Source organism: Pygocentrus nattereri, chromosome 21 (genome assembly GCF_015220715.1).
Source record: "Pygocentrus nattereri isolate fPygNat1 chromosome 21, fPygNat1.pri, whole genome shotgun sequence".
Classification (NCBI taxonomy): Eukaryota; Metazoa; Chordata; class Actinopteri; order Characiformes; family Serrasalmidae; genus Pygocentrus; species Pygocentrus nattereri.
Genome location: NC_051231.1, coordinates 13,057,440 through 13,129,528, shown reverse-complemented (window position 1 = coordinate 13,129,528; position 72,089 = coordinate 13,057,440). Strand labels below are relative to the sequence as shown.

At 38.8% G+C, this 72,089-nt stretch overlaps 2 protein-coding genes across 2 annotated transcripts; one reads left to right on the top strand and one right to left on the bottom strand.

The window, feature by feature from the left end:
- The first annotated feature begins 47,315 nt into the window (after positions 1–47,315).
- On the top strand, positions 47,316–54,558 carry LOC108431517 (coenzyme Q-binding protein COQ10 homolog A, mitochondrial-like). Its single transcript, XM_017704723.2, has 5 exons — positions 47,316–47,934; positions 49,280–49,426; positions 49,762–49,954; positions 51,653–51,754; positions 53,360–54,558. The coding sequence occupies exons 1-5, from the start codon at positions 47,837–47,839 to the stop codon at positions 53,525–53,527; spliced, it is 708 nt and encodes a 235-aa protein (XP_017560212.1). The 5' UTR covers positions 47,316–47,836; the 3' UTR covers positions 53,528–54,558.
- Positions 54,559–59,605: 5,047 nt separating this feature from the next.
- Positions 59,606–64,799, bottom strand: cnpy2 (canopy FGF signaling regulator 2). Its single transcript, XM_017704704.2, has 6 exons — positions 64,700–64,799; positions 64,399–64,516; positions 61,608–61,723; positions 61,223–61,420; positions 60,278–60,374; positions 59,606–59,936 (listed from the first exon to the last, which is right to left on the bottom strand). The coding sequence occupies exons 2-6, from the start codon at positions 64,499–64,501 to the stop codon at positions 59,893–59,895; spliced, it is 558 nt and encodes a 185-aa protein (XP_017560193.1). The 5' UTR covers positions 64,502–64,516; positions 64,700–64,799; the 3' UTR covers positions 59,606–59,892.
- Between the last annotated feature and the right edge of the window lie 7,290 nt (positions 64,800–72,089).

Sequence of the window (72,089 nt, the reverse complement as noted above, 5' to 3'; positions counted from 1 at the left end):
TGAACATCAATTCTAACATAAACAGATGAAGGAAGAGGAGAAGCAGGAGGAGCAGGATGTAGAGGAGGAGGTGAAAGTTGAAGACAATAACAAGACGCAGAAAGAGATTCTGCTGCAGGAGTTTAATGTAAAGAGAGCTGTGGTGGAGGAGGAGAAGATCCAGCTGCAGAAGGTTATGGTGGAGCTGAGGTCTGAGAAGAAGAGCAAGAAAAAGATCAGAATTGTGGTGGTGGTGATCATGGAGAGGAAGAAAGAAGAGAAGCAGCAGGTGTTGGATATCGAGGAGGAGAGGAAGGTTATGGAGAATGTTGAGGTCCTGAAGAGGGTTAGTGTGGAGAGCCCAGCTGTGGAGGAAGGGGTCAGTGTGGAGAGCCCAGTTGTGGTGGAAGAGCAGAAGGCAGAGCTGGAGAACATTAGAGACAGAACAGAGGAGGAGATGTTGCTGGAGGAGGAGGAGGAGGAGGAGAAGGACTGTGTGGCAGCAGATCTGCTCTGTAAGTTCAGCCAGGAATGCATGATAAAATAAGTTCATAATTAATACTTTAAAGCAGATAAACGACCAATTTCACTACTAATTTCATCATTTCAGGTCTTCCAGTCTGTGAGGAATCCAGCAATGCTGCGTCTGCTGAAGCTGAGCTGATTCAGCAGCTGCTTGAAGGTAACCTGTGAGAGAGAATGAAGAGAACTCAGCCACTGTTTAAACATCATAGTAAACTGAGCTTTACTCACTTTTTCAAAATAAAGGTGTTTGACGCAGGTGTTTGTCCTGTTTAGTGTCCAGTCCATACAGACACCTGTTTCACTGATGTTGAGTTAATTGTTTTTGTGATTGCATTTCCATACATCTGCCTTTTCAGCTTGCAACAGTTTAACCCCGCCCACTCACGATGTGGTCATAAGGACTGTTTCAGTCTAGAGGGGGGGGGTAAACTTTTCAGCAGATGAGCTACAGGCTGTAACTGTAAACATACAAAGTGTCTTTAACCCACTTTCTTTGCTCACATCAGAGCTGCTGCAGGAAGCAGTTATGAAGTGGACCTTCACTGCTTCTGATGAGAACGTGGAGCAGCAGCTGGAGGAATCCAGTGACTCTAACAGCTCTGCTGTAGCCCAGCCTGACCACAGCAGGACCCAGACTAAGACCGAATGGGTGACTAAGCTCAAAGAGGAGCAAGGTAGCAGTTTGTGATGCTTTCCACTCTTGACATCCACATTAAGAAGCTCACACGCTTGACTTTCATTGTTCCTTTGATTCATCGTTTACTTTCTCTGTTCATTAGAAGTGTCTCTCGCCCTCATCACCACTGACCACTCCACCGGCACAGCTAACAGAGCTGATAAGATCACTGCTGAGAGTTTAGATGATGGATTTAATCTGGATTGTGCTTCAGTGATGGAGAGAAATTGGCTGAAGCGCTTGAGAGAGAGAGACGAGCAGCTGAGCTGGAGTGACATTGTCCATGACGTTCAGAAGCCTGACCACCATGTTGAGGAACAAGGTGAAGCAGACAGCAGGAGATTACAGTGCTGTGTTCTTATAATAAGCTTACAACAAATATTAAGGATATAAGATATATTAACTAGATATCAGATAATTTCACTGGTCAAGGTATCATTTAGGCAGTGTTTTCATATATACTGAAAAAAACATCTCTAATCAAGTCAATATATCTAATATTTCTCATTACAAGACTGTTGTAAGAATATTATGAGATGTTATTGTTTCTAGCTATAGTGTTACTAATTGAAAGTGTCTTATTCCATTGGCTGATCATTGCACCTGTTTCGGGGAATAACGCAAATGATTTTGTGCAAAATTATCTGTCCATTTAAAACTTTCACTACAGAAAATGATTCCAAAGTAGAAAAATGTCCAGAAATATGTTAAATAATCTCAGAGTCGTCTCACAAGAATCTCATTGTGAGAAATATTTGATATTTTAAGTAGATTTAAGATCATTTCACTTGCTTAGATTGTTCTTGCAGTGTACTGTATAGTAATTGTCTTTAATGTAAATGTTTTTCTGGCCCAGTTTGCAGCATCAGTGGAGCAACTACTGACAGCATTCGACCAATCACAGTGCAGATTAATGGTAAGGTTGAAAAAACAGTGCAAATGTTAAACAGACAAATGACGAATATGAATCAGTCATACATTCACATTTATATTTCTATAGGTTTGCATGTTCATATGAACAGTGTTTAGTGTTACAGTGCTAATACTGATGGTCAACTCCACTGCACTGAAGGAAATGTGGTTAAACTGGGTTTTACTCCTCCTAGACCTGCTCCTCAACACAACTCCTCACAGCACTCTGATCAGACTCAACGAGAGGGAGAAAAACACCATGAAGGTCCCCTTTAATCACAACGTCAGTGTCCGTCTACAGGACTGTGAGGTCATGATGCTGAAGAGGAAGATGATGAGGAAGAGGACATGGTCAGAGAGACTCACAGAGCTGAACGGTATGTTATACATGCTCTATTACAGCTGCCGTGGATACATTTGGAGATTTTGTGGCCGTAACACACCTGACTAGAGATCATCCACCAGCACCAGAAACACAAACACAGTTCTGACGTGTAGTTACTCTTGTGTGCAAAAGTTTGGGTACCTCTAGACAAGTTGTATGTTGTTGTTGTAAAAATAAGTGAACACATCCTCTACAGAGATCACAGCTCTGCACAGTTTAATGCTCTGTTTACTGTTTATTTACTGTATTTACATATTAGGGAAAAAACAGAAAATGTGGTCCATGTAAAAGTTCATTATTTTTCCCAGTATGTTAAATTCTGCAAAATAAGCAGTAATTGTGTATTAAAATCAACTACATGACATTTCACTGCTGCTTTCTGTTGTAGAGACCCTTTGTGTCGTCCACCCTGTGATCTCACATCCTGTCTCCCTGATCGAGCCTCTCCAGAAATTTATCAGCTCTGCTAATAAGCCTCTCAGGGAGGGAAATGAAATGAAACTGAGTGGACAGACCACCACCACTCTGACGTCTGTCTATACCCCTGAGAAAAGTGGTGAGAAATAATGTTTATATGGACTATATGTCTAAAAATTTGAAGACACCCTTCTAATGAATACATTTAAGTACATTAAAGGGGAATTGCACTGTATTTTTTTAAAGTTCTGAATAATTTGGCCATTTCATGTGAAATATCAGTGGAATTCCCCTTTAATGTTTAATCATTGCTGACACATGAGCTCAGTTTCCTCCATTTAGCTTCTATAATCTCCATAGAAAAGCACTGACCAACAGAATGGGACACTGTGGAACAGCCACACATGAGCCTAAAGTCTCCATGCCCAGTGCCTAGCCTGGACTAGAGGGGCATAAACTGAATGTTAAATGTTGTTGAACTGTGTTTTTCTCCTTCTAGAGCTGCTGCTGGACTCTATGAGGACACCGGAGGAGCAGGAGGAGGTAAAAACCATTAGGACCTCTTCTGACAACAACGCCACAGATCAGCACCAGGAGTTTGAGATGCAGATCTTGACGTTGAAGGTTAACTGGGGCTGGAAATCCAGGGTAAAAACGGTTTGTATTATTAGTATTTATTATGTATAGTGGGTAACGTGAGGTCAAAATGATGACCTTTATGGGGGCTTTTTTTTTCCATCTAATTCAGTGTTTGAGATGTAAACAGAGTGATTCAGAGTGTTTTTGTGTGAAATGGCTCAGATTTCTTTACAGTGGTGGTGATAGGAACCAGGAGTCACCATGACTACAAGACAAATATAGACATTTTACTATCCAAAACTACCAGTGAACCTACACATGTCCTCTGAGTTTTACAATTTTACAATTTTCTTTGGGAAATATTTTGACTCATGTTTCTCTGCATAGATCCTGTCTCCTATTAAAATATATATTTTTGGCCAAAAGCTTCTCAAAAGTATTATAAAACAATGTCTCAGACATCAGGAAGTGTATTTTTAACCATCGTATGTAGTGACATTCTGTGAGGGGGCTTTTAGAGGTGGAGGTCTGGTTCCTGTCACCACCACTGTGCAGAGTTCTGACTCTAAGTTTCTCTAGAACAGATCATTTCACACCAAACCACTCTGAATGACTCTGTTTCCATCTTAACCATTTAGGCAGGAATGTCAACTAATAATGAAATTCCACCTTTAACTCATGAGTCCGTCTCTTTACCTCCAGTGAATGTACATTGTCCTCTTTGATGCTTTGACCTGTAGCTCCGCGGCGGCCTCTTCTTTATGCTCCCGAAGCTGGAGGTGCAGTTCATGCACGACACCAAAGGGCCAGATCAGGAGGAAATAGATTGAAAGACTCAAAGACTTGGAGGAGGCATCAGGATGATGGAGAGAAGGAGATGTTTGCCTTTACTTAAACTACCAAAAAGCAAAAAAAAAAAAAAAAAAAGTTACTGTTTAAAGTTTATTGTTATGTTACGAATATTGTTTGTTATTAGTTACTGTTAAGCTTCATTTTATGTTCTTTATTTCTATTAAGATTTCTAAGTTAATATTCCTTAAATGTCAATGATTTCACTTTTTTAAATTATTTTTTAAATGATTCCTTTTAATGATTTCTGTGAAATAAAATCTCTCTGTTTGCTCATTTTTAGTTAGAAACAAAAGGGTTAAATTCTTGAAATCCACAATGGAAAATGATCCAATCAGGATAGTTTTCTCTGTGGTATCTGGGTAGATGCAGCCAAGTGAGCTCTCCCATTGGTTAGGACTTCAGGAGCTGGACTGAAGGCCTTACACGTCACATTAACTAGCAACATATTAAGGAAGTGACTGACTTATTGAAACCAAAATATCACTGTAGGTCTTCTACGAGTTCTAGATATGTCACTTACTGTGAATGTGAGCTGTAGTCCAGAGAGGTCTGGCTTAGTTTGTTAGGAATGTAAAACAGCAGCAGCAGCAGCTCCATGTCAGGACAATTTACTGAAAAAATTACTGTAAAACTGATACATACAGGTTCTGATAGATGTCCATGTCTGTTTTACAAGCTTCAAATGTCCACCTTTTATATAGAATGGACAAATAATGTTCATGTACACTAATGTTAGCTTAGCACTAACATACTACTAGAGTTCCATATGGGGGCTAGCAAAAATTAGCATTATCATAGTTTAGACATTTATGGTCCAAACTGAAGACCTAGCTCTAATAGTCACAGTTCTCCTTTGAAATACAACAGTGTAGCATCAGCCTTCACTTGATGCACCCTAATGCAGAGGTGGACAGAAAAGAACCATCTATTGAAAGATAATTTGGAGAACCAGTCTGGTCACAGTCTTATTTTCTGATTTAACAGGTAGGACTGGTTTAGTTGAGCTGCTTCTTCAACTCTTTCTTTGACTATGTTCAAAAATCTTTGCAGGGCTGATGCATAAAACTTTGCCTTTTCATAAGGATTCAAGTCAGACCGGGTCAAAATATGATGCATCACTTCAAATAAACCATTTTTCACCGTCTTCCTTACACTTTCTTTACCACTCGTCACAGTTATAGGCTTATTGAGTTGGTGTTGAGGCATCAAAAACATCTTTAAGCAGTTTACATGCTACTTCTGACAAACGACTAATGAAGAGAAGTGCAACATTTAGTAAACGTAGAGCAGATCCTGATTGATTTGAAGTTCTTCTGTGAGACACCACAGTCGTTCTTTTGTAGGCAAAGGGTTTGATCAGTTTTTTTGATGATATTCTTACAGCCAGGATGTCTTTGGTGCTGCCATCTGCTGGTCTTCCGTGTTTTTCTTTCTTTCTCTGTACTGCCAAGGTCAGGGGTCATCAGCAGGCGGCTCCTGTTGTGGCTCCACAGCAGAATTAGATTTTTAGGTAAAAATAAAAGAATTCTCCTTTGCAGTAAAATCATGATGATCATTCTAACAGAGCTTTATCAATACACGGTCTTAAACATTGGAGTTAAGGCATAATAATCCTAATTCACCCTTCAACCCTGAAGGTTGGTTCACAAACTGCTGATCAGCATAGCAACACAGACAAGTAGCAGCTAATGAAGAGGCAAAGAGAAAGATTTAAGACGAGCATGAATAATTTGGAAACGAGCTGACTTATTTGCATTTATAAGGACTCCATCTGGTTTCCTGATACGTTTAATCTCCAACAAGAAACAGTCAAACATTACAAAGTCACAAGGTTAAAGTCGCTTCTCATTCGCCAGGTTCTCGTTAAAATTTTCCCATTCTATCTTAAATGGTGCAGCAGTTACATTCATTTAAAGTGGACTGGTAAAATTTGTAAAAGAAGCTGGTGAATTAGAAGCGACTTCAGCCTCACAAAAAGGCAAATGTTGAGTGAAATTCTACTTTTTTGGAAGAGTTTCCTGTTGGAGATGTGAGAAAAGCAGCTATAGTTGAGCTAAAGCTTCAAACAGAGAAAGTAAAGGTACATATTTGTTTATATAATATTTTCTGTCTATACTAGTACATCAGCACACACTGAGACATATTTACAGCCAAGATGTTAAATTGGACATTATCAGAATCAGAATCAGAATACTTTATTGATCCCAGAGAGAAATTCCAGTTGTTACAGTTGCAACCATTTATTTAAAAGAATAAACATTTTAATTATTTAAGACAAAAAAGAGAAATTTGCAATATGTACAAGTTTAAAATCTTACAAATACAGTAAGTGGCAGTGACTGTGATAATAAATATGAAACATACTGTATAAAACAGTTGAAATTAGTGCACCTCTCAGTTATTGTACATTGAGGGAGGAGTTATAGGGTTTAATGGCTACAGGTAAGAATCACTTCCTGTGGCGCTCTGAGGTGCATTTCAGTAGAATGAGTCTCGCACTGAATGTGCTCCTTTGTTTCATCACTGTGTCGTAGAGTGGGTGGGAGCCATTGTCCACAATGGCCTGCAGTTTAGACAGCATCCTCCTCTCCGACACTGCCGTCAGCAAGTCAAGCTCCTCACCCACAACATCACCGGCCTTGTGGATCAGTTTGTTGAGTCTGTTGGCGTCTGCCACCCTCAGTCTGCTTCCCCAGCATGCAACAGCACAGAGGATAGCACTCGCCACCACAGTCTCATAGAAGATCCTGAGCATAGTCCAGCAGACGTTGAAGGACCTCAGGCACCTCAGAAAATAGAGAGGTTTTTGGCCCTTCCTGTAGAGGGCATCAGTGTTCTTAGCCCAGTCCAGTTTATTGTCAATATACACTCCCAGATACTTGTAATTAAATGTTTGGGTCCCAAGGTGGTTTGATTTTTGTTGGAAAATGGCAAAACCACATCAGATAACACAACAGACTGGACACTACCTAAACATATACGGGTTTAGTCACTGACAAGACAGATGGTGATCCTGAATTTCTGCCAAACACAACTGCTACTTGAACACAGCTCTAACCTTTTCAGCAGCATGAACCGTGTTTCAACAGTAAGAACAGACTTGTATGGCTCTGTTTTTAAATCTATTTTAAACTAAATATTCACAATATGATGAAAGCTACTGGAGATCCAGAGAATGTAGAGGATTAGTAGTGTGATGTGGTGATTTTTACACCCCATCCCCCTCCCTTTTGCATGCTAGAGACTGTTAGTGTAACCATTACAGGTAGGGACATTTAAGTCATGTAAAAGGTTACTTACTTGAATTCCTTTGATGTGTGAAAGGACCGGCCGTTTTTGGTCCGTTCATGGAGAGGAACCAGAGAGCGGATCACCTGTCGTGTGGAATCTCTCAGTCTCAGCGGGCATGCCCGGTGCAGGAAGACAGAACCACTCTCGTAATCAATCAAAGAGTTTATTAAGTCTTCTGCACAAAGAAAGAAGGGCACTTCTTCTTTTATACAAACACGTCCTGCCCTGTTGCGTACAAGCAAACAGGGTGGACCCAAATAAGTTGTCTAACAGTCATGAAATGCTAAGCTGACAGAAACACACTCACGGACCACCGGAACTGCCCAAGGGAGGGGGGCTTCTGCTCTGTGTACGATAATCTTACCTACAAAAGGGAACAAATGGTTCTGGACGGAATGTCTTCATGATAAGAGAAGCAAGTTGTTTGAGCAAACTGCCAAGGACAGCAGCTATACTTGCTGCAAAATCTGCTTAGAGCAGAGTTGGAGCAGAGTTAACCCTTTCAGTGTGTGTCCTTGACAGAGGTGGATGAAGTACACAAATCATGTACTTGAGTTAAAGTAAAGATACTCAAGGTAAAATACTACTCCAGTAGAAGTCCTTACTCCAGACCTCAACTTGAGTAAAAGTACAGAAGTATTTGCCTTCAAATGCACTTAAGTATCGAAAGTAAAAGGACTATAAGATTAATTATGGCTCTGATGTCCTGGTATCATTTTTATAACAAGACTCACTTCCTGAATTCAGGAAGGTGAAAATCCTCCAGCGTCTCTCTTGGGAAACCAGTCTTTTGATAGAACGTCATTAATTAGTGACGCTGACGTCTATTAAAATGATCATAAGCACAAAACACTGAAGGTAAACAGTTTCCATCAGGGAGAACCGAGTGGCTCTGAAATCACTTTTACAAACAAGCAAAGTTTCAGTTTAAGATTACTTTGTAAATTAGTTACAAGTTGAATAAAAACTTGCTTTAAACGCAAGTTCACAAATAAGTTTATCTTTACTGTATTGATCTGTAGGCCTCTGTTCATAAACATAATCTAACCTAAACTAATTTACTATAAAATGAAAGTGTTTGTATGAATTCAGAAAAAAAGGAACATGCCAGTCACGACTGCATATGTGTACATATTTCTATATTGTGGTCTATTTACACAAAGTTAGGTTAGTTCATCATTTAGGTGACGTACCTGCTCCCAAATTTTTACGCAGCTGCACTGACGTTGAACCGTGTGCTGCACTGGGTCTGTATGATGCTTTGCACTTCTTTTGTTTTGACATGTTACATTTTTATACACACAAAAACCAAAAGGAACGACAGATTTCTCAAAATGTAGTGGAGTAAAAAGTCAGATATTTGACTTTGAAATGTAGTGGATGTAACTGTCAGAGTGACATGTTTATTATTTTTGTTTATCGTTATAAATTCATGTCATTTAATTTCATAGGGTTATTAAAAGTGCTAAAAACTAATAAGAACATGTTTAAAGATGAGAGTAAAATCTAAAAACCTCTGGTTAAAAAATGAGTACTTTAATTATGCCATTTTACTGTGGAGTGTAATAGGTCATGTGACACTAGTTAGTTACACGGGTAATTGAGGAATTGTGGGCCAGAACTAACTTGGCGGCAGAGAGACAAGTAGCTTGGAGCAGAGAGGGAACGAACTACCATAGCTAACAGCTAAGGTCTAAGAGACGAACACGGTAAATATTTCTTTGTTTATATTGTGTGTTGATGTACATTTTTATATGCCTTTTGAATGAATCTTATATTTGTGTGTTATATACGGCACTGTTGTACTAGCTAACTTGTTCCAGCGTAACTAGTAATGGACACTAGCTCAAAGGACATTGAAACGAGAGAAATGCATATCTTGAAAGAATGCTTTGTTTCTGTTATAGTTTTCACGGTGTCCGATGAAGAGAGAGAGAATAAATCTCCAAAAGACATCAGTATGACTCGTGGCCATTATTTCATTAGACCGGTGTAGCTACAGTGGAGTAAAAGTAAAAAGTCGCCCAAAATGGAAAAACTTCAGTAAAGTACAGATAAACGAAAAAACTACTTAAGTACAGTAATAAATTACATTTACTCAGTTACTGTTCACCACTGGTCCTTGAGGGGATGTAGGCGAGAGCTGTGGGTCTTCTTATCCTAGTCGGACGGATCCACCAATATAGGGGGTTACACTCTCGTGCAGGTCCTGTAAAGGAAGGGAAGTATGCTAGAGGGATTATGATCTTTGCATTTAATATTTGCTTATACTCACCGATAAAGCCATGGGCTGCAACCGTGTGTGTGTGTGTGTGTCTGTGTTTATTAGTTATGTACCCGTGGATTGGGTTTGGTGTAGGCTGGGGGGGCAGCCATTCAGAAGGAGGTCTCACCTGTACTGACTACTAGCCACCCATGTAGTTAAAGTCAGCACGTGTAGATATTTATCCAGCCTCACGACTGTTACTCAAACCTACTTGTAAAGATTGTATATATTATTGCGTTTTTTTTTTTTGTGTTTATTTGTTTATGTCCTGTGATTTAATAAACTTCTTGGACCTGTTTGGAGTCTTTATGTTAGTTAGCACCAACCCACAAACACAGACCTTAAGCATGAAGTCCACATAAAGCCTAAATCCTCCTCCTGGGGACTATCACCATCTAACAAACAGTTAAATCGGTTTGTATCTTTGTGTCCCCCCGCGACCCTGACGGAGAAGCGGCTTAGAAAATAGATGGATGGGTGGATGTATCTTTGTGGGGGTTTTTTTATTGATTGATTAGCCTAAAAATTGATTCACGTTTGTCAGGAAGTAATGTATTTTAGCATTTCTTTTGTTACATAATCTAAAACAGATTTTTATGATTGCTTGTGCACAATCTTCAAAACAGGTCTCATTTCGTCCAAACGCTACACACAATTCATGCTGCCACACACACAAGCAGCAGAACATCAGATCTTTCACTTCATTCAAACATGTACAAATATCATGTCAAATCAATGATGTCACCATATGACACACAGGGCTCATACAATCTGACTGAGTTTGAACCAGTTACACACTGCAGTGCTCAATCCAAAACACTTTCAACATCAGTCACACTTTATTTTGAGGGGTCCAGATTATCAGTAACATGTCAACAACATATTGGTGAAGTAGCAGTAGTGCAGCATCTGAATATATTGAGGTAAATATGTTAAAGATGCTTTGTTGATACATTGCTTACAATAATTAGATATAATGTTAAACTGTTATTTCTGTTACGCACAACCTAACCTTACCAACCTTATACCCAGAACCAAACTCTAAACTGAGTCCTAATCCTAACCCTAACCTTAATCTCATCCCAAAACCCAAACATACAGTTCACTGATTTAAAACCAACTATCAGTGGTGTATATTTTGAGATGAAGTTTAATTTAATTTAGTGGGAAAAATTCTAAATGTCTTTCTGTAATGATGTGAAAACTAACTGTATTCTGAATACTGCAATTACAAAATGTAACTTGGACAGAATGAAGAATAAAGAATACAGATACTTACGATCTGGCCTGAGGTTTTTTCTTCAGTGTTACGTTTCACTAACTTTCTTTATTTACTGTGTAAGCAATGGAAAAAACCTGCTAAATAACATTATTTATGAATGTAGTGTAACTTGATTAGCTATCACATCAAATGCATGTATTTTAATGTGTGTATAGTATTTACTCAAAATTAAAACTGAAATATTTCTCTGATTACCCCTTTACATTGATTCAACACTTCAGTGACAGAGCCATAGACAGTGTGTGTGTGTGTGTGTGTGTGTGTGGGGGGGGGGGGGGGGGTGCGCCTCCTGACTCACTCCTTGTGTTAAAAGTGTGCATTACATGAAATATGTTGGTACCTGAATGATTTTTGGGTAACAAGACAGTTCATACGGCATGGTGCTCTAGAAAAAGGACATCAATGAGAGTTTTAAAAGTAAGCAATTATGTGTAATTAGTTTCTGACTGATTATTCAGACAATTAGCTAAAATGAACTTATGTTCAGTTGATAGACTGTTTTCTGATGTTTTCAGCTCCTGATAGCACCTCTTGCTTTTCAGACTCCCATGAAGCACAAAACCCAAGCAAGTATTTTTGTGTGTAATATGTCCTGTGATTCTGTATTTTGTTGTGGAGACATTTATGTTTTACTTGTTTTGTTAAAAAGACGTGAAAAGATTGATGATAAAAACTTTAGTCAAACCGGATAACAAACACGACAAGGTCAAATTCAGCCCTACAGCAAGACGTCCTCTGAGTAAGTAAAATTAAATGTGTTTCTAGACTTTTTTGGTCCTAATTTCAGAAATTTTTCCTCTTTAGATTTCAGTCACATTTTCCACCAGGAATAGGTTGATGATCTCTACGATATCTGGTATCTGTCACAAGCCGTTGATTTGTCTCTACAGAAACTGAAACGTGTGACTGCAGACGGATCGAGGCGACAAATTCGTTCAGCTTTTTCCACATTTAAAAAATGTGAGAATCTGTTTATCAGTCACTGTAATAGTCTGTATGATTCAAAACCTGCAGAAACGCCCTGACAGCGGTCTTTTAAACAATAATGCTAAGAGGCCGATCATCATTCCTGATTCTCTACATGGCTCTGGATAGGTTATACTGGCTGCTGGACTTTTGTTTTTTTCCCACAGAATAAAAGCTCTCACGCTTTGGACGTCAGCTTCTGTCCATTAGAGTTTAAAGGGGGAACACTTTCATACAATAAACAGCCAAAAATGTGTATTTAGAATTGTTTTTCTTTCTATTTTTGCCAAATGTGTTTCTATAATGCAGGAGGAACTTGTGAGCCTAATGTTAGATGCACTGCCAGTTAAACTGTTTTGGATTAAGTTAATCACTCAAAGACCCTTCACAATGATACGCTGTGCCAAATGACACTTCATAAAATGAATTATTCCTTTGTTTTGTTTTATTTTTTTAAGTATTTTAAAGTATTTAATGAATGATGCTTCACAAACTGAGAGGATGCTGGGAAATAAAGGAACTGAAAGAGATTGCTAATGCTAGATCGCTAAAGCAAGTTCACTCTGGTTCACTGATCATTTACACAAGAAAGACTTTTCAAAATAAAAGCCTTCACTCTCATGACTTAAACGTCTGGAACACAGTGACGTATGAAACACTTAAGAACTTGTGAAAAAGGAGAGGAAAGGGAAGAAAAAGAAAGGACAAATGAAAGAGTGAGGAGTGAAAAGCTTACAGCACCTGGTTTACACTATTTATGATCCACAACTCAGAGCAGAGCATCATTTTGTGCCGTGATTTGCGCTGCAGACATGTAAATATTTTACAACAGCCATGACAAAACGGTGAAGTTCATGTAATGAAATCATGTCAGAATAAATCAGAGAATTTGTAGAGAGGAGAATTACCACTCTGTGATGTCTTCTGCATGTTTGGACACTAGAAGGCGCTGCTGAGCGAGTCTGAAATGATTGGGTTAAGACGGAGCGTTTGAGCCCAATCATTATTTTTAAATGCTTAAACATTTTTCATACTCCTGGGTGATTAATTGCTGTTTTAAACTATCCTTTATAGTCAGAACACGACAAACACCCTCCAAACAGTGGAACATTTCACAAATCTGTCATGGGACAGTGGGAGGAAGTTTCTGGTTGGCTGTTTTTATCAGCTGGATAAGCACGGCCGCAGTTTTTGTAATAGTCATAATTTAAGAAAGAAAAGATTATTTTTAGCTGTCTGGTGACGAGCGCTCGGCTATCCTGTTACAAATGCTAAACAAGTCGCCAACAACAGAGCTGAACTGTTTAGTTTCTCAACAACGTCAATTTAGTACAAACAGCAAATATTAGCTGGCTCAGTAGGTCAGTGATGGATCACACCGCCTTACTGCCATCACTCCTATAACATCCATGTCAGAGCACATTGCAGTATTCAAACATCAGCTAGCAGCGTAAACCATAATACAGCAGAGTAGTGTTGCTTTCCTTAAAGTAGAAAATGCCACCAACAGGCTTTCACTACAACATGCAAGTGTGAGGATCGTGTATTATATCAAAAATGTATGGAACCTTTCTTATCGTTCTATTGAAGAAAAGTTCTATCATGATAATTATGGTTTTATCTCCCAGCCCTACTCATATATTTCTTGTAGAACCCCATTTCCAAAACGCTTGAGACGGTGGCATGTTTACCACTGCGTTTCATCACCTCTTCTTTTAACAGCACTCTGTAAGTGTTTGGGCACTGAGGAGACACTGCTGTAGTTTTGAAAGAGAAATGTTTTCACATCCTTACTTGATATAAGATTTCAGTTGCCCAACATTTGCCGTAATTTTCATTTCATAATGCGCCAAATGTTTTCAGTGGGTGGGTTTAGCATCCGGACTCTATAAATACAGCGCCATGCCACCCGTAATACATGCAGAATGTGGTTTGAAGTTGTGTTGCTGAAATAATCAAGGCCTTCCCTGTGAAAGACGTTGTCTGGATCGCAGCATATCGTGCATATATCGTTCAGCATTAATGCTGCCTTCATAGATGTGCATGTCACCCATGCCATGTGCATTAATGCCCCCCCATAACATCTTGAATACTGGCTTTTAAACTGTGCACTGATTACAACCTGACTGGTCTTTAGCCTGGAGAATACAGTGTCCATGATTTCCAAACGAAAATTTCAAATGTTGATTTGTTAGACCACAAGACACTTTTCCACTTCCCCTCAGTAGAATTTATAGGGGCTCAGGCCCAGAGAAGGTGGCAGCATTCCTGGACCCTGTTTATGTATGGTTTCTTCTTTGTGTTTAAGAGTTTTAACTTATTTGTGGATTCAGTGATGAACTGTTTTCACAAACAGTGGTTTTCAGAAGTGTTTCTGAGCTCATGCAGTGATTTCCACTACAGAATCATGTCTGCTTTGAATGCGGTGCTGTCTGAGGGCCCAAAGTTCACGGCCAGCAAATACTGGTTTTTTTTTGTTTTTTTTTTGCGACGTGTTGCTGCCATTAAATTTCCAATGGGCATATATTTTTCAAAAAAACAATAACATTTCTCAAGTTCATCATTTGATATGTTGTGTTTGTATGAGTTTCAATGAAATATAGGGTTTAAATTATTTGCACTTCAGTTTATTCATTTTATTTACATTTTGTTCAGCATCCCAACTTTTTTGTAAACGGGGTGACATTTTCGTTTCACTCCTTCGTGTCTCTTCACTCTGAGTGGTTCTGTATGATGTACTGCTGTTGTGTCTTGTGAGGGCTAAAAGACCATGCATTTCACTCCAATGTATGAAAGTTATATAGAGGAATAACAATAAAGATCACTTGACTGGACACCTGAACTTATTATCTCTTAGAAATCAACAGAACATGTCATTTGAACAGCTATATGTATGTATGTATACAGTGAGGGTTCCTCAGTGTTTATTGTCCATATACTCCAATAAGAGCAACTTAGAATTCCATGACGTTCAATAAGCGGCAACAGTAACCAACGTCTTTCAAAGAAGCTTGTTTGTGAGAACACTTTAAATGAGTGACGTCACAGACACTCTTAGAACTTTAGCACTGAGAGGAACTGGTGGTCATTTGGCTGCTGGACATCGACACAAACTGCAGACAAAATGCTGCTCTGCTGCTTTTGGCCGCAAGTGGACGAAGACGAACCAAACGAAGCACGTCAGCTGAGTAAAGCAGGACGTGTTAAGAAAGAAAAGAAATGGAGGAGGAAGAAGAAGGAGAGAGGAAGTGAGGAGGAGCAGGTTGAGAAGCTGGTGGTGGTGCAGAAGGAAGGAGGCATGAAGGAGACAGAGACTGTTGTTGAGGAGGAGAAACAAATGTTAAAGGAGGAGGAGGAGGTAAAAATAGAGATGAAAGGTGAAGAGCAACAGGAGGTGCATGATTCTGAGGAGGTGAGAGCTGAGGAGAGTTCAGTATCAATTATGAATTATTCAGTGTTAACTATGAATTAGTCAGTATCTACTGTGAACTATTCAGTATCTACTAAAGCAATAAGCCCTGAGAGGCTGTGCGTTACTGTGATTGTATCATTGTGTTGAGCTCTAAACTTCCTTTACTGTAATATAAAATGCAGTAACGCACAGCATCGAGTGGCTTATTGCTTTTATAAAATGGCATCAACACAAAATACAATAAAAAAATAACATTTTCAGGGAATAAATTACGTTATTATTAATATTAAGTACTTTTTGGTCACAAAATCACCTCCGCAAGTCTAGCTGACCAGCCTAGTTCTAGTTCTAGTTAAGATCATAAGTTTCCAGCAACTCAATTTAAACAAAATACAGGTCGATAATTCGGTGGTCCATGTGAGCAGCATTACAGTCAGAGATTATTCCATTAACAGCACAAGGGTTTTTTCATATCGTGGTGCAGTAATACAGAGTTCAGTTGCTGTGAGGCGGTCATTGCTGTGCAGATCCCCATGATTTTACAACGGCTATGAACACGGCTCAGCCAATCAGATTTTAGGACCAAAACCATCCGTTTTATAACATGAATTATTCATTAGGTACTACTAAATACTCAGTATTTCCTATAAATTAATCAATAACTACTATCATTTAGTTATAAACTACACTGAATTTTTCAGCATTTGCTATGAATAATTCAAGATTTGGTATGAAAATAACATGTAAATTCTTTATTTACGAGAGTGAAGATGTACAGAGATTCTGAAGACAAAGGAAAAGAAAAGAAATACAACATAAAAAAGAACACTTAAAAAGGATAATTGGAAATAAAAATTTACATTTAAATAAACATTTCCATAATTTTATTCACACACACAAACACGCATCTTCTAAGCCACATAATTTTATTCTGTTATATATTAAAATGTAAAAACACAAACAGAACAGCCAATAAAGTCCTAAACTAAGTAAAACAGGTTTAAGTCTCTTTTTTAAAGTTGGTCAATGTGGTTGTTCAGTGTTCAGCAGGTGTGGAAATCAGCACTGAACAGTCAGTCAGCTTTAAATACAGTAAAATAATCTGAACATCAATTCTAACATAAACAGATGAAGGAAGAGGAGAAGCAGGAGGAGCAGGATGTAGAGGAGGAGGTGAAAGTTGAAGACAATAACAAGATGGAGAAAGAGATTCTGCTGGAGGAGCTTAATGTAAAGACAGCTGTGGTGGAGGAGGAGAAGATCCAGCTGCAGAAGGTTATGGAGGAGCTGAAGTCTGAGAAGAAGAGCAAGAAAAAGATCAGAATTGTGGTGGTGGTGATCATGGAGATGAAGAAAGAAGAGAAGCAGCAGGTGTTGGATATCGAGGAGGAGAGGAAGGTTATGGAGAATGTTGAGGTCCTGAAGAGGGTTAGTGTGGAGAGCCCAGCTGTGGAGGAAGAGGTCAGTGTGGAGAGCCCAGTTATGGTGGAGGAGCAGAAGGCAGAGCTGGAGAACATTAGAGACAGAACAGAGGAGGAGATGTTGCTGGAGGAGGAGGAGGAGGAGGAGGAGGAGAAGGACTGTGTGGCAGCAGATCTGCTCTGTAAGTTCAGCCAGGAATGCATGATAAAATAAGAGTTCATAATTAATACTTTAAAGCAGATAAACGACCAATTTCACTACTAATTTCATCATTTCAGGTCTTCCAGTCTGTGAGGAATCCAGCAATGCTGCGTCTGCTGAAGCTGAGCTGATTCAGCAGCTGCTTGAAGGTAACCTGTGACAGAGAATAAAGAGAACTCAGCCACTGTTTAAACATCATAGTAAACTGAGCTTTCTCACTTTTTCAAAATAAAGGTGTTTGACGCAGGTGTTTGTCCTGTTTAGTGTCCAGTCCATACAGACACCTGTTTCACTGATGTTGAGTTAATTGTTTTTGTGATTGCATTTCCATACCTCTGCCTTTTCAGCTTGCAACAGTTTAACCCCGCCCACTCACGATGTGGTCATAAGGACTGTTTCAGTCTAGAGGGGGGGGGTAAACTTTTCAGCAGATGAGCTACAGGCTGTAACTGTAAACATACAAAGTGTCTTTAACCCACTTTCTTTTCTCACATCAGAGCTGCTGCAGGAAGCAGTTATTATGAAGTGGACCTTCACTGCTTCTGATGAGAACGTGGAGCAGCAGCTGGAGGAATCCAGTGACTCTAACAGCTCTGCTGTAGCCCAGCCTGACCACAGCAGGACCCAGACTAAGACCGAATGGGCGACTAAGCTCAAAGAGGAGCAAGGTAGCAGTTTGTGATGCTTTCCACTCTTGTCATCCACATTAAGAAGCTCACACGCTTGACTTTCATTGTTCCTTTGATTCATCATTTACTTTCTCTATTCATTAGAAGTGTCTCTCGCCCTCATCACCACTGACCACTCCACCTGCACAGCTAACAGAGCTGATAAGATCACTGCTGCGAGTTTAGATGATGGATTTAATCTGGATTGTGCTTCAGTGATGGAGAGAAATTGGCTGAAGCGCTTGAGAGAGAGAGACGAGCAGCTGAGGTGGAGTGACATCGTCCATGACGTTCAGAGGCCTGACCACCATGTTGAGGAACAAGGTGAAGCAGAAAGCAGGAGATTACAGTGCTGTGTGTGAAAGTTCACAAACCAACATATCTAATATTTCTCATCATGAGACTGTTTTAGGCTTATTATAAGATTATTCAACTTGGTTCTAAACATTTTTCCTTGTAATAAGTGACTTTGTTGAGTGAGACAATATAGACGCAGCTAATGTTGCTTATTTTAAAAAACAGGATCGAAACAAACAAACTAATACGCCAATGTAGTGAAATAATTTGACCTAAATCATTTAAAACAAGGAATAAAGTGACTATTCTTATAATATGCTTACAACAAATATTAAGGATATAAGATATATTAACTAGATATAAGATAATTTCACTGGCCAAGGTATCATTTAGGCAGTGTTTTCATGTATACTGAAAAAAACGTCTCTAATCAAGCCAATATATCTAATATGTCTCATTACAAGACTGTTGTAAGAATATTATGAGATGTTATTGTTTCTAGCTATAGTGTTACTAATTGAAAGTGTCTTATTCCATTGGCTGATCATTGCACCTGTTTCGGGGAATAACGCAAATGATTTTGTGCAAAATTATCTGTCCATTTAAAACTTTCACTACAGAAAATGATTCCAAAGTAGAAAAATGTCCAGAAATATGTTAAATAATCTCAAAGTCTTCTCACAAGAATCTCATAGTGAGAAATATTTGATATTTTAAGTAGATTTAAGATCATTTCACTTGCTTAGATAGTTCTTGCAGTGTACTGTATAGTAATTGTCTTTAATGTAAATGTTTTTCTGGCCCAGTTTGCAGCATCAGTGGAGCAACTACTCACAGCATTCGACCAATCACAGTGCAGATTAATGGTGAGGTTGAAGAAAAAGTGCAAATGTTAAATAGAGAAATGACGAATATGAATCAGTCATACATTCACATTTATATTTCTATAGGTTTGCATGTTCATATTAACAGTGTTTAGTATTACAGTGCTAATACTGATGGTCACCTCCACTGCAGTGAATGACAATGTGGTTAAACTGGGTTTTACTCCTCCTAGACCTGCTCCTCAACACAACTCCTCACAGCACTCCGATCAGACTCAATGGGTGGGAGATGAACACAATCAAGGTCCCCTTTAATCACAGCGTCAGTGACCGTCTACAGGACTGTGAGGTCATGATGCTGAAGAGGAAGATGATGAGGAAGAGGACGTGGTCAGAGAGACTCACAGAGCTGAACGGTATGTTATACATGCTGTTTTAAATCTGCCGTGGATACATTTGGAGATATTGTGGCTGTAACACACCTGACTAGCGAGCATCCACCAGCAGCAGAACCACAAATACAGATCTGACGTGTAGTTACTCTTGTGTGCAAAAGTTTGGGTACCTCTGGACATGTTACATGTTGTTGTTGTAAAAATAAGTGAACACATCCTCTACAGAGATCACAGCTCTGCACAGTTTAATGCTCTGTTTACTGTTTATTTACTGTATTTGACATATTAGGGAAAAAACAGAAAATGTGTTCCATGTAAAAGTTCATTATTTTTCCCAGTATGTTAAATTCTGCAAAATAAGCAGTAATTGTGTATTAAAATCAACTACATGACATTTCACTGCTGCTTTCTGTTGTAGAGACCCTTTGTGTCGTCCACCCTGTGATCTCACATCCTGTCTCCCTGATCGAGCCTCTCCAGAAATGTATCAGCTCTGCTAATAAGCCTCTCAGGGAGGGAAATGAAATGAAACAGAGTGGACAGACCACCACCACTCTGACGTCTGTTTATACCCCTGAGAAAAGTGGTGAGAAATAATGTTTATATGGACTATATGTCTAAAAATTTGAAGAAACCCTTCTAATGAATACATTTAGCTACATTAAAGGGGAACTGCAATGTATTTTTTAAAGTTCTGAATAATTCGGCCATTTGATGTGAAATATCAGTGGAATCCCCTTTAATGTGCAATCATTGCTGACACATGAGCTCAGTTGCCTCCACTTAGCTTCTATAATCTCCATAGAAAAGCAGTGGCGCAAAAAGGAGGTATGCAGCGTATGCGGCGCATATGGGCGCTGCACTAGAGGGGCGCCAAAACGATGCCGGAAAATTATTTCTAGTCTGCATTTTCTGTAAGAGTTGTTTGTTCAAGTATGATAATACACATCAAAAAGCACTAATACACAGCACAGCACTAATCAGGCGTCCATTCACTTCTCAAAGTGGTTGAAAGACAGCAGGTTGGTCAGTTTATACGCTTTATTCACCTACGTCACCTTTGTCTACCAAAACGAGACTGTAGTGTACGAAAGTAGCGTTGGACCACTGGGTTCTAGCAAAGCTGCCTCACTGCTGCGTTCTCAAACGCACTTATTCAAAAATAAAGGAATCTAATAGAGGTCAAACCTTCCATAGTTTCCTCAAAGATCCCGTATTTCACCGTGAATAGATTCACACAATCAGAAGAGATCGCCTTTTCAGTTTAAGATGTATGTTACTGTGCTAGCTAAGGCTAGCCATATTAATATTACCCAGCCAGCCAGATAAATGATAGCAGTGAGGCAGCAAGCTAACGTTAAAGCTAAACTTGGTTCTCCAGCTACGACCTGATTAACCCTGAACTGGTTATTTTCTCGGTTTAACTTCAAAACGAGTGACATTAGTCAAGCCATAGCTCTTTATAGTAGCCTGTTTAGCTAGCTAACCTAGCTAGTCAACATTCTAGTTAATATGCTAACCGTGGCGGCCTGGTCTAAAGCTCAGCTCGCTGGTGTCACTAAATCATCTTAAACTCTTAGTTTCTAGCCACATTCAGACACATTCAGCCTGTAACTGTTTTAGTTGAGTTTACCTTTACATTTTTATTTATTTTGTCCTTTTATTTATTTAATTTTCTGTTTTACCTTTCTATTTATTTTATTCCATACTTTTCGCCTTTTACCTTTTTATTTCATTTATTTCTTCCTTTTATTTATTCTGTCTTCTGTTTTACTGTTTATTTTATTTCCATAATTTACTTTTTTATATAAACCTGGTGTTTTAACCCTCTTTCTTTGTGCTTATATTTTATTATTCTAATTATTAATCTCTATTTTATTGCGTTACATTTTAGCCTGTCCACTTATCAGTTTATTCTGAATTATTTTATTTCTTCTTAATTAAATCCTCATTGCTTGTTTTTTGCTCTTACCATTTAATTTGTATTATGTTTATAAAGTTCCTTATTTTAGCTTGCCTGCTTAAATATTTGATTTTAATTTTTTTCAGTCACTTTAAGTTAAGGGGCGGGGTTTTGGGGGGGTGGGTGCCGATAATATGTTTGCATCCACCTCAGAAAGTATGTAGTTGCACCCCTGTAGAAAAGCACTGACCAACAGAATGGGACATTGTGGAACAGCCACACATGAGCCTAAAGTCTCCATGCCCAGTGCCTAGCCTGGACTAGAGGGGCATAAACTGAATGGAAATGTTGTTGAACTGTGTTTTTCTCCTTCTAGAGCTGCTGCTGGACTTTATGAGGACACCGGAGGAGCAGGCGGAGGTAAAAACCATTAGGACCTCTTCTGACAACGTCACAGATCAGCACCAGGAGTTTGAGATGCAGATCTTGACATTGAAGGTTAACTGGGGCTGGAAATCCAGGGTAAAAACGGTTTGTATTATTAGTATTTATTATGTATAGTGGGTAACGTGAGGTCAAAATGATGACCTTTATGGGGCATTTTTTTCAAATTTTCTGTATAATTCAGTGTTTCAGATGTAAACAGAGTGATTCAGAGTGGTTTGGTGTGAAATGGCTCAGATTTCTTTACCGTGGTGGTGATAGGAACCAGGAGTCACCATGACTACAAGACAAAATAGACATTTTACTATCCAAAACCACCAGTGAACCTACACATGTCCTCTGAGTTTTACGTGGAATATTGATGATGGTAAAATAGTGATGAATGTAAACAAATATTTTGCCTCATGTCTCTCTGCATAGATCCTGTCTCCTATTAAAATATATATTTTTGGCCAAAAACTTCTCAAAACTATTATAAAACAATGTCTCAGACATCAGGAAGTGTATTTTTAACCATCGTATGTAGTGACATTCTGTGAGGGGGCTTTTTGAAGTGGAGGTCTGGTTCCTGTCACCACCACTGTGAAGAGTTCGGACTCTAAGTTTCTCTAGAACAGATCATTTCATAACAAACCACTCTGAATGACTCTGTTTCCATCTTAACCATTTAGGCAGGAATGTCAACTAATAATGAAATTCCACCTTTAACTCATGAGTCCGTCTCTTTACCTTCAGTGAATGTACATTGTCCTGTTTGATGCTTTGACCTGTAGCTCCGCGGCGGCCTCTTCTTTATGCTCCCGAAGCTGGAGGTGCAGTTCATGCACGACACCAAAGGGCCAGATCAGGAGGAAATAGATTGAAAGACTTGGAGGAGGCATCAGGATGATGGAGAGAAGGAGATGTTGGCCTTTACTTAAACTACCAAAAAGCAAAAAAAAAAAAAAAAGTTACTGTTTAAAGTTTATTGTTATGTTATGAATATTGTTTGTTATTAGTTACTGTTAAGCTTCATTTTGTGTTCTTTATTTCTATTAAGATTTCTAAGTTAATATTCCTTAAATGTCAATAATTTCACTTTTTTAAATTATTTTTTAAATGATTCCTTTTAAAATAAAATCTCTCTGTTTGCTCATTTTTATTGTATGATTTTAACACTGAAAGTGTCGTAGTAATGCTCCTATTTCAACATTTGTTAGAAACAAAAGGGTTAAATTCTTGAAATCCACAATGGAAAATGATCCAATCAGGATTGTTTTCTCTGTGGTATCTGGGTAGATGCAGCCAAGTGAGCTCTCCCATTGGTTAGGACTTCAGGAGCTGGACTGAAGGCCTTACACGTCACATTAACTAGCAACATATTTAGGAAGTGACCAACTTATTGAAACAAAAACATCACTGTAGTCCTTCTACGAGTTCTAGATATGTCACTTACTGTGAATGTGAGCTGTAGTCCAGAGAGGTCTGGCTTAGTTTGTTAGATATGTAAAACAGCAGCAGCAGCAGCTCCATGTCAGGACAATTTACTGAAAGAATTGCTGTAAAACTGATACATACAGGTTCTGATAGATGTCCATGTCTGTTTTACAAGCTTCAAATGTCCACCTTTTATATAGAATGGACAAATAATGTTCATGTGCACTAATGTTAGCTTAGCACTAACATACTACTAGAGTTCCATATGGGGGCTAGCAAAAATTAGCATTATCATAGTTTAGATATTTATGGTCCAAACTGAAGGCCTAGCTCTAATAGTCACAGTTCTCCTTTGAAATACAACAGTGTAGCATCAGCCTTCACTTGATGCACCCTAATGCAGAGGTGGACAGAAAAGAACCATCTATTGAAAGATAATTTGGAGAACCAGTCTGGTCACGGTCTTATTTAAGTAACTCGTCACAGTTATAGGCTTATTTATCTTTAAGCAGTTTACATGCTACCTCTGACAAACGGCTAATGAAGAGAAGTGCAACATTTAGTAAACGTAGAGCAGATCCTGATTGAATTGAAGTTCTTCTGTGAGACACCACAGTCGCTCTTTTGTAGGCAAAGGGTTTGATCAGTTTTTGTGATGATATCTTTACAGTCAAGATGTCTTTGGTGCTGCCATCTGCTGGTCTTTTTTTCTTTCTTTCTCTGTACTGCCAAGGTCAGGGGTCAGCAGCAGGCGGCTCCTGTTGTGGCTCCATAGCCAAATTAGATTTTTAGGTAAAAATAAAAGAATCCTCCTTTGCAGTAAAATCATGATGATCATTCTAACAGAGCTTTATCAATACACGGTCATAAACACTGGAGTTAAGGCATAATAATGCTAATTCACCCTTCAACCCTGAAGGTTGGTTCACAAACTGCTGATCAGCATAGCAACACAGACAAGTAGCAGCTAACGAAGAGGCAAAGAGAAAGATTTAAGACGAGAATCAATCATTTGGAAACGAGCTGACTTATTTGCATTTATAAGGACTCCAGCTGGTTTGCTGATACGTTTCATCTCCAAGAAGAAACTGTCAAACATTACAAAGTCACAAGGCTAAAGTCGCTTCTAATTCGCCAGGTTCATTTTAAAACTTTCCCGTTCTACCTTAAATGGTGCAGCAGTTACATTCATTTAAGGTGGACTGGTAAAATTTGTAAAAGAAGCTGGTGAATTAGAAGCGACTTCAGCCTCACAAAAAGTCAAATGTTGAGTGAAATTCTACTTTTTTAGAAGAGTTTCCTGTTGGAGATGTGAGAAAAGCAGCTATAGTTGAGCTAAAGCTTCAAACAGAGAAAGTAAAGCTACATATTTGTTTATATTATATTTTTTGTCTATACTAGTACATCAGCACACACTGACACATATTTACAGCCAAGATCGTAAATTGGACATTATCAGAATCGGAATCAGAATACTTTATTGATCCTAGAGAGAAATTCCAGTTGTTACAGTTGCAACCATTTATTTAAATTAATAAACATTTTAATTATTTTAGACAAAAAAGAGAAATTTGCAATTTGTACAAGTTTAAATTCTTACAAATACAATAAGTGGCAGTGACTGTAATAATAAATATGAAACATACTGTATAAAACAGTTCAAATTAGTGCACCTCTGAGTTATTGTACATTGAGGGAGGAGTTATAAAATTTAATGGCTACAGGGAAGAATCACTTCCTGTGGCGCTCTGTGGTTCATTTCAGTAGAATGAGTCTCGCACTGAATGTTCTCCTTTGTTTCATCACCGTGTCGTAGAGTGGGTGGGAGCCATTGTCCACAACTGCTACTTGAACACAGCTCTAATCTTTTCAGCAGCATGAACCGTGTCTCAGCAGGTAAGAACAGACTTGTATGGCTCTGTTTTTACATCTTTTTGAAACTGAATATTCACAATATGATGAAAACTACTGGAGATCCAGAGAATGTAGAGGATTAGTAGTGTGATGTGGTGAGTTTTACACCCCATCCCCCTCCCTTTTTCATGCTAGAGACTGTTAGTGTAACCATTACAGGTAGGGACATTTAAGTCATGTAAAAGGTTACTTACTTGAATTCCTTTGATGTGTGTCCTTGACAGAGGTGGACGAAGTACACAAATCATGTACTTGAGTTAAAGTAGAGATACTCAAGGTAAAATATTACTCCAGTAAAAGTAGAAGTCCTTACTCTAGACCTCCACTTGAGCAAAAGTACAAAAGTATTTGCCTTCAAATGTACTTAAGTATCAAAAATAAAAGTACTATAAGATTAATTATGGCTCTGATGTCCTGGTATCATTTTTATAACAAGACTCACTTCCTGAACTCAGGAAGGTGAAAATCCTCCAGCGTCTCTCTTGGTAAACCAGTCTTTTGATAGAACATCATTAATTAGTGACGCTGACGTCTATTAAAATGATCGTAAGCACAAAAAACTGAAGGTAAACAGTTTCCATCAGGGAGAAATGAGTGGCTCTGAAATCAGTTTTACAAACAAGCAAAGTTTCAGTTTAAGATTACTTTGTAAATTAGTTACAAGTTGAATAAAAACTTGCTTTAAACGCAAGTTCACAAATAAGTTTATCTTTACTGTATTGATCTGTAGGCCTCTGTTCATAAACATAATCTAACCTAAACTAATTTACTATAAAATGAAAGTGTTTGTATGAATTCAGAAAAACAGAAACATGCCACTCACGACTGCATATGTGTACATATTTCTATATTGTGGTCTATTTACACAAAGTTAGGTTAGTTCATCATTTAGGTGACGTACCTGCTCCCAAATTTTTATACTGCTGCACTGATGTTGAACCGTGTGCTGCACTGGGTCGGTATGATGCTTTGCGCTTCTTTTGTTTTGACATGTTACATTTTTATACACACAAAACCCAAAAGGAACGACAGATTTCTCAAAATGTAGTGGAGTAAAAAGTCAGATATTTGACTTTGAAATGTAGTGGAGTAAAAGTAAAAAGTCGCCCAAAATGGAAAAACTTCAGTAAAGTACAGATACACAAAAAAACTACTTAAGTACAGTAATGAATTACATTTACTCAGTTACTGTCCACCACTGGTCCTTGAGGGGATGTCGGCAAGAGCTGTGGGTCTTCTTATCCTAGTCGGACGGATCCACCAATATAGGGGGTTCCACTCTCCTCTCGTGCAGGTCCTGTAAAGGAAGGGAAGTATGCTAGAGGAATCATGATCTTTGTATTTAATATTTGCTTATACTCACCGATAAAGCCATGGGTTGCAACCAGGAGTATGTTACTGCACAGTATGACTGTGTGTGTGTGTGTGTGTGTGTGTGTGTGTGTGTGTGTGTGTGTGTGTGTGTGTGTGTGTGTGTGTGTGTGTTAGTTATGTACCCCGGCAGCCATTCAGAAGGAGGTCTCACCTGTACTCACTACTAGCCACCCATGTAGTCAAAGTCAGCATGTGTAGATGTGTATGGAGTTCCGGCCTTGTGACTGTTGTTATGTTCTGTGTTTTGTAGGTCTGTTTGTTTTGTTTCTGGTCTGTTTCAGGTCAGGTGTTGTGGTAGTGATTGGCTGCTCTGCTGAGTTGGTTGCTTGTTGCTCCGCCCAGTTGTGCAGTTTCTATTGGCTGGATCTGATGGCGGGAAAATTCAAAAGGGCCCTTTGTCTGGCAGTCAATGACCTGCACAGATTGTGTTCCTGTTGAGCCGACATGTGCTGCTCCATGTCATGTTTAGTAGCAGGATTCTTAGCGGTGACCTGCCTTTTTTTTTTTGTTGGGACTTTTGCCTCTGTTTTTTGGAAACGTGTAGGCAGGGTAGTTTCTTTTAATTTATTTTCTTTTGGTTTTGTTTTCAGGGCAAGTTTAATGCCTCTTTTTTTTTTAGGTGACCTTTTGTGCGTCCTACCCCTAGAGGATGTAACAAAATGGGGGCTCGTCTGTCCGTTTTCGCTTTTCTCCTTTGTGGTTTGGGTCCCTTGCTGGTGAGTGTTTTGATTCTTTCTGATTGGCAGTTTTTTCTTGTGATGTGGGGGGTAGTGTTTGTATGGAATGATGGTGTTTAGTATTGAGGCATTTTTGGCAAAATCCTTCTTTACAAGCTTTGGCAAGTTGTCGTAGGACTGATTTATTGCTGATTGCAGATTATGAGATTTCTGTGTCCAAATCAGCTACTAAACAGGTAATGATGGAGGGGTTAATTGCTGCTGGTATTATACCTACTGAAGTTGTTAGTTCAGAGACAGGGTTGGAGACAGCTGCTCTTAATCCGGGTAAGCTTTCTGTTTCTGCTCCTGTTTCACATCCCCTTGTTAGCTTAAGTAATGAAGATCTTAGGTTAGCTATTCATTTGAAAGAGCTTGATCTGCAAGTTAAACGCCAGGAACATGAAACCCAGCTCCTACGTGTTCGGCAGTATGAGTTAGAAAGTGGGGATAGGTGTGGCACTGGGGTTGCGTCTCCTGCACCTGACGCTGTTATGTCTCCACATGTGCCAGCTCCTGTAGTTTCGCCGGATGCTTCTGCTACCTCATCTGTGTTGCCTTCAGCAGAGAATCCTAGGGATTTTGATATTAATAGGCAGATTCGTTTAGTACCCATATTCAGGGAAACTGAAGTGGATTCGTATTTTGGTGCTTTTGAGCGCATAGCTAGAGCTTTGAATTGGCCAAGGGAGGTTTGGCCACGGTTGCTGCAGTGCAGACTGATTGGGAAGGCTCAGGAAGTCTGTTCTGCATTGTCTCTTGAGGATAGTCTTAATTATGATGTTTTGAAAAGTGCTGTGTTGAGGGCATATGAGTTGGTGGTTGAGGCCTATCGTCAGAGATTTCGTTCGCATTTAAAAACTGCCAATCAGACATTTATAGTTTGCTCGTGAAAAAGCAAACCTTTTTGATAAGTGGATTCAGTCCAGCAAGGTGACAAACTTTGAGCAGCTTCGGGAACTTATTTTGTTGGAGGATTTTAAAAATTCGCTGCCGTATAAAATTGTGGTTCATTTGAATGAACAAAAAGTTTCATCTGTAGCACAGGCTGCGGTCTGTAGTGATGAACTTGTTTTGACCCACAAGGGAAGCTTTGTTTGGTCTCCTGGTGGTGATAAGTTTAGTCCAGAGAGAAGCGTACACAGACTTAGAACGGCTAATGTGCCTCCTCGGTCCGAAAACCGGGAATGTTTGTCATGAGTCTGGTCATCTTATTGCAGTTTGTCCTGTGTTGAAGAAAAAAAGCTCGTCTTTCTAAAGAGCACACTCCAAAAGTGGTTGGTTTTGTTCAGGTTACATGTGATTCTGTTGCAGACAGACAGGATGTTGATTCTGTGTATGAACCTTTCATTTTAAAGGGTTCAGTATCGTTGACTGGTCAGGAGGGAGACCAAGTCCCAGTAACAATTCTGTGGGACACAGGAGCTGCTCAGTCATTTGCTCGTGAGGGTGTTTTGCCACTGTCTGACACCTTTAGTGGTGCAGATGTGTTGGTTGAAGGTATTGAATTGGGTATAGTGAGAGCTCCGCTACATAATTTGTACATTCAGTCCAGGTTGGTAACGGGATACGGTAAAATTGCTGTTCGATCTCAGCTACCTGTAAAAGGGGTAGACTTCATATTGGGGAATGATTTGGCTGGTGGAAAAGTGTTACCTTTTCCTGAGGTCATTAATGATCCTGTCTGAACCACAGATTCAAACAAAGGAGTCTGTGGATTTAGCTTCAGAATTTCCATCAGTTTTTCCTGCTTGTGTTGTAACCCGAGAGCGCTCGGGTTTGCGCTCTGACTGCTAAGGTCGTTGTTAAAGCCCTTATTAAGTTTTCTGCTTTTGGACTTCCACGAATAGTGCAATCTGACCAAGGTTCAAACTTTGTCTCGACTGTTTGAACAAGTGTTGTCCCAACTTAAGATAAAACATCAAATTTCTACTGCATATCATCCTGAAAGTCAAGGCATGTTAGAGAGATTATCAAACATTGAAGTCAATGCTCCATGCCTATTGTTTGGAGTCAGATAGACTGGGATGAGGGCCTTCCACTGTTGTTTGCTGTTCGTGAGACACCAAGAGTCTTTAGGTTTTAGTGCTGCAGACTTGGTGTTTGCACATACAGTTCGAGGCCCACTTAAGTTGTTGCAAGAGCAGTGGACTTCCGAAGGTGATAACGCCGCTTCGCATGGTAACTTGCTGGATTATGTCAGTTCATTCCGTGAGCGCTTGCATCACGTGTGAGAGTTGGCTCGTGCCTCCTTGACTTCTGTTCAGACAAAAATGAACGCTTTTTGATAACAAAGCAGTTTCTCGTTCATTCCAACAAGGTGATAAGGTGCTTTTTTTGTTGCCTGTTTCTGGCTCTGCTTTAGAAGCTTGTTTTTCTGGCCCTTATGAAGTTCGTGGTAAACCCAGTGAGTCTGACTGTCATCAGCACCCCTGACAGAAAATGTAAGACTAGTGTGCCATATTAATATGCTCAAGCCTTATGTTAGTAGGGTGGAGGACATCCCAGAGTCAAAACCCACTGTCACCCCTCTTGCTACACTGTGTTGTCGTCTACAGATGGTTCAGATGTTGATGAGGATGGTCTAGGCATGCGTAGCATTCCTGTGGCTGGTGCTTGTTTGCAAAATTCAGAGATTTTGGCAGATCTGGATTCACTTGTCTCATTTATCAGAAGATTTTCGTAGAGATATTGAGTTGATTCAGTTTTATCCTGCTTTATTTTCTGATATACCCTCACGCACTGTTTTGTCACATGATATAGATGTGGGACAAAGTGTTCCAATAAAGCAACATCCATATCGTGTACATCCTGTTAAATGACGCCAAATGAGAGAGGTTGATTACCTCCTTGATAATGGTTTGGCTGTTCCAAGTTGCAGTGCATGGAGTTCTCCTTGCCTTCTTGTGCCAAAGCCAGATGGCACTGTTCGATTTTGCACTGATTACCGGAAAGTCAATGCCCTCACAACCAGACTCATTTCCTCTACCTCGAATGGAGGATTGTGTTGACAAGGTGGGGTCTGCTTTATGTGTCTAAGTTAGATTTGATTAAAGGCTACTGGCAGGTGCCTTTGACCCCTCATGCAGCTGAAGTTTCTGCCCTTGTTACACCGGACAGTTTTCTGCAGTATACTGTCATGGCATTTGGACTTCGAAATGCCCCAGCCACATTCCAACGACTCATGAGTCAGGTGTTGATGGCAGTTTCTGACTGTGAGGTTTATTTAGATGATATCGTGGTTCATTCATCTAGCTGGTTTGAGCATTTAAAGACTTCATACCATATTTAATAGACTGCATCAAGCGTCTTTGACTCTAAACCTTGCAAAGTGTGAGTTTGGTAAGGCTACAGTTACTTACCTAGGGAAGCAGGTTGGCCAAGGGCAAGTTTGTCCTGTTGCTGCAAAAGTGCAGGCTATTCTGGATTTTCCTGTGCCACGCACCAAGCGGGAGCTCAGGAGGTTCCTTGGGGTAGTGGGGTACTATTGTGGCTTCTGCAGAAATTTTTCGGATGTTTTACCCTTGACAAACTTACTTCGTTCCTCCTGTGAATTTGTATGGTCCACGTCCCATCAAACCTCATTTGAATCGGTGAAAATATTGCTCTGTAATGCTCCTGTGCTTTCTGCTCCAGACTTCTCACCTCATCCTTTCAAGTTGGAAGTGGATGCCAGTGCAACGGGTGCTGGTGCGGTCCTACTACAAGAGGATTCGCGTGGTATTGACCATCCTGTGTGCTATTATTCAAAGAGGTTTGTAAAACATCAGCTTAATTATAGCACAATTGAGAAGGAAGCCCTGGCCTTACTGCTGGCTTTACAGCATTTTGAGGTGTACGTGGGGTCTAGTCCATTGCCCCTTGTGGTGTACACTGACCATAACCCGTTGGTTTTTCTTTCTCGGATGAGAAATTCAAATCAGCGGGGTTCTGACAATGTTCTGGCAGATGCTCTTTCTCGAGTTTAATGTGTTATGTTTGGATCACATGTTGATTTTTGGTGGTGGGGGTGTCTGATGCCCACCAGCACAGACCAAATTTCTTATGTTTGATGTTTAGTAGCAGGATTCTTAGGGGTGATCTGCCTTTTTTTTTTTTGTTGGGACTTTTGCCTCTGTTTATTGGAAAAGAGTAGGCAGGGTAGTTTCTTTGTAATTTATTTTCTTTTGGTTTGGTTTTCAGGGCAAGATAAATTGTGTTTTTTATTTATTTCTTTTTTTTGTGATTTGTTTGTTTTGGCCTGGGGTCATCCTGAAGCTTTTAATATCCTGTTAATTTTGGTCATTTGTTCCAGAAGTTGGTGAATCTCGAACTGTTAAGAATAATAAAACAATCTGCTCTACTTACATTTTTGTATTGATTGTTTGGTCTGAGGCTGAGTGGGCACTCACTCAAACCTTTTGTGCGTCCTACCCCTAGAGGACGTAACACTGTTACTCAAACCTACTTGTAAATAGTGTGTATATATTGTTTTCTTTCCTTTTGTACAGTGTTTTGTTTGTTTTGTCCTGCAATTTAACAAACTGTTTATTTATTATTGTTTAATAAACTACATGTTTGGAGTCTTTATGTTAGTTAGCACCACGTGAAGCCTAAATCCTCCATCTGGGGGCTATCACCATCTAACAAGCAGTAAAATCAGTTTGTCTTTGTGGTTTTTTTTTTTTTTATTGTTTAATTAGCATAAATTGAATCACGTTTGTCAACAAGTAATGTATTTAATAAATGTTAATTATTGACTTTTTAGCATTCCTTTTGTTACTTAATCTAAAACAGATTTTTACAATTGCTTGAGCACAATCTTCAAAACAGGGCTCATTTCGTCCAAACGCTACACACAATTCATGCTGCCGCACACACAAGCAGCAGAACATCAGATCTTTCACTTCATTCAAACATGTACAAATATCATGTCAAATCAATGATGTCACCATATGACACACAGGGCTCATACAATCTGACTGAGTTAGAACCAGTTACACACTGCAGTGCTCAATCCAAAACAGTCAACATCAGTCACACTTTATTTTGAGGGGTCCAGATTATCAGTAACATGTCAACAACATATTGGTGAAGTAGCAGTAGTGCATCTGAATACATTGAGGTAAAGATGTTAAAGATGCTTTGTTGATACATTGCTTACAATAATTAGATATAATGTTAAACTGTTATTGCTGTTACGCACAACCTAACCTTACTAACCTTATACCCAGAACCAAACCCTAAACTCAGTCCTAATCCTAACCTTAATCTCATCCCAAAACCCAAACATACAGTTCACTGATTTAAAACCAGGTATCAGTGGTGTATATTTTGAGATGGTGTGTTTTATTTAATTTAGTGGGAAAAATTCTAAATGTCTTTCTGTAAAGATGTGAAAACTAACTGTATTCTGAATACTGCAATTACAAAATGTAACTTGGACAGAATAAAGAATACAGATACTTAAAATCTGGGCTGAGGTTTTTTCTTCAGTGTCACATTTCACTAATTTTCATCATTCACTGTGTAAGCAATAGAAAAAAACTGCTAAATAACATTTATGAATGTAGTGTAACTTGATTAGCTATCACATCAAATGCATGTATTTTAATGTGTGTATAGTATATACTCAAAATTAAAACTGAAATATTTCTCTGATTACACCTTTACATTGATTCAACACTTCAGTGACAGAGCCATAGACTGTGTGTGTGTGTCTCCTGACTCACTCCTTGTGTTAAAAGTGTGCATTACATGAAACAAGTTGGTACCTGAATGAATTTTGGGTAACAAGACAGTTCATACGGCATGGTGCTCTAGAAAAAGGACATCAATGAGAGTTTTAAAAGTAAGCAATTATGTGTAATTAGTTTCTGACTGATTATTCAGACAATTAGCTAAAATGAACTGATGTTCAGTTGATAGACTGTTTGATGTTTTCACCTCCTGATAGCACCTCTTGCTTTTCTGACTCCCATGAAGCACAAAACCCAAGTATTTTTGTGTGTAATATGTCCTGTGATTCTGTATTTTGTTGTGGAGACATTTATGTTTTGCTTCTTTTGTTGAAAAGACGTGAAAAGATTGATGATAATATTAGTTTAGAGATCAAACCGGATAACAAACACGACAAGGTCAAATTCAGCCCTACAGCAAGATGTCCTCTGAGTAAGTAAAATTAAATGTGTTTCTAGACTTTTTTTATGCTAATTTCAGACATTTTTCCTATTTAGATTTCAGTCACAGTTTCCTCCAGAAACCATTCTGGCAGGAAGAGGCCGATGATCTCTACGATATCTGGTATCTGTCACGAGCCGTCGATTTGTCTCTACAGAAACTGAAACGTGTGACTGCAGACGGATCGAGGCGAGAAATTCGTTCAGCTTTTTCCACATTTAAAAAAACGTGAGAATCTGTTTATCAGTCACTGTAATAGTCTGTATGATTCAAAACCTGCAGAAACGCCCTGACAGCGGTCTTTTAAACAATAATGCTAAGAGGCCGAACATCATTCTTGATTGTCTACATGGCTCTGGATAGGTTATACTGGCTGCTGGACTTTTGTTTTTTTTCCCCAAAATAAAAGCCCTCACGCTTTGGACGTCAGCTTCTGTCCATTAGAGTTTAAAGGGGGAACACTTTCATACAATAAACAGCCAAAAATGTGTATTTAGAATTGTTTTTCTTTCTATTTTTGCCAAATGTGTTTCTATAATGCAGGAGGAACTTGTGAGCCTGATGTTAGATGTAATGCCAGTTAAACTGTTTTGGATTAAGTTAATCACTCAAAGACCCTTCAAAATGATACGTTGTGCCAAATGACACTTCATAAAATGAATTATTCCTTTGGTTTGTTTTGTTTTTAAAGTATTTTAAAGTATTTAATGAATGATGCTTCACAAACTGAGAGGATGCTGGGAAATAAAGGAACTGAAAGAGATTGCTAATGCTAGATCGCTAAAGCAAGTTCACTCTGGTTCACTGATCATTTACACAAGGAATATTTTTCAAAATAAAAGCCTTCACTCTCATGACTTAAACATCTGGAACACAGTGACGTATGAAACTCTTAAGAACTTGTGAGAAAGGAGAGGAAAGAGAAGAAAAAGAAAGGACAAATGAAAGAGTGAGGAGTGAAAAGCTTACAGCACCTGGTTTACACTATTTACGATCCACAACTCAGAGCAGAGCATCATTTTGTGCCGTGATTTGCGCTGCGCACATGTAAATATTTTACAACAGCCATGACAAAACGGTCAAGTTCATGTAATGAAATCATGTCAGAATAAATCAGAGAATTTGTAGAGAGGAGAATTACCACTCTGTGATGTCTTCTGCATGTTTGGACACTAGAAGGCGCTCCTGAGCGAGTCTGAAATGATTGAGTTAAGACGGAGCATTTGAGCCCAATCATTATTTTTAAATGCTTAAACATTTTTATAAAGAATGTATTTATTTCCTGAACACAGAACAGCATAAAACATTTTAACACCTCTGATATATTTTTAAATGCTTTTGAGCTCCAATTTTAGGCCTTTATAAGGGGGTCTTATGTACGTTCATGATGTCAGTGAGCACAAAGGGAACTTGTAGAGACGAGAACTGACCACTGTAGTTGTGTCATTCTGTAGTCCGGCGTTCTCAATACGGGCAAAAGAGCAGGGCACCAACTACAAAATGATGATTTCAAGTTTGAAGGCTGATTTTTGCTCCTGGGTGATTAATTGCTGTTTTAAACTATCCTTTATAGTCAGAACACGACAAACACCCTCCAAACAGTGGAACATTTCACAAATCTGTCATGGGACAGTGGGAGGAAGTTTCTGGTTGGCTGTTTTTATCAGCTGGATAAGCACGGCCGCAGTTTTTGTAATAGTCATAATTTAAGAAAGAAAAGATTATTTTTAGCTGTCTGGTGACGAGCGCTCGGCTATCCTGTTACAAATGCTAAACAAGTCGCCAACAACAGAGCTGAACTGTTTAGTTTCTCAACAACGTCAGTTTAGTACAAACAGCAAATAACAGCCTTCTCAGTAGGTCAGTGATGGATCACACCGCCTTACTGCCATCACTCCTATAACATCCATGTCAGAGCACATTGCAGTATTCAAACATCAGCTAGCAGCGTAAACCATAATACAGCAGAGTAGTGTTGCTTTCCTTAAAGTAGAAAATGCTACCAACAGGCTTTCACTACAACATGCAAGTGTGAGGATCGTGTATTATATCAAAAATGTATGGAACCTTTCTTATCGTTCTATTGAAGAAAAGTTCTATCATGATAATTATGGGTTTATCTCATCATTCTGTAACGGATATTATCACATGGGCTCAGGAACACTTCAGAAAACCAGTGAACACAGTTTGTCGCTCCATCTACAAGTGCAAGTTAAAACTCTGCCAGGCAAAGCCAAAGCCATATATCAACACCACCCAGAAACGCCGCCGGCTTCTCTGGGCCCGAGCTCATCTGAGATGGACTGATGCAAAGTGGAAAAGTGTCCTGTGGTCTGACGAGTCCACATTTCAAATTAAATATATTTTGAGTTTCAATTAAATATATAATATTATTTGCACTCCAGTGAATTTGTTTTATATAGATTTTGTGCAGCATCCCAACTTTTTTGGAAATGGGGTTATATTTTCGTTTCACTCCTTCGTGTCTCTTCACTCTGAGTGGTTCTGTATGATTTACTGCTGTTGTGTCTTGTGAGGGCTAAAAGACCATGCATTTCACTACCATGTATGAAAGTTATATAGAGGAATAACAATAAAGACCACTTGACTGGACACCTGAACTTATTTTCTCTTAGAAATCAACAGAACATGTCATTTGAACAGCTATATGTATGTATGTATACAGTGAGGGTTCCTCAGTGTTTATTGTCCATATACTCCAATAAGAGCAACTTAGAATTCCATGACGTTCAATGTGCGGCAACAGTAACCAACGTCTTTCAAAGAAGCTTGTTTGTGAGAACACTTTAAATGAGTGATGTCACAGACACATTTTAGAGCTTTAGCACTGAGAGGAACTCAGACTGTGGTCATTTGGCTGCTGGACATCGACACAAACTGCAGACAAAATGCTGCTCTGCTGCTTTTGGCCGCAAGTGGACGAAGACGAACCAAACGAAACACGTCAGCTGAGTAAAGCAGGACGTGTTAAGACAGAAAAGAAATGGAGGAGGAAGAAGAAGGAGAGAGGAAGTGAGGAGGAGCAGGTTGAGAAGCTGGTGGTGGTGCAGAAGGAAGGAGGCGTGAAGGAGAGAGAGACTGTTGTTGAGGAAAAGAAACAAATGTTAAAGGAGGAGGAGGAGGTAAAAATGGAGATGAAAGGTGAAGAGCAACAGGAGGTGCATGATTCTGAGGAGGTGAGAGCTGAGGAGAGTTCAGTATCAATTATGAATTATTCAGTGTTAACTATGAATTAGTCAGTATCTACTGTGAACTATTCAGTATCTACTAAAGCAATAAGCCCCGAGAGGCTGTGCGTTACTGTGATTGTATCATTGTGTTGAGCTCTAAACTTCCTTTACTGTAATATAAAACGCAGTAACGCACAGCATCGAGTGGCTTATTGCTTTTATAAAATGGCATCAACACAAAATACAGTAAAAAAATTACATTTTCAGGGAATAAATTACGTTATTATTAATATTAAGTACTTTTTGGTCACAAAATCACCTCCGCAAGTCTAGCTGACCAGTCTAGTTCTAGTTCTAGTTAAGATCATAAGTTTCCAGCAACTCAATTTAAACAAAATACGGGTCGATAACTCGGTGGTCCATGTGAGCAGCATTACAGTCAGAGATTATTCCATTAACAGCACAAGGGTTTTTTCATATCGTGGTGCAGTAATACAGAGTTCAGTTGCTGTGAGGCGGTCATTGCTGTGCACATCCCCATGATTTTACAACGGCTACCAACGCGGCTCAGCCAATCAGATTTTAGGACCAAAACCATCCGTTTTATAACATGAATTATTCATTAGGTACTATGAATTATTCATTACGTTCTACTAAATACTCAGTATTTCCTATAAATTAATCAATAACAACTCTGATTTAGTAATAAACTACACTGAATTTTTCAGCATTTGCTATGAATAATTCAAAATTTCGTATGAAAATAACATGTAAATTCTTTATTTACGAGAGTGAAGATGTACAGAGATTCTGAAGACAAAGGAAAAGAAAAGAAATACAACATAAAAAAGAACACTTAAAAAGGATAATCGGAAATAAAGAACTACATTTAAACAAAAATTTCCATAATTTTATTCACACACACAAACACGCATCTTCTAAGCCACATAATTTTATTCTGTTATATATTAAATTGTAAAAACACAAACAGAACAGCTAATAAAGTCCTAAACTAAGTAAAACAGGTTTAAGTCTCTTTTTTGTGAAGCTGGTCATTGTGGTTGTTCAGTGTTCAGCAGGTGTGGAAATCAGCACTGAACAGTCAGTCAGCTTTAAATACAGTAAAATAATCTGAACATCAATTCTAACATAAACAGATGAAGAAAGAGGAGAAGCAGGAGGAGCAGGATGTAGAGGAGGAGTTGAAAGTTGAAGACAATAACAAGACGGAGAAAGAGATTCTGCTAGAGGAGCTTAATGTAGAGACAGCTGTGGTGGAGGAGGAGAAGATCCAGCTGCAGAAGGTTATGGAGGAGCTGAAGTCTGAGAAGAAGAGCAAGAAAAAGATCAGAATTGTGGTGGTGGTGATCATGGAGAGGAAGAAAGAAAAGAAGCAGCAGGTGTTGGATATTGAGGAGGAGAGGAAGGTTATGGAGAATGTTGAGGTCCTGGAGGAGGTTAGTGTGGAGAGCCCAGCTGTGGAGGAAGAGGTCAGTGTGGAGAGCCCAGTTGTGGTGGAGGAGCAGAAGGCAGAGCTGGAGAACATTAGAGACAGAACAGAGGAGGAGATGTTGCTGGAGGAGGAGGAGGAGGAGGAGGAGGAGGAGGAGGAGGAGGAGAAGGATTTTGTGGCAGCAGATCTGCTCTGTAAGTTCAGCAAGGAATGCATGATAAAATAAGAGTTCATAATTAATACTTTAAAGCAGATAAACAACCAATTTCTCTACTAATTTCATCATTTCAGGTCTTCCAGTCTGTGAGGAATCCAGCAGTGCTGCATCTGCTGAAGCTGAGCTGATTCAGCAGCTGCTTGAAGGTAACCTGAGAGAGAATGAAGAGAACTCAGCCACTGTTTAAACATCATAGTAAACTGAGCTTTACTCACTTTTTCAACATAAAGGTGTTTGATGCAGGTGTTTGTCCTGTTTAGTCTCCAGTCCATACAGACACCTGTTCCACTGATGTTGAGTTAATTGTTTTTGTGATTGTATTTCCGTACATCTGCCTTTTCAGCTTGCAACAGTTTAACCCCGCCCACTCACGATGTGGTCATAAGGACTATTTCAGTCTAGAGGGGGGGGTAAACTTTTCAGCAGATGAGCTAAAGGCTGTAACTGTAAACAACTGTAAAAAGTGTCTTTAACTCACTTTCTTTGCTCACATCAGAGCTGCTGCAGGAAGCAGTTAAGAAGTGGACCCTCACTGCTTCTGATGAGAACGTGGAGCAGCAGCTGGAGGAACCCATCGACTCTAACAGCTCTGCTGTAGCCCAGCCTGACCACAGCAGGACCCAGATTAAGACCGAATGGGCGACAAAGATCAAAGAGGAGCAAGGTACCAGTTTCTGATGCTTTCCACTCTTGTCATCCACATTAAGAAGCTCACACGCTTGACTTTCATTGTTCCTTTGATTCATCATTTACTTTCTCTATTCATTAGAAGTGTCTCTCGCCCTCATCACCACTGACCACTCCACCGGCACAGCTAACAGAGCTGATAAGATCACTGCTGAGAGTTTAGATGATGGATTTAATCTGGATTGTGCTTCAGTGATGGAGAGAAATTGGCTGAAGCGCTTGAGAGAGAGAGACGAGCAGCTGAGGTGGAGTGACGACGTCCATGACGTTCAGAGGCCTGACCACCATGTTGAGGAACAAGGTGAAGCAGAAAGCAGGAGATTACAGTGCTGTGTGTGAAAGTTCACAAACCAACATATCTAATATTTCTCATCATGAGACTGTTTTAGGCTTATTATAAGATTATTCAACTTGGTTCTAAACATTTTTCCTTGTAATAAGTGACTTTGTTGAGTGAGACAATATAGACGCAGCTAATGTTGCTTATTTTAAAAACAGGATTGAAACAAACAAACTAATACGCCAATGTAGTGAAATAATTTGACCTAAATCATTTAAAACAAGGAATAATGTGACTATTGTTATAATAAGCTTATAACAAATATTAAATATATGAGCTGTATTAACTAGATATAAGATAATTTCACTGGCCAAGGTATCATTTAGGCAGTGTTTTCATATATACTGAAAAAAACGTCTCTAATCAAGCCAATATATCTAATATTTCTCATTACAAGACTGTTGTAAGAATATTATGAGATGTTATTGTTTCTAGCTATAGTGTTACTAATTGAAAGTGTCTTATTCCATTGGCTGATCATTGCACCTGTTTCGGGGAATAACGCAAATGATTTTGTGCAAAATTATCTGTCCATTTAAAACTTTCACTACAGAAAATGATTCCAAATTAGAAAAATGTTCAGAAATATGTTAAATAATCTCAGAGTCTTCTCACAAGAATCTCATTGTGAGAAATATTTGATATATTAACTAGATTTAAGATCATTTCACTTGCTTAGATTGTTCTTGCAGTGTACTGTATAGTAATTGTCTTTAATGTAAATGTTTTTCTGGCCCAGTTTGCAGCATCAGTGGAGCAACTACTGACAGCATTCGACCAATCACAGTGCAGATTAATGGTGAGGTTGAAGAAACAGTGCAAATGTTAAATAGAGAAATGACGAATATGAATCAGTCATACATTCACATTTATATTTCTATAGGTTTGCATGTTGATATTAACAGTGTTTAGTGTTACAGTGCTAATACTGATGGTCAACTCCACTGCAGTGAATGAAAATGTGGTTAAACTGGGTTTTACTCCTCCTAGACCTGCTCCTCAACACAACTCCTCACAGCACTCTGACCAGACTCAATGGGTGGGAGACAAACACCATAAAGGTCCCCTTTAATCACAGCGTCAGTGTCCGTCTACAGGACTGTGAGGTCATGATGCTGAATAGGAAGATGATGAGGAAGAGGACGTGGTCAGAGAGACTCACAGAGCTGAACGGTATGTTATACATGCTGTATTAAATCCGCTGTGGATACATTTGGAGATTTTGTGGCCGTAACACACCTGACTAGAGATCATCCACCAGCAGCAGAACCACAAGCACAGACATGACGTGTAGTTACTGTTGTGTGCAAAAGTTTGGGTACCTCTGGACAAGTTGTATGTTGTTGTTGTAAAAATAAGTGAACACATCCTCTACAGAGATCACAGCTCTGCACAGTTTAATGCTCTGTTTACTGTTTATTTACTGTTTTTGACATATTAGGGAAAAAACTGAAAATGTGGTCCGTGGAAAAGTTCATTATTTTTCCCAGTATGTTAAATTCAGCAAAATAAGCAGTAATTGTGTATTAAAATCAACTACATGACATTTCACTGCTGCTTTGTGTTGTAGAGACCCTTTGTGTCGTCCACCCTGTGACCTCACATCCTGTCTCCCTGATTGAGCCTCTCCAGAAATTTATCAGCTCTGCTAATAAGCCTCTCAGGGAGGGAAATGAAATGAAACTGAGTGGACAGACCACCACCACTCTGACGTCTGTCTACATCCCTGAGAAAAGTGGTGAGAAATAATGTTTATATGGACTATATGTCTAATAATTTGAAAACACCCTTCTAATGAATACATTTAGCTACATTAAAGGGGAATTGCACTGTATTTTTTTAAAGTTCTGAATAATTCGGCCATTTGATGTGAAATATCAGTGGAATCCCCTTTAATGTTTAATCATTGCTGACACAATGAGCTCAGTTGCCTCCACTTAGCTTCTATAATCTCCATAGAAAAGCACTGACCAATAGAATGGGACACTGTCGAACAGCCACACATGAGCCTAAAGTCTCCATGCCCAGTGCCTAGCCTGGACTAGAGGGGCATAAACTGAATGGAAATGTTGCTGAACTGTGTTTTTCTCCTTCTAGAGCTGCTGCTGGACTCTATGAGGACACCGGAGGAGCAGGAGGAGGTAAAAACCATTAGGACCTCTTCTGACAACGTCACAGATCAGCACCAGGAGTTTGAGATGCAGATCTTGACGTTGAAGGTTAACTGGGGCTGGAAATCCAGGGTAAAAACGGTTTGTATTATTAGTATTTATTATGTATTGTGGGTAACCTGAGGTCAAAATGATGACCTTTATGGGGGATTTTTTTTTCTAATTTTGCCTCATGTCTCTCTGCATAGATCCTGTCTTCTATTAAAATATATATTTTTGGCCAAAAACTTCTCAAAAGTATTATAAAACATGTCTCAGACATCAGGAAGTGTATTTTTAACCATCGTGTGTAGTGACATTCTGTGAGGGGGCTTTTAGTGGTGGAGGTCTGGTTCCTGTCACCACCACTGTGAAGAGTTCTGACTCTAAGTTTCTCTAGAACAGATCATTTCATAACAAACCACTCTGAATGACTCTGTTTCCATCTTAACCATTTAGGCAGGAATTTCTACTAATAATGAAATTCCACCTTTAACTCATGAGTCCGTCTCTTTACCTTCAGTGAATGTACATTGTCCTCTTTGCTGCTTTGACCTGTAGCTCCGCGGCGGCCTCTTCTTTATGCTCCCGAAACTGGAGGTGCAGTTCATGCACAACACCAAAGGGCCAGATCAGGAGGAAATAGATTGAAAGACTCAAAGACTTGGAGGAGGCATCAGGATGATGGAGAGAAGGAGATGTTGGCCTTTACTTAAACTACCAAAAAGCAAAAAAAAAAAAAAAAGTTACTGTTTAAAGTTTATTGTTATGTTATGTATATTGTTTGTTATTAGTTACTGTTAAGCTTCATTTTGTGTTCTTTATTTCTATTAAGATTTAATAAGTTAATATTCCTTAAATGTCAATGGTTTCACTTTTTTAAATGATGTCTTTCTTTCCTTTTAATGATTTCTGTAAAATAAAATCTCTCTGTTTGCTCATTTTTATTGTATTTTGTTGTATTTGTCATGTATGGTATGCACAGGGACACTATTGTATTTTTATTATTTTCATTGTATGATTTTTACACTGAAAGTGTTGTAGTAATGCAATTATTTCAACATTTTAGTTAGAAAGTAAAGGGTTAAATTCTTGAAATCCCCAATGGAAAATGATCCAATCAGGATTGTTTTCTCTGTGGTATCTGGGTAGATGCAGCCAAGTGAGCTCTCCCATTGGTTAGGACTTCAGGAGATGAACTGAAGGCCTTACACATCACATTAACTAGCAACATATTTAGGAAGTGACCGACTTATTGAAACAAAAATATCACTGTAGTCCTTCTACGAGTTCTAGATATGTCACTGACTGTGAATGTGAGCTGTAGTCCAGAGAGGTCTGGCTTAGTTTGTTAGGAATGTAAAACAGCAGCAGCAGCAGCTCCATGTCAGGACAATTTACTGAAAGAATTGCTGTAAAACTGATACATACAGGTTCTGGTAGATGTCCATGTCTGTTTTACAAGCTTGAAATGTCCACCTTTTATACAGAATGGACAAATAATGTTCATGTGCACTAATGTTAGCTTAGCACTAACATACTACTACAGTTCCATACGGGGGCTAGCAAAAATTAGCATTATCATAGTTTAGATATTTATGGTCCAAACTGAAGACCTAGCTCTAATAGCCACAGTTCTCCTTTGAAATACAGCAATGCAGCATCAGCCTTCACTTGATGCACACTAATGCAGAGGTGGACAGAAAAGAACCATATATTGAAAGATAATTTGGAGAACCAGTCTGGTCACGGTCTTATTTTCTGATTTAACAGGTAGGACTGGTTTAGTTGAGTTGCTTCTTCATCTATGTTCAAAAATCTTTGCAGGGCTGATGCATAAAACTTTGCCTGTTCATAAGGATTCAAGTTAGACCGGGTCAAAATATGATGCATCACTTCAACTAAATCATTTTTCACCGTCTTTCTTACACTTTCTTTACCACTCGTCACAGTTATTGGCTTATTGAGTTGGTGTTGAGGCATCAAATACATCTTTAAGCAGTTTACATGCTACTTCTGACAAACGGCTAATGAAGAGAAGTGCAACATTTAGTAAACGTAGAGCAGATCCTGATTGATTTGAAGTTCTTCTGTGAGACACCACAGTCGTTCTTTTGTAGGCAAAGGGTTTGATCAGTTTTTGTGATGATATCTTTACAGTCAAGACGTCTCTGGTGCTGCCATCTGCTGGTCTTCCGTGTTTTTCTTTCTTTCTCTGTACTGCCAAGGTCAGGGGTCATCAGCATGCAGCTCCTGTTGTGGGTCCACAGCAGAATTAGATTTTTAGGTAAAAATAAAAGAATCCTCCTTTGCAGTAAAATCATGATGATCATTCTAACAGAGCTTTATCAATACACGGTCTTAAACACTGGAGTTAAGGCATAATAATGCTAATTCACCCTTCAACCCTGAAGGTTGGTTCACAAACTGCTGATCAGCATAGCAACACAGACAAGTAGCAGCTAATGAAGAGGCAAAGAGAAAGATTTAAGACGAGCATGAATAATTTGGAAACAAGCTGACTTATTTGCATTTATAAGGACTCCATCTGGTTTCCTGATACGTTTAATCTCCAACAAGAAACTGTCAAACATTACAAAGTCACAAGGCTAAAGTCACGTCTCATTCGCCAGGTTCTCGTTAAAATTTTCCCATTCTATCTTAAATGGTGCAGCAGTTACATTCATTTAAGGTGGACTGGTAAAATTAGTAAAAGAAGCTGGTGAATTAGAAGCGACTTCAGCCTCACAAAAAGTCAAATGTTGAGTGAAATTCTACAAGAAACTATTCTACTTTTTTAGAAGAGTTTCCTGTTGGAGATGTGAGAAAAGCAGCTATAGTTGAGCTAAAGCTTCAAACAGAGAAAGTAAAGCTACATATTTGTTTATATTATATTTTTTGTCTATACTAGTACATCAGCACACACTGACACATATTTACAGCCAAGATGTTAAATTGGACATTATCAGAATCGGAATCAGAATACTTTATTGATCCCAGAGAGAAATTCCAGTTGTTACAGTTGCAACCATTTATTTAAAAGAATAAACATTTTAATAATTTAAGACAAAAAAGAGAAATTTGCAATTTGTACAAGTTTAAATTCTTACAAATACAGTAAGTGGCAGTGGCTGTGATAATAAATATGAAACATACTGTATAAAACAGTTGAAATTAGTGCACCTCTGAGTTATTGTACATTGAGGGAGGAGTTATAGAGTTTAATGGCTACAGGTAAGAATCACTTCCTGTAGCACTCTGTGGTGCATTTCAGTAGAATGAGTCTCGCACTGAATGTGCTCCTTTGTTTCATCACTGTGTCGTAGAGTGGGTGGGAGCCATTGTCCACAATGGCCTGCAGTTTAGACAGCATCCTCCTCTCCGACACTGCTGTCAGCAAGTCAAGCTCCTCACCCACAACATCACCGGCCTTGTGGATCAGTTTGTTGAGTCTGTTGGCATCTGCCACCCTCAGTCTTCTTCCCCAGCATGCAACAGCACAGAGGATAGCACTCGCCACCACAGTCTCATAGAAGATCCTGAGCATAGTCCAGCAGATGTTGAAGGACCTCAGGCACCTCAGAAAATAGAGACAACTCTGGCCCTTCCTGTAGAGGGCGTCAGTGTTCTTAGCCCAGTCCAGTTTATTGTCAATATACACTCCCAGATACTTGTAATTAAATGTTTGGGTCCCAAGGTGGTTTGATTTTTGTTGGAAAATGGCAAAACCACATCAGATAACACAACAGACTGGACACTACCTAAACATATACGAGTTTAGTCACTGACAGACAGACAGACGGTGATCCCGAATTTCTGCCAAACACAACTGCTACTTGAACACAGCTCTAACCTTTTCAGCAGCATGAACCGTGTTTCAACAGTAAGAACAGACTTGTATGGCTCTGTTTTTACATCTTTTTGAAACTAAATATTCACAATATGATGAAAGCTACTGGAGATCCAGAGAATGTGGAGGATTAGTAGTGTGGTGTGGTGAGTTTTACACCCCATCCCCCTCCCTTTTGCATGCTAGAGACTGTTAGTGTAACCATTACAGGTAGGGACATTTAAGTCATGTAAAAGGCTACTTACTTGAATTCCTTTGATGTGTGTCCTTGAGGGGATAAATAAATCAGAGAATTTGTAGAGAGGAGAATTACCACACTGATGTCCTTTGGGTTCCTCAAACACTAGAGGACGCTCCTGAGCAAGCCTAAAATGAATGGGCTAAGATGGAGCATTTAAGTAAAATTCTAGTTTATAAATGCTTAAACAATTTTTATATAAAAGAATACATTCGTTTCCCAGACGAAGAACAGCATAAAACAGCTGTTATATTTTAACGCTTTTGAACTCGAGCTATAAGAATCTGAAACGGCGCCTCTTATATGGTCATGATGTCAGCGAGCACAAGCAGCCAATGAGCTGCTCCGCTCACCGACCAATCAGCACTCACCAGCAGTAACGTCAGCGTCCTGCTGCCCAAAATACCAGTTTGCCGTAGAAAAAAATCTAACATACAGGTAACTTTTCGTTTCAGTGCAATACATCTTTCTACGTTCTAAAATAAAGCAAGGTTCTAGTAGTTATTTGAACTTTTTGTTTTTAGCTGTTTAGTTTTACGGTAATATTTTGATATAACGAGGTAATGAGGAAGAGGTCAGCCGAGCTCCACTCACCAGCCAAACAGCGCGCAGTGGCAGTAATACTAACCAATCAGCACTCAGTGGCAGTAATACAAACCAATCAGCACTCAGTGGCAGTAATACTAACCAATCAGCACTCAGTGGCAGTAATACTAACCAATCAGCACTCAGTGGCAGTAATACTAACCAATCAGCACTCCGTCGCAGTAATACTAACCAATCACTGCTCAGTGGCAGTAGCGATAGTGTCCTGTTGGCCAAAATTCTGCGAGTAAAAGAAACATACAGATACGTTTTCTTTGCTTTTTAGTCAAATACATCCTTCTACTTTTCAAAATGAAAGGAATGTCCTGGACAACTGATTAGAAACCATTTAAACTTTTCACATTTAGCTGTTGAACTCTATGCACTCCCGTCCATTTGGGTGTTTTGCAGTCCTGTTCTTGAATTAACGGAATAAATAGAAAGTATGGCAGGCCTTTGGGCTCAAAACATGTCGGAATCTCCGTGTTAACGCGTATACTGTCATTTCGTGTTAACACCCAAATATTCGTAGTGTTGACCCGCTAATTTTCAGTATTTGGATTTTGGTGAAACCTTTGTGAATAATGAGGCTTTACCGCCACCTACTGGTGTGGTGCAATTTGATCAACAACATACAGAACCGACAGACCAAATAATGGGGGGAATCCAGGTTACGCAAGGAGGTCCAAAAAGCTTAAACTTTTAGAGGGAATCAAAGTGAAAGTTCTGAAAAATGGGAAGGTTCTTTTAGGGATTGACTCGCTCGCACTTTAAACTGTTCAACAACGCAGTGTAGTTATGCTTATAAAAATATACCTAAACAAACTTCAAAATATATCTTAAAATAAATGTAAAAATTTATTTTTACTTTATTTGGTCTTGGTTCTGTATGTTGTTTAGTAGGTGGAGGTAAAGCATCATAATTTACAAAGTTTTCCCAACAGTAGCAGCATCCAAATACTGAAAATAAGCGTCTTTAACACGTTTTAGCACGTTAGCACAAGTATTTTGCTTATATTTACGGTTTAACACGAAATGTTATACACTTTAACACTGAGATTGCGACATGTTTAGAGCCCAAAGGCCTTCAATAAAATTGTGTCAACGTACAAAATTGAATTAACGTGTTAACGCGCATGTTTAAACTTGTTTTGAGCCCAAATAATGGAATAAATAGAGAGTGACCAGACTCATCTTAAACAGGCTCTGGTAACATCACACATATTTACTAAAATGTACGAAAAAAACTGAATATTTTTTCAAAGCGGGTAGCGGCAGGTGGCACAGCTGTTATGTGTCCCTTGACGAGAGCACCACGTCACTGGTTGTGGGCGGAGACAATGACGTGTGAACAGCTAGCCGCTAGCACAGTCTATGAGTTCTGTGTGAAGGTTAGCCAGCTCCGGTAGCAGTGTCTGTTTAACGTTCGGTGTCAGGCAGTTCTTTATACACATCAACAAGTGATCGACACTGTCGGATATATAAGCGTATCTTTCCTGAGTTTAATGGGGCTAGATAGAACACCGTTACCCGTTTTTAGAGCTCGGTTCGGCGCTGGTTCCGTAGCTCCGTCCGCCCTGCCGCTAACCTGCTAGCTAAAAAGGAAAATATGATTTCTACCACTTTTCATTCACTTCATTAATCGCCATGGCGGTCACTCGACAGGTCATATCACCGAGTTTTTTGCATTTACTAAATTTTCAAACGTGTGTAACCACGTAAAGCTTTTTAAACGCTGGTTTAGGTTTGTTGTCATTACAAGCTAAAGCTAGTAAGAGGACACTACAGGGAGCTACTCCGCCGGTGATGTCTGAAGATTTTCCATTTCAAAAACTCGAGTCAGATCGTCAATGGCTCTCCAGCTGGCCACTCGCCGTTTGTCCAGAGGCATCCTAAATGTCTCCTTCAGTTCTGTTCGGTCTAAAGTCCGGCTGGAACAGCCTGTCAGGTGAGCAGATGCTTCATACAAATAAAGTAACGTTACTCTACTAATGGACTCCTGTTTACCATCTGTTTTTGATGGAGAGCTGGAAAAATATAACATCACGATACACGATATTTATTTTCTGACATTTGACATGTTGAGACTGACAACAAAGAACCACAAGTGTCCCATTTCAAAATAATATCCAAAACAATGAGTACAATGCTCCATGCATTTCTAGAAAGGACGGTTCTTCAAAGGTTCATTGGTAAAGGTAATGGTTCCATTTAGAGCCAGGAGTTCTATACAGAACCATTCCAAGCCATCAGTTTCAGTGGTTCTTCTGATTGGTGGAGAATGTGTTTTGTTGTGTATGATTTCTATATAGTATCGCAAAGGGTTCTTCTATTGTTACAAGCTTGACATCGTAACAATAGATGAACCCATTTTGGTGCTAAATAGAACCACTTTCAAAATTTCACAGTGCAGAGGTCCAGTTCAGGATGTAATGGTTCTAAACAGAACAATCCCCTTTAGTAAAAACCCTGGAAGAACCCCTTTTTAAGAGTGTTGTCAGTATTTCACATCCTGTGCTCCAGTAATTCCAGTAGCACAGCACTGATTATGCTCTTTGTGTAATGAAATATGCAGCTTGTCAGCGGGTTTTTTTAAGTAAGTATATCCTGACATGAAGTAATTTGTACCAATAACAATATTGTCATATTGTCCAGCTCTATTTGGATATATTGTGAAATAACTCATTGTTCCCCAATAATGTAGTGCTTGTACCATTTATATAGTGATGTGCAATACAGCAAAAATTCAACATTGTGATACTTCGCAAAGTTTGAAGCCCCAGTGGTCACAAAAAAATACCGTCAAAACTGCGCTAAATCCACTTAAACCGGAGTCAGGACCACCTGTACTCTCTTTGTTAATGATTCATGCTTTTAGTGTTCATTTAAAGGGACGCTCCTGACAAAATGAAAAGTTGAACTCTTGCTGTGTTTGTTGTACACATGCCTATTTGTTTAGTACAGCAGGAAGGCAGTTAAATTTGCAGTACTTGAATAATGTGTTTGCTTAATGCATGCTGGGTCATGTGTGGATAAAATCGTGAATTCTGAGTGCTATTCTCTGCCGCATAACATGACATAACGGATTAAATGCTCATTTTAGACAGAAATGCACCTTAAACTACTGACGATATACAGAGAAGTGGTTGTAATGTAATTTATCACAATGACGCTTTTCACATTGTCCACCCCTACAACCAGATATCTTTAATGCTCTCTCAAGCTTGATTTGTCCTCAGACAAAGTCTGTTTTTTTTGCCTTTGAGATTTAATGTATCACACTTGGTTTATAGATACCTTGCAGCATGTGGAATCCTATGGACAAATCCCCAAAGATGGACATACTATTGGGATCAGAAAGCAACACCTACACCCCCAGCTCGGACCTTCATCAGTCTGGCTAACAAAAGAAAGCAGTATTCTGAGCGAAGGATCATGGGGTATGACAATACCTGTTGTCCTTTGATTTAATGTGCACCTTTTATGTTCCATACATCTGCTCTGCAAGAAAACATAGACATACGCCAGTGAATAAATATACCCTTAACTATTCTGTGTGACCTTGTATTATGAGAGAGAGCTATTTGAAGGAATTACCATGACATCTACATCACAGAAAGGACCTAATACAGCTCTGTAATGTTTCTGAAACCATCTTTACTTCAATACACTGCTTTATTGCACTGCTAAAGTAGTGTGTGAAAGTATTTTCAGCAAGAGTCAGTGATGCAGTTGTGTGCAATCAGCCTACTATTAACGCTTTTTCCCCCATCAGGTATTCCATGCAGGAAATGTATGATGTGGTGGCAAACATAGATGACTATAAACACTTTGTTCCATGGTGCAAAAAATCCGAAACTATAATGAAGAGAGCCGGACACGCAAAAGCCCAGCTTGAGGTCGGGTTCCCGCCAGTGATGGAGAGATATACCTCCATGATCACGAATGTTCGCCCTCATCTAGTCAAAGTAAGTGTTTTCAAACGACTTCAGTTATTTGGTTTTCATTTTAAGATTTACGCCGTGGTGTCATTGTACCACAAAAAATAAATGCTCAGTTGAAATCAATGTTATGACATGATTAATAGGTGGACCCAGAACACTAATAACAATAATGAATGCACTCACTAAATATACAGCATGTTCAAAGTTATGTTTTTATTTCCAAATTCCAGTTAAAGTATTAACTTTGCCTGTCGAGCATTTGCTAAGCATTTCAATGTTGAAGTACACAGTCAGTACATTTTTCATTCATCAAGATGCAAACACTGTAAATGTACCCTCAAAATAACATAAATGATTTTCCAACTGTGCTCCTTAAATAAGCTTCTCAAAGGAAAGGTACATATTTGTATCTCTTTATAACCTAATATTTGAAAACGGAACAATAAAATAAAAAGCCTGGAGACAAGACAGAGTGTGGACTCTGCACACTTAAAAATATATAATTGTAATGAATTTTTGGTGCAGTTATGTTCCTTGATTAAAGGTACTGAAGACGTACCCTTGAGGGTACCACCCCAGTGACCGTCACTGCCAAGAGTATGACTATGTGTTCAAAGCATGAAAGTAACTAAGCACACTGTATAACATTAAAAAATACAATGATCAATGTAAGGTTTTATTTGGATGGTCCTCTGTAGATGTTTTGTAGATGCTTTAACTAATATTTAACTATGTGTCTATTAAATGCTACTGAAGTTTCGTGTGAAAGATTCTATTAAATGTGTCCCTAACCCTTAACCTAACCCTACCCCTAACCTTAGTGCAAAACCTACACCTACTCCTAAACCTAACCCTAAAGTATCACCAGAAAGTTAGTTAATAATGTGGTTATCTGTAGATCATCCATAAGGGACCATCCAAATAAGTGCGACTGTAATTACAAACAGTTAACTCAGAATTTTTTCCCTTAAAATTCACATTTCACAAACCTAAGGTTGAACACTTCCTATGTTGCAGAACAGTGGTCACCAACTTTCCCCCTGGAGATCAACATTCCTGCAGAGTTTGGTTATAACCTTTATCTAACATGCTGCCCCACCACCTTTACCTAACACTAAGGCATCTGATCCAGCCAATCAGGGACTTCTGAAGAAGTTGATTAGCTGGAGCAGGTGTGGCAGGTTGTGGTTTGTACCAGGCCTTGCTGTCAGTCCAAATCCAATTTTTTTGCATCCAGTTTTTTTCTTGATAGTCTGCCAGCAAAAAAAACATGAAATCTAATTTTTGAAAATTGGATTCAAACCACATTTGTTGTTGGTTTGCAATGCAATTCCAATCACATTTTTACAGATGCTTCTCAGTCTGGATGCTCAAATCTGATTTTAAAGTGTCACGTGCATCACTTGCAATGTGACAAATAACCACAATGTTAAATCTAGAGTTACGGAAGTGCTGGAATTTAAGAAGAGCGCCAAAGATTCATGTATGATGTTGATCTCTCCTGCATCCAAATAGCAGTGCAGACAGTCATCTCAGAAGATCTGATTTGAGAAACAAATCGGATTCGCTTTTAGTGTGGATGCAGCTCTAGAATGTGGAAGTAGGTAGATCTCCAGAACTAGGTTTGGAGAGCACTACTATAGAACATCAGTGAAGTGTACTTTTTCACAAAATGTTGAAAAGAGGTGCAAGTTGCTGAAGTTCTCATATTTCTCTTGTCAGGCTGTGTGCTCAGATGGGAAACTTTTTAACCATTTGGAGACAATATGGCGTTTTAGTCCTGGCATTCCCGGCTATCCAAGGACTTGCACGGTTGATTTTTCTGTAAGTGTTAACAATAAATTTATGGGCTTTTTGCTACAGATGCTGCAAGCAGACATAGAAAAATTCCAGAGTATACACTTAAAAAAGATGGCTCTTTAGTAAAGAAAATGGTTCCATGAACATTCAGAGAACCCTTTCCATGAATAAAGGGTTCTTTGCATTGTAAAAATGTTATTCAAATTGATAGAGAATGTGTTGTATGTGGTTCTCTTTATGTAAGTGTGGGTTTTTTGAAAATGAAAATCCTAAAATTTATTTTCATAGGGTGAACGCGGTGTCCAGTGTTTTTATCACCAACGTCCACTGAGAGCAACAGTGGCCGCACGTTCAAAATCCTGAAGCCCATTTCACACTGCATGACGCACACAATACGCTCCTATATGAATCTATGTAGCCTTTCACACTGCAGTGGTAACACACACCTGGAGCGCAAAAAATACGCTTTGGGTCTATTTTTGATGCGTGCCACACACAGCATATCAGCATATCAGAAACTGTGAAGAAAAGCTATGTCTATGCTAAAATATACAATCTAGGCTAATAAACCAATCAGCTAATCTAATTTAACTCTGAAAATCCCTGAAATCCCTGGAGTGGATTGATGTTGTGAACACACATGCATCTCCTCCTCTTCATATAGTGTTACATCACCTGGTGAGAAAACCAGTCAAGGCAGCTGGTCAAGATTTTATTGTTGATCTCTGTGTCATCTACGTAAAGTTTACATGAGCAATAAACGGACAAAACAGTTGTGTATATCATGTGAAAACGCAACACAAACAGCAACCTCTCTTGCTTCACAACAAGTGTCACGGAGTGGTTCCAGAATAACGTTCCAGATTAATCTGGTGTGAAATGGGCGTAAGCGATTGTAGCCCTCTCGCTTTCATACAGTTTGTGAGTACAGCGTGCTGACTCACTAGCCTTGAACCTCTAAGTTCTTTTACACACGACACGTATCAGAAATGAAAAGATCTTGAATCCGACTTTTCTTTGGATTTTGTATCTTTACTATAATCTTAAAATCATACAAAAGAAAAGATGAATTCTAAATTAAGCAGCGTGAAGGCCTAAAACTGTGATGCTCCTAGGCTCGAGGCTTCTGCTCTGTTCTATGCGTTATCACCCTTTCTTACCAAACTCAGCGGCCAATCAGATTGCATCACATTAAAGCAATTACATTGCTAAATTCTTATATTACCCAATGCAAAAGCTACACATATTAATGAAGAATTCAGTCCAAATTTACAATATACGTTTTCACTTAAAATACAAAAAATAAATGACTCTAACACAGCTAGTCCAGGAAAATGCATTACTGTTTTTTAATAATTTAGAGCAGTAACCTGTTCATCCATTTCTTATAAGATATCCTTAAAAAACACCAGCATACTAAGTATTTTGATAAGTCATACATTTATTCTTTAGGGCTATCAAGCAATTAAAATAATGAATTCTAAAGAAACACATTACTTTGTGTAGTTAATCATGATCAGGTGCATATGTTTGAGAACATGGTGGCATTTATAATTGCATTAAATCATTTGAAGCCTTACTATTTCCATGTTATTTTCACCCTGTCTTTTTTGCATCCTTTTCTTTCAGATATCATTTGAGTTTCGTTCAGTTCTGCACTCCCAGCTGGCCACCGTGTTCTTTGATGAGGTTGTAAAGCAAATGGTAGCTGCCTTTGAGAGTCGTGCTGGTAAACTCTACGGCCCTGAGACTCGCATCCCTAGAGAACTCATGTTCCATGAAGTGCATCAGACTTGATCTTCCTGCACAACGGTTGTGTTTATTTTCCATGTGTTTTCATTATCTTGCTTAACGATGAACTGTTCTCATCGAAGCAGCTGAGTGTGAGCAACAGCGTTTTGGCATCAAGGTTCGTCACCAATTTTATTACCTCTGTTCTGACCGTCATTCAACGTGACAAAACTCCCAGAAAATGGGATATTTATATGGTTTTTTTAGTCACCTTCTGCATCTATTCCATGGAGGATTACTGAGGACAAGCTTTCTGTATATCTGCTTCAACTGTGAAGGAAATCGGATCCTTATTACTATTTAAGCATGCCAAGAATGCGGCGCTAGTCAAGGAAAATAAGCGTGAGGGGCTTTTCATTTTGCCCATGTTGCAGAGTGATATTATTTTAGTTTTTAATTTCTCCTTTTGACTCTTGAAATGTAGGCAGTGTTAGGATTTTTTATCCACAGTGCAAGAATTGCGCCTGGATGAGGCCAGCCTCTTCTGAAAAGTACCATAATCACAACATATTTTATTTGCCATCTTGGATTATTTATAGCCTAAAGTCTTTATACTGTGAAACTGCTGTAAGTATTGTGAAGTGCAATAAGACAAAAGGGTTTATTTCAACAGTGCTTCTGTTGTGTTTGCAAGAAGAGGAGGATACGTTGTGTTCATGTATTTGAATCGCTGACCAAAAATTTAAAAAAGAAAAAAAGAAAGGAAAATCGATATTAACTGTGCTTGTAAGTACTCTGGCCTTTATTGAAACAGCACATGCTAAAATCTATTTTAGTGGCATAGTTTAGTTTTTTATTATAGCTGTTATTTTCAGTTTACACCAGAAGTGTCCCTTCTGAGTCTTATGAGCTCCAAACCAGTTACTGTTTATTTTATATTCATACCTGAGGATGAAAGGGTGAATTTCTACATTTGCTTGTGTACTGTATTATTGCATTTCAGTTATTGGCATTGGGTTAAAGGGGGAGTTGATGGTTTTTCAGCTGTCTTCCAGAGCATATTGGAGTTGAAATTAAATAATGAATCTGAGCTCAAAGAGCAGATTTACAGCTTTAATTTGAGGGTGTATGCATTTAAACAAGTCTAATCATGCATAGGAAGAGGGGCTTAAAGGTCATTAAGCTGAAAAATCAAAACAAACTCATCAGGCCAGACCAGCTATTATCCATTCTTAAAAATAGCATACTGGTGAGTTCAGAAACACTAAAAGACTTGGAAGATCTCAGAAAATAACGGTGGTGGAATGACAACAAGTATGTCCCTGGTGAATAAAAACCCTATGATCTGGCCACAGTTGGCCAGATTAAGTACATCCACTAGGAGGTTGGTGTGTCTTCATCAATTAAAGAGAAGATTTCACCAGAGTAAAAACACAAGAACCCTCAAAAACGGGTAGACCAGATTAGAGCTTGCCCAACAAAACATCTACATAGCACACCTTATAGACAAATGAGAGAAACATCAACTTGTACCAGAATGATGGGAGGGGAGGAGTTTGGGAAAAAGAACAGAACAGCAAACCACCTAATCTGTCCAGCATGTTGGAGGTGGTGTCATTGCATGGGAATTCAGTAAAGGCTTGGCAGAGCATCACCAGGAAAGAAACTCAGCATCTGAGAGCTGAGCATTTCTTCGGGTGCCAGACTTCAGGCAGTCTCTGACCTCAAATGATTTGCAACCAAGTATTAAAATGACAAACTAATTGGCAAGTGTTAGTTGGTCCAACTACTTCTGAGCCCAAAATGGTGGGAGGGGTTTAGAGCTCATACTCATTATTTACAGCATCCTCCACAATTAATGGTAACCCTCGTTAAGATGTGTTCTTAGGCTTCTAATACTTTTTTTTTTTTTTTATAATATAGGACAACAATGCAAAAAAAGAGAAAAATCCAACCTTTAACTCAAGTGCATTTATGTTGTGGGGGAAAAATCCCACATTAAGAAATAATTCTTTTATATGAAATCATCTGTGCCACAATTATTGGCACCCCTGATATTAACACTTTGTACAACCCCCATTTGCCAATAAGACAGCACTTGATCTCCTATAACATTTCACAAGATGGCAGAATACAGAGAGAGGAATCTTCGACCATTCCTCTTTGTACAGTCTCTAAATCGTCCAGAGTCCTGGGTCCTCTCCTATGCACCCTCATCTTCAGCTCACCCCACAGGCTTTCAATTGGGTTGAGGTCTGGGGACTGAGATGGCCACGGGAGGAGCTTGATTTTGTGTCTGGTGAACCATTTTTGTGTAGATTTGGTCACATGTTTAAGGTCATTATCTTGCTGAAAGACCCAGTGGTGACCCATCTTCAGCTTTTGGGCAGAGGCCACCAGATTTTGATTTAAAATGTCCTGGTATTTCAAAGAGTTCATGATGCCATGCACCCTAACAAGGTTCCCAGGGCCTTTGGAAGAGAAACAGGCCCACAGCATCACCGATCCTCCCCCCATACTTCACAGTGGGCATGAGGTGCTTTTCCGCATAATCATCTTTTGTGTAACACCAGACCCACTTAGTGTTTGTTGCCAAAAAGCTCTATCTTGGTCTCATCTGACCAAAGCACACAGTCCCAGTTGAAGTCCCAGTACTGCTTAGTGAACTCCAGACGTTTACGTTTATGCTTGTAAGTGAGAAAAGGCTTTTTCCATGCATGCCTCCCACAGCTTGGTGGCATGTAGACAGTGCCTGATGATTGTTATGGAGACTTTGTGACCCCAAGATGCTACTCTTTGGTGCAATTCTCTAACAGTGAGCTTTGGAGAACTTTCTACTTCTCTTTTACTTCTTGCGTCCTCGTCCAGGCTTGTTTGTTTGGTTTTAAACTTCTTGATGATTCCTCTGAATGTAGATATGGGCAGGTGTAGGCAAGTGGCTATTTTCTTGCAGCCATTGCCTGACTTATGAAGGTCAACACATCTGCCTTACTTGAATGATGTGTTCTCTTTTCTTTCCCATGTTGAAGAGTGAATAAGAGAAATAGGGCTCATGTCATATTTATACCCCAGGGAAACAGGAAGCGATGCATCGCTAATTAAATGTCCCTAGATACTCTGATCAACTTTATAAACTACAGTAGAAATGACAGAAACGCTTCAATTACATTTATTTTCTAGGAATTGTTAGGGGTACCAATAATTGTGGGACAGGTGATTTTATGAAAAATAATGATTTCTTAGTCTGATTTTTTTTTTAATTCACTTGAGTTAAAGGTTACATTTTTCTGCACTTTTCAGTGTGAGATTATGCTTTCTTTTAACACATCTTAACAAGGGGTATCAATAATTGTGGAGGGTGCTGTAGTTTGAAGTCCAAAATGCTGTAGTACACAGCTAAATAATACCTTTGTCAATATCCAAATACTTATGGACCTGAATGTAGTGGTTATTTTTGAGACCCTGACAGCCAGACAGTTCTGATAGGCCATATGATAGTCAACCTTCTGCCCAGCCTACCGGCGTGACCTGTCTTGACTGACCTCTCTCTTTTTTCTTTTTTTTTTTGCCTCACCTGAGGGCAATTATCATAGCTAAACTCACTAGACGTCTGCCCCTGTGTAAGTTACATTAATGGTCCTAATCACAATTCAGAACCTGGCTAAACATGGAGCTGCCAGAAGTAATAAATGGCTTTTGGAAACTCACATTGCTGTGATCATTTGACCATTTGCTATGTGCTTATTAAAGTTAAAAGAAGTCCCACTTTACACATTCTCTCTGCCTCGCCAGCATTTCTTCTGAAAAGAAGGGTATTAATAGTGAGTTTGTCCCCCTTTACTGCAGTAACAGCCTCCACTCTTCTGGGAAGGCCTTACACTAGATGTTGGAATGTTGTATACATATTAACCTTTAATCATGGAGAAACTTAGAAAAAATAGTGGAATTGGGGAATTTCACCATTTTTTTCAAAATTTATGAACAATTCAGTCTTTGAGATGTAAGTACTTCAGAGTACTTTGTCATAGTGGTTCAGAGAAACTTACAGACTCAGATTTGTTTACAGTGGTGGTGATGGGAACCAGGGGTCACCATGTCTACAACACAGATTTTATTTACTAGCTAAAACTACCAGTGAACCTACACAATTCTGAGCTTTTATATGGAATGTTGGTAGTAAAATACACACACACACACACAATCTAACCTGCTTATCCTTCTGGATCATGGGAGGTGCTGGAGGCTGTTCCAACTGTCATTGAGTGGAAGGCAATGGTAAAATAAATACGGTTAAATATGGAAAAAAAGTTTTGTTTTGCTTTTTTGGGGGGGTGGGGGCATCTACATTGCCTTAGAACATTCTTCTTGTACCCTTCCACCATGAATGGATTAAAAATAAACTGATTAAAATACTTTTTAGATGGAAGGCCTGAAACAGACATCAGGCAGTGTGTTCATAACCATTTAATGTAATAACCTTCTGTGAGCGAGCTTTAAAAGGTGGACGTCTGGTTCCCATCACCATCACTGTGAACATCACCATTTTATTGTCGCTTACTAATCATTTTAGTCTAAAGTCCAAGTCAGGTAAGTCTAAAAAGTGTTTTCAAGTAGAATTAATCTGTATGTTGATATTTGGGATTAAAAACATAATTTTTCTCTTGCAATAAAAAAAGCCATATGCTATGTTAATAATGAGCTTTAAATTTGCATATTTAAGCTTGGAAAAACATCAGATCTCAGGCATCAACTGTTGAGGACTACAATAGCAGTTTTCATGAAATGACTCATCTACAGTGTCACTCACCAGATGCACTGCTGTTCCTGTTCTGACCCCTTTGTAACAGGTTATAACTGTAAAAATACCCTTGACATGTTTTGAGTGTTCTCAGCTCCATATTTACTGCATTTGATGGAGACCGACTACTCGGTCTCACTGTCATGTTTGAAATGTGTGGTTTTGTTGTCTGACAGAATCCGCAACGTGACAGGAAGTATCGTAAAGCCAGGTGCATCTCACAACATCTGTGTCTAAGGGAGTCTATCGAACTTACAGGAAGGTCTCGCTGCAAAACGTTTGTGTCTATTCCTGCTCCTCACACAACCGATTCGGGATGGTTTTCCTGAAATCATCTTGGTACAAAGCTGATTCTCGAGTGGTAAAGTGAGCATCACACTGAACACACATTCTCTCTCTCTACCAACTAAAGGGGAAATCTGCTTCTTTCTAAACATTTCTGCATAATTAAAATGTTGAGATGTAAATATGTCATTCAGGTTTGTTTCGTGTGAAATTGTTCAAAATGGTGATATGAAACGGACGTCCAGACGTGTCTAAAAGCATTGCAAGGTGGTGCTTTTCATATTTACCACTATTTTTCATCATTAACATTCCATATAAAACTCTGGTTTGGGATAGAAATGGCAACCTCTGGTTCCTATCACCACCACTGTAAAGAAACCTGAACCATTTCACACCAAACCACTCTCAATCACTGTTTACATCTCAAATACTAAATTACACAGAAATTTGAAAAACATGTGGAACTTCCTTTTAACATGCATACTAGTTAGCAGAATTATGTGCCTTTCATGTTTCTCCAAAGCTGTGATTTTGATCACATCCCAACCCCTGAACCATGCAGAAAAATGGTGCTCTGTTTAGCATATAACATCAAAACTGACATTAAAACCAGACTTGCAGTCCAACTACACAAAATGTATATTTTATTTTTCCAAAGGGCATCATTGGAAACCATTTTTGTAGAAATAAAGGCTTCATCAATCCAACAGGAGCTAAAGGTCATGTAACTGTAAGAGAACCACGTCTGACAAGTGGTGCCTCTAAGTGGAAAAAGCCAAATATATGCAAAAGACAGATAAATCTGTCCTTAAATAAGAAAGAATAAAGTTATAGGAAACAAAAAGAAAGCGATCAGTTAACATCCCACTACAAACGCAATCAATCTGACAAGCAGAAAGAAACACAGATTAAACCTTGGAAAGAAAAAAAGATTCATCAACTGGGCTTTGTGGCTCGCTAAAAACACTAAAATAAAAAGTGGATGTTAACAATTAATACTTTTTTAAAATTAAGATTTTAGAGACCAGCTTGCATAAGACGCATACAGTTTTCCCCAACACTTTTAAATGGAAATACAACTTTAATTGCATCACACTGTGGACAAATGAACGCAAACTAGGTGTGTTCATAGCACCCAACGCACAGTGGACAATCAGGCTGTACATAATACACAACTGCAACCAGATTTTAAAAATAATATCTGACAAAGATCTGTGGCCAGTTCATTTTAGACTGGATTAAATACTAACATATGCAGATTAAATCTGACACTGCTTCACAAATTCAAGTGTGCTGGAGTGAGACCACCGATGATCAGCTCTTTACAGTGGCAGGTACTGCTGTGATGTTATAGCTCGTCGTGAGGTATCTTTAGAGCGTAGTCACAAAGATCTGCAAGCGCAATCAAAATGAATCAGGTTAGACTTGTGCACAACAACCATCAGCTCAATAGTTGCTCTTTTTTATTGGAATATCAGGGTAAAATTTTTAACAGGACAGAATCTGAAATTAAGGCTCAGAATCATGAGGCTGTTTGAAAACTGAATCATTTGAATAATTCAAAGCTTTAGTACATTAAAGGTTTAAAGATCTTCAAATAAAATGATAAGTTTTTTTTATATTATTTTGTTGAGATAACATCCTCTACAGAGAACTAACTTAAATACAGCATTTTTTTAAGTATTGTATATGAAAAGAACACAACCGTATTACATGCCGTTTGTAGGTGTTACCTGTTCTCTTGCTGCAGAGCTTGTCCTTAACGTTGTCTGTCTCATGAGCAAAGAATTCAATAATTTCATCCTCATTATGCTCAACAATTGTTTCACACTGTAGAGTTAAGGAGAAAGAAGAGACAGAATTCCCCAGTGTTACTTCAGAGACAATAATTAGTTCCCAGTATTAATTAAAACTAAGCATTATTTGCAATACATTAAAGGACCCATATCCTATATAAGTGAGTGGGTGTGGCTAAACTGCTCAACTCAAAGTACTTTTTAAATGAAGGTTGTCCTGTAGTGTGCCAATCAGAACGGAGTTCATTTACATATCACTCTTAAAGGCACAGACACAAAAACAGCCAGGCTACATGCTTGTTAACTTTCATATTCTAGATCAGGGATGTGAAACTCAATCACATTTTTTTTTATTCAGCCATAGTCAGAAAACTCAACAAATCCATGGGCCAGCTGTGTTTTTATTTCATTTTTAATTTAAATTTTGCCATGACCACAACTGGACACTGTTTATTCAAAATATGCCAAAACTACCACAGCAAAAAAGACACAATATGTAAACGATTAAAAATCATTTTAAATTAAGTTTTTCACTATTTCACCATCTTTAACATCAACATTTTAAGTTGAGTTAACTTAACTCAGAAGTCCCGTGTAGGTTCACTGGTGGTTTTGGACAGTAAACAAAAGGGCTATATTTGCATTGGACCCCTCATTCCCATTACCACCACTGTAAAGTTTCTCTGCAAATGAACCATTTTACATCAAACCACTCTGAATGGCTCTGTTAACATCTCAACCACCAAACTCAAGAAATTTTGAAAAACTGAATTCCCTTTAAGATAGGTACTCCTATCATGACGGGGGGTTACAGGAGACTGGATAAAGGAACCTTTCTCTCAAAGGTAAAGCCAGTAAGAAAGCAAGAATACAACTTCTTACAGCGAACTTTAAACTGGCGCTGACTCTTGTGTCTAAGGTCACATCGGAGAGATCCATGGAGGTGCCGTCGCGTGAGGTATGTCTCACATATGTCTTACGATTAGTGGTAGGATCCACACGTTCCCCGTAATCCTTCATCCTGTCACATACTTCTTCCATCAGTTCAAGAAGGTGACCCTCGGAACGGGCAAGAGGAACCTGGACCACCAATGATAGAAAAATATATTATTTAAATAAATAAAAAAAACAAAAAAAAAAACAAGATTAGATAGCTAAACTGCATCAAAGCAAGTGCAATTGAGTCATCAGTTACCAAGGAAGAATATGAACACCATGCAAAAGAAAACTATGTGCTAAACACCTTTTACAACAGTAAATATCTCACCTCTTTTATGGACTGGCTGCCATCAGGATTTATCCTAAATGATCCTATTTGGATCATTTTCTTTGGATCTACTTGAGATATGGCCCATTCTAATTCATCAACTAATGCTCTGCAAGCTGTGATTAATCAGAAAAAAAAGAAAAAAGTACTGACAGTTAAACATGCTCAAGTATTTCAAAGTAAACATTCACAGTAGCATCAGGATCACATCAGTATAGTCAGATATTTGCTTTAACATTTTGAAATTAGATGGATGTTTAGATTTGACCAACATGTTACGTTATATACACACAGTCATGTGTATATGCAAATGTTTGAACGCCCTTAGTCAAATGCCATGTTTTCTGACAATGATATGATGAAGAACACGTCTTATACAGAAAGGAGATTTAAATGTGGCATTTTTTTGCTAATTTTAGTGCACATTTTCTATTTATTTGCTGAGTTTATCATATTGTAAAAATAAAAAATGAAATATAGAATGTGCCATAATCTTTTCACAGGCCACACTTTGTGTCATTTTCTCAACAAACATGGAATTTGACCAAGGGAGTCCAAACTTTTGCAGACAACTATATAAAGAAAAACATTTTAGTATAAATAGATGCATAAATACTCTTAAAAATGAAGGTGTCAAAAAGGTTCTTCTCTTTAAAAGAACCTTTCACTGGTCAGCTCTTTAAAAGGACTGCAAGTGTGAAAAACCATAACACATTATGAAAATGCACAGAGTGTGTAGAGGATGGGTTTACTTATTTTCACTTAGCAAAATGCATCATTTGACCAGGGGCGTGTGCAAACGTTTGCAAGTGACTGCTTTCGTTTTTTATAATTGTTAATGTATCAGCACTGGCAAATACATTACACACAAAATATGAGATATCAGCTATGCATTTCTTTCACTTTGTAATGATTAGATGTTTTAATAAATACAATAATTTCAAATGTACTCAACTGACTGGCAGAAAAATCGAAAGCTTTATAATGAGTACTTTAAAGGTCTAAATGAAAATGTAAGGAGTAATTTTTTTTTTCTTGGAAATGTAACTAAGTAAAAGCACAAGTACTCAATTGCAATAATACTCAAGTAAGGTAGAAATAATCCAAAACAATACTTCAACAAAGTACAACTATTCAGGTGTGAATTCAGGTGTGAATTCAGGTGTGAATTCAGGTGTGAATTCAGGTGTGAATTCAGGTGTGAATTCAGGTGTGAATTCAGGTGTTCCAATCACTTCCATGGCCACAGGTGTATAAAACCAAGCACCTAGGCCTGCAGACTGCTTCTACAGACATTAGTGAAAGAACAGGTCGCTCTCAGGAGCTCAGTAAATTCCAGCATGGTACCATAATAGGATAACACCTGTGCAACAAGTCCAGTCATGAAATTTCCTCACTACTAAATATTCCACAGTCAACTGTCAGTGGTATTACAACAAAGTGGAAGCCATGAAGTGGTAGGCCACGTAAAATGACAGAGCAGGGTCAGCGGATGCGGAGGCGCATAGTGCGCAGACAAACTTCATGTGCCCTTCAGATCAGCTCAAGAACAGCATAGAGAGCTTCATAGAATGGGTTTCCATAGCTGAGCAGCTGCATCCAAGCCTTACATCACCAAGCGCAATGCAAAGCATCGATTGCAGTGGTGTAAAGCGCCACCACTGGACTCTAGAGCAGTAGAGACGTGTTCTCTGGAGTGACAAATCACACTTCTCCATCTGGCAATCTGATGTAGGAGTCTGGCTTTGGCGACTGCCAGGAGAATGGTACTTGGCTGACTGCATTGGGCTAATTGTAAAGTTTGGTGGAGGAGGGATTATGGTGTGGGCTTGTTTTTCAGGAGCTCAGCCCCCTAGTTCCAGTGAAAGGAACTCAATGCCTCAGCAGACCAAGAGATTCTGGGCAATTTCATGCTCCAAACTTTGTGGGAACAGTTTGGGGATGGCGCCTTCCTGTTCCAACATGACTGCACAAAGCAAGGTCCATAAAGACATGGATGAGAGAGTTTTGTGTGGAAGAACTTGACTGGAGTGTACGGAGTCCTAACCTCAACCCAATAGAACACCTTCAGGATGAATTAGATTGGAGACTGCAAGCCAGACCTTCTTGTCCAACATCAGTGTGTGACCTCACAAATGCGCTTATGGAAGAATGGTCAAAAATTCCCATAAACACACTCCTAAACCAAAAAAAAAAAAAACATCTTTTATGAGTGTATCGTATTTCACAGAAAAGAAAACAAATAAGAGGGCTAAATAATTAAGCCAAGTTTCCAAATGCGACCTTCACCTTGAACTAGGCTTGGGGTGGTCCCTGCTGAAAAATATCACAGAAACCATGAAAAGTTTATTCAAGCTTTGCTGGAGTCCAATAGCCACTAATGGTATTCCGTGTTTTCTTGATGAGTTGATACAACGGTGTAAAGGGCTCTAATGGTGTAACAAATGTTCTGGGACTGACTCCAGATGCATTTGATGGTTTCCTAGGAGGATCTAAATATGTCTTGCAGGAAACCAGTGGTCTCTAATAGTTACCACTAAGCCAATTCCTACTACGAAGCAAACCCATCAGGTTTTAATCCTAATTGTTCTAATGGTCTTTTTCTCAGCAGGGAATTCAAATCAGGACACTGGTCCAGGATCAGCACTAATGAACAGACAGACTCTGTGAGCTCTGTGAAAATCAGCCCATGTGACTGAGTGTGTGAGGCATGCAGTGTATGAAATAAAGCCCATGATGGGCCATATTTATATGAATTTTCTCAGGAGTTCAATCCAAATGCTGACAGTACCTCCACATTTGATGTCCTGGCTCTGTCTGGCTCCGTGAGCAAACACGTTAAGACAAAAAAATCCACAAAGGAACAAGATGTACACCTTGTGCTCCATCTCCATCTGGACCAAAGGAACCTAGAACATAAATCACTGCAGCATCAGAACATCAGGAACTCCTTCAAAGGCTTCCAGCCCTCTCAACAAGTTTCCATCTCATGCAGGGCAGCCACTGGACAAACACGCCGGGAACAGAATCATCCAAGCAGTTTTATCACAGATGTTTTCATATCAGACGCCATAAAACGTTTAAAGACTCACTTTTATAAGTGAAATACTCAGTCACTCAGTCACCGCCGACCAGCCGACCAACCAGTCCACGCTGTTCCATAGCAATCAGAGGAACTGATGACGTATACAACTGACTGCGTCTGCGGGCTGTCCGAATATTTGCCTGAATTTCTTAAGGACCTCTAGCGCTCTTTAGTTCCGCGTCAATAGTTTCTTCTTTTTCTTTTTTTATTTTATAAATGTACAACCAACGTCAGAGCAATGCGCTTTTATACAGCATAATATTTTACCAGCAGTAGCATCGTACCATTTCATCACACTGTGACACCAAAAGAGATATAAAGTTATAATCTAAAAATCTGCACTGAGAAGGTCTGAACCTGAAGGAGGACACACACACACACACACACACACACACACACACACATATATATATATATATATATATATATATATATATATATATATATATATATATATATATACACACACACACACATACACACACAAGAAAAAGCCGGTTAATCAAGTTTCTTTTCTATATACAGAGATATTACTTAGTTTCTACAAGATAGTAGGCTGGTTAGTGAAGTTATTTTAGTAACTAGATAGATAGATAGATAGATAGATAGATAGATAGATAGATAGATAGATAGATAGATAGAAAGAGAGGTAAGCAGAGAATGTAAACTTGATAGAAGTAGGAAAAAAGGGGGAAGATATTAATCAAGAAAATATCATTAAGATTATATAATTAAGAATATAAGAACACATAATTAAGAAAATATTCTAGTGAAACAATACCAAGGATGTTGCAAATAGTCAAAGATTAATACATAAAATTAATCACAGCTCTGATGAAACATTGTCAGAAGCTGGATTAGCCAGAGCTGGTTTATTACGAGCCTCTTCCTGTTTCCATGTATTCTTTAACATTACAAATGTTCGAGTATTTATAAACTATGATTTTGTTCAAATGCTCCATTTTAACCCATTCATTTTAGACTCGCTCGGGAGCGCCCTCTAGCGTTTGAGAAAACCGGACTACATTACAGAGTTACACCAGAGAACGTGTTGAGAGAAGTATGTAAAACACAATATAAAACAGTGAAATATCACAAAATCCGTTTGTGAATATTTTTCCAAGTCGAGTAGTATGTACAACAAGCCGCTTACATTCCACTTACTTCCACTTTCCGTGCTCGCGGTCTGTACAGGCCACGGACGGGCAAAGTAAGAGCTGTGAAATTATTCACAAATCGGCCTGGTCAGTCTGAGCCTGTCTTCATTCATATGAGAGCTCAACTTTTGAAATTATAAGCTTTATAAAATAAAACGCAGATGTGTAATATTGGCAGATTTTGGCTTGGAAAATTACATCATGTGATTCACAAATCAGGACTAACACAGGCCTCCGAGGTTTGTAGGATGTAGGATTTTCCTGCGCTCCGGAGTTACAGCCGGTAGAAATCCGAGTCGCCAACCGTCAAATTTACTGCGGCATGAGAAAGGAGGTTTCTCTCTTTCCACTTAACAGCTGAGTAACATTTACTTATTTTGCTATTTCACAGAACCGACAGGCCAGTATTTTGTCTCGTTTGCGATTGTTTGTTATATATCACAAATTAGCTATAGCTAGTCACAGCTGTGGCACCATTTAAGGTGGAACGGGAACATTCAAACGAGAAGCTGGAGAAAAAGAAGCTTAATTGAGCCTTTTAGTTTTAACAGGTAGTATTTTTTATAAGGCGTTTTAGCCTATCAAACTATCCTAGAGGTTTTATTTAAATATGCGCCCCGGTAGAAGATTTTGATAAGGTAGCACAGCTCGTCAGAGCACTATTACAGCCCGCGTTAGTCTTGTGTAGCCTAGTGACAGCAGTAGCTTTAGCTCGCATGGAGCATTATTAGTTACAGACATCTATTTCTGTATTTCTGTACAAGCTCCTTCATAAGTTTATAACTAATTTATAAGGAAGTAAAAAAAATCGGATTCAATTCTGATCGAATTTCTGATTATTTATTCATCTAATTCAGTAACTGCTGCTGAAAATTTGATGCACTGAATGTAGTTTATTCATTGTTAGAAATAAACAACAGCAGAAATAATAATAATAATAATAATAATAATCATCATCATCATCATCTGCCCGGGCGACCAGGGTCCTCTCTGTGTGGAGTTTGCATGTTCTCCCCGTGTCTGCGTGGGTTTCCTCCGGGTTCTCCGGTTTTCTCCCACAGTCCAAAGACATGCAGTCAGGTCGTTTGGACATGCTAAATTGCCCCTAGGTGTGAGTGACTGTGTCTGTCTGTCTGCCCTGTGATGGGCTGGCGACCTGTCCAGGGTATATCCTGCCTTCTATCCTGGGATAGGCTCCAGCACCCCCCGTGACCCTGACGGAGAAGCGGCTTGGAAAATGGATAATCATTTAATAAACAACAATAGCAGATTTATAATAAATACTTCATATTTATTTCTTTCTTTCACAAAACCTTTAACTAGATTATTCAACTTTATTTTTATCAGCAGTAAACAAAACCAGTTGTTTAATTATCTACAGTCTAATGTGCCTCATGAGGTCAAAGGCATGTTTATAAACTCTTAATAGAGGAGGCAATAGAGAATCAGCCATTAATATTGTGGCTGTTTCCATTTCTCTACAGTGAAAACATGGAGGACAAGATAGCTGATACTGAGGACGCTAACAGGTAATATTCAAAATAAAACCTTTGATTTTGGAGTGCAGTTAATAGAATGAACAAACCCTGTTGATGCCTTAAATAGTAGCATATTAAAAAAAGATTTTAGTCACTATTACAGTGATGTTCAGCAGACGTTCAATGTTCAGATTTTCTTTTATTATCATGAACAGTAAAACGAATGAAACAGAAGAGTCTTCCTCTGTTGAGGTGGTCCCACCTGTGGATTCAGCAGCACAGGTGAGTCCAACACTATTTCAGTGTGGATCAATGATTGCAGATTCAAAATATGGTGAAATCCTTATAATACATTTCAGGATACCCAAACATCACATGTGTATGTGCTTGTTAACCCTCTAAAATGTCAGACTTATTACATACCAAGACTAATTATTCAGTAACTACAGGGACTTCAATGCAAACTGGCTGAGATATTCTTAGATTATAGAAGTGTCCCAGTGCTGTGCTGTGGCAGACAGGCATGAGAACATGGCCACATCCATCTGCCCTGACCCCTCCTTAGAAGCCAGTTAATCGCTGAACTGTGCAACAAAATCAACAATGCGTACGTTTATTTTTTCTTTTACATTTATTTCTGTAATTATTTGCTAAAGAAAGTGTGAAAATACTTTTTTATTTTCACTTTTTTATTTATTTATTTATTTTGCAGTCAACAACAATGGACGGCAAAGAGCCAGAAGTCTTAGAATTCACTTCAGAATGACAATTTCATTAAATGTGAAAGGGATAATTTGGTGAAAAAATAACTTTGCACAGTTTCACTCTTTTTGCCAAAATCAGCCAAGATGTCTTATACAAACTGCAGGCCTAAATCATCACATACTGGCCTCAAACCAGACTTGATATAGTGGTTTCTGACATTGTCTGATGTACTTTAGTCAATAAAAGTACAAAAACTGTGTTTAAATTGAGATTGATTGCTTTGGTCAATAAGACTGGAATATCCACTTTTTGTGGCTTGACCCCTGTAAGTCATGGTGGTGATGTCACAACAGATGGATGTTTGGTTGCCTCTTATTGGTCTAACTCATCTACAGGCATTTTACAAGCTCTGTGTTATTAGTTTAAATTTCCGCTCTAAAAAACCTAAGACAATTTACACACTTAAAAAAGATGGTTCTTCAGTAAAGTAAATGGTTCTAAATAGAACCTTGAATACTCAAATAACCATGTTATGCTTAAAGTTTTTTTACATGGTGAAATGGTTCTTCTGATTGATGGAGAATGTGTCTATAGTTCTATATTTCATCAGACAGGTTCTTCTATTGTTACAACCTTTTTCCACATAATTTGAACATGACAGCTGTCCTTGACATTGCGTGAAAATTTCACGATGAATTGCCCAACTGTGACATAGAGGCTGAGGCAGATTGCAAGTATTCCAATGCTCGTCGTCATAGCAGGCAGGGGGCAGCACACAGGCAGGTGGGAAAAGATGCAGATCCATAATCAGAAATAACAAACAGAGTAGCAGGGGTCAAAACCAGGGAAGACCAAACACAATGAACAGGCTCAGAACTCAGGTGAAGAACTCAAAAACTTCGCAAACACACATTTATATACACTAAATAATCCGATCATAATCGGATTTCTGCAGTTATCAGATTATTCAAATGGTCATGTAAGTACCACACTCCGATCTAGAAATCCGAATAGGAAATCCGATAGAGAGCTGGATTTTAGCTCAGTAATCAGATTTCTCAGTGCATGTGGACTCTTACTCTGATTTCTTTCGGGTTTCTCCGTCTGAGCATATAAATGTGGGTTTACGAACAAATGCCATTGCTGTGAGAAGCAGCAAAACTTTTTGGAGCGATGCTGAAACCAAACACATTCTCAACAAAATGAAGGATTTAAATATTCTTCATCTTCTAGATGATGCATGTTCATATTTTCAGGTAAAGCACAATGTTAAAAAAAAGCATGAATTTTGAGTTTATGTTACCTTTACATCCCACCTTATTCTGTGAGGTTATTGGCTGGTTGCGAAGCAGAAATCTAATTACTGCCTGACTCATGTAAACCCAGAGATTCCCCATTATCTGATTCCTCAAGTGCACGTAAATGCGTTGATCGGATTACTGACAAAATCTGATTTTCTGCAGTTACCCAATTATTAAGTGCATGTAAACACTCTCAGTGAAAACACGGGAGTGTTTTTTAGAAGTCTTGCAGTGTGTGGAAAAGGAGGAGAGTGGGTGGAGCCAGGGAGAGTCCAACATGACACCAACGGGAATGCTCCAAAATCACCTGGAATAAAACATCTTTACATTGACCTTAAATGTGGTAAAGGTTTTTGCCCTCTCCTGTAAAGTTACTCTATTGCAGATTATTTTTCTTTGGATAGAGAATATATATAAAAGGCTTGTGAATAATTATCAGTGTTCTGGGATGTGGAGATGTTTTAAAGTAAAGAAAAGCAACAAAATTGTTCGTCAGGCCCAACTTACAGCATTTAAGTGTTTAAGACGCTTTATTACTCCTGTGTTGTATCTGGGATGTCTTCATTAAAGACATCATTAAAAACAATACAGCTGGCAGAGAAAACGTCTGCCCAGTCTAATAAACTGACATTGAGTGTATTAATTACTGAAAGACATTTACTAATTTACTGTACTGTGCACTAGAAAAAGTCACTCAAGTTGATTGTATCTGTAAGTAAATAAATAATATACATTGCATGCTAACAGACAAAAGATTCGTTTTAAATGTGTTGCATTAAACAAGGAGTCTCTTTTATGTTCCATGTAGATTTTGCACCATTATGAGCCCTTCAACAAGTCGCGGAGCTCTTATACAGGACAGCTCTGATTCGGGTGGAGGAAACCAGCAGAGACACTGCCCTGGAACCGCAGAGAGAAGACTCTCTCACTTCATCCTCTTCAAGGAGTGAGGGAGATGGAACATCCATGTCTTCCCTTCAAGAGGAGCTGGTGTCCGCAGACCTTCAGAGGAGAGTGAGCTCTCCCTACAGCTCACGCTGTGCCACACCCTGTCCCTCTCCAGCACGGTAAGATGCAGGGTCACGCTTTACGTAAAATTCTCAGTATCTCCATAATAGCCAATCTGATAAACATTATAATAGTAATAACATCAGGGAGTAAACAGTGTTGCCAGATATCTCACTACTTAAACTCAGCTCAGCATTTAAGGGTCTCTACTTAATTTAAATTAAAACATTTTGTTTCACTATTAATGTCACAACTCATTGTTTATTATCATAATAATCATACAGATATAAAATGATGTGGTACCACAACCACCCAAGCCCCCTCCACCCTCAGTCAGAGTTAAGATACGACCCAGCTATTGATCTTTTCAAACTGTGCCTAGAAGAGATGCATCAAAATCCAATGTCACTGACTATCATCACCAATGACGACTGCACAAGTCATTATTAAAAACATAAGTGCTTCATAAACCAATGTGCTTATGCTATATTATAATTGCTAATGGACACTCTTGAAGGATATTTTTCAGTAAACCACTAATACGCATAGTGATGTATGGTAATATAACATTCAACTTTAATATAATAATCTTTTATTTCCTGGATTCTGTCTGCAGTGGTCGTACAGCTCCAGGGACTGAGAATATAGGAAGGACAGCTGACAGTGAGGAAAGATTAGCAGAGGAGCAGCAGGAGGCAGCGGTGAGCATTGTGTCTCAGTGCTGCTGCAGTCCAGATTGTGCCATGGATGAAGGGAGAGTTGGTGCTAATTTTGTAGCACCTCTCCTCAGAGCCTCCCAGTCACTTTGAGGGAGGATCAGAAGGTTCTTCAGAAGAACCTCTGCGATGGAAAACTCTTCCTCCTATAACTACTCTTTCCCAGGAAGCTGGTTCCTCTGTAGATGCATATTTTTCACCACAGAAAGAATATGTGGTGTAGGATTTCATATTTTTCATTTCTGCACCAGCGTTCATCAGCCTTTAAGCATTATAATGCAGTCTTCCATGGTGCTTCAGGTCCTCTCACGAATCAACCCGACCACCAGCCTTCATCTCAGAGAAATGTTACTATTCAGAGAGGTTAAATAATTATTAAACAGAAAATATGCAACATTCCAGAACCATTTTGTTTGAGATCTACACTGATGATAACATAATTAGAAGACAGGCCAAAGAGTACTTTTAATTCATAGTGAAAAAATTTAAAACAAAACTGAATGGAAAAAAAATATATGTATATGAATTTTTATACATTTAAAATAATTCATTTTAAATACATTACAGTCCACACTGAAATACATTCCAAACACTAGATGTATTTCAGGATATGTTGCCAGACTAACCACATGTATTTTAAAATGAATGGGGAAATGTTACATATAGAAATGTACTATAGAACAAATAAATGTATGTAAACGTATTTATTAAAAAAACACCTGAACATTGAGGCGGCAGTGAACTTCATGTCTCAGTTCTGCTGCGGTCCGTTTTGTGCTGCAGTTGAAGGGAGAATGAGTGCTAATATATAGCACTTCTTCTCAGAGAATCCCTATCATTTCGAGGGAGGATCAGGAAGTTCTTCAGAAGGACCTTTGCAACGGAAAACTCCTCCTCTGTTTCCCAGGAAGCTGCTTCCTCTGCAAATGCTCCTCCTCCTAAGTGGGGATGTGGCAGCGAATGTCTCACTCCGTGGGGCCACGGTCAATGCAGAATCTGTGCTCCCTCAGCCTGCAGTGATGCAGAACACCA

What these genes read in the sequence shown, in the direction of transcription:
- LOC108431517 (XM_017704723.2), top strand. Translation starts at nt 47,837, where the DNA reads ATGGCTCTCCAGCTGGCCACTCGCCGTTTGTCCAGAGGCATCCTAAAT. An exon ending in TCTGAGCGAAGGATCATGGG is followed by an intron (nt 49,427 to 49,761) that starts GTATGACAATAC and finishes TTCCCCCATCAG; the next exon opens with GTATTCCATGCAGGAAATGT. An exon ending in TTCGCCCTCATCTAGTCAAA is followed by an intron (nt 49,955 to 51,652) that starts GTAAGTGTTTTC and finishes TTCTCTTGTCAG; the next exon opens with GCTGTGTGCTCAGATGGGAA.
- cnpy2 (XM_017704704.2), bottom strand. Translation starts at nt 64,501, where the DNA reads ATGGAGATGGAGCACAAGGTGTACATCTTGTTCCTTTGTGGATTTTTT. An exon ending in CCAGGACATCAAATGTGGAG is followed by an intron (nt 61,724 to 64,398) that starts GTACTGTCAGCA and finishes GATTAATCACAG; the next exon opens with CTTGCAGAGCATTAGTTGAT. An exon ending in GCGCCAGTTTAAAGTTCGCT is followed by an intron (nt 60,375 to 61,222) that starts GTAAGAAGTTGT and finishes TTAACTCTACAG; the next exon opens with TGTGAAACAATTGTTGAGCA.